Source organism: Helianthus annuus, chromosome 2 (genome assembly GCF_002127325.2).
Source record: "Helianthus annuus cultivar XRQ/B chromosome 2, HanXRQr2.0-SUNRISE, whole genome shotgun sequence".
Classification (NCBI taxonomy): domain Eukaryota; kingdom Viridiplantae; phylum Streptophyta; class Magnoliopsida; order Asterales; family Asteraceae; genus Helianthus; species Helianthus annuus.
The window spans coordinates 169,612,982-169,685,070 of NC_035434.2; the positions used below are offsets into that span (position 1 = coordinate 169,612,982).

At 37.4% G+C, this 72,089-nt stretch overlaps 4 protein-coding genes across 7 annotated transcripts; 2 read left to right on the forward strand and 2 right to left on the reverse strand.

Moving 5' to 3' along the window:
• The first annotated feature begins 24,392 nt into the window (after positions 1 to 24,392).
• Positions 24,393 to 33,110, forward strand: LOC118486491. Its single transcript, XM_035982974.1, has 2 exons — positions 24,393 to 24,576; positions 32,371 to 33,110. Exons 1-2 carry the CDS (start codon positions 24,393 to 24,395, stop codon positions 33,108 to 33,110), a joined length of 924 nt encoding a protein of 307 aa, XP_035838867.1.
• LOC110900522 lies at positions 28,176 to 56,312 on the forward strand. Its single transcript, XM_022147411.2, has 9 exons — positions 28,176 to 28,227; positions 28,821 to 28,887; positions 40,487 to 40,542; positions 41,151 to 41,358; positions 45,818 to 46,477; positions 47,472 to 47,834; positions 48,503 to 48,681; positions 49,332 to 52,271; positions 53,647 to 56,312. The coding sequence occupies exons 4-9, from the start codon at positions 41,157 to 41,159 to the stop codon at positions 56,221 to 56,223; spliced, it is 6,921 nt and encodes a 2,306-aa protein (XP_022003103.2). The 5' UTR covers positions 28,176 to 28,227; positions 28,821 to 28,887; positions 40,487 to 40,542; positions 41,151 to 41,156; the 3' UTR covers positions 56,224 to 56,312.
• Positions 38,649 to 39,543, reverse strand: LOC110900526. The gene is made up of 2 exons (XM_022147415.2): positions 39,470 to 39,543; positions 38,649 to 39,395 (listed from the first exon to the last, which is right to left on the reverse strand). The coding sequence occupies exons 1-2, from the start codon at positions 39,527 to 39,529 to the stop codon at positions 38,649 to 38,651; spliced, it is 807 nt and encodes a 268-aa protein (XP_022003107.2). The 5' UTR covers positions 39,530 to 39,543.
• Positions 48,628 to 59,713, reverse strand: LOC110907758 (serine/threonine-protein kinase haspin homolog). 4 transcript variants are annotated; one of them, XM_035985666.1, is made up of 5 exons: positions 59,222 to 59,712; positions 58,083 to 58,192; positions 56,983 to 57,094; positions 56,812 to 56,904; positions 48,628 to 48,712 (listed from the first exon to the last, which is right to left on the reverse strand). In XM_035985666.1, the coding sequence occupies exons 1-5, from the start codon at positions 59,342 to 59,344 to the stop codon at positions 48,692 to 48,694; spliced, it is 459 nt and encodes a 152-aa protein (XP_035841559.1). In that variant the 5' UTR covers positions 59,345 to 59,712; the 3' UTR covers positions 48,628 to 48,691. The 4 variants fall into 4 exon arrangements, 3 of the variants coding, with proteins under 3 accessions (XP_035841559.1, XP_022008388.1, XP_022008384.1); XR_002573985.2 differs by lacking the exon at positions 48,628 to 48,712 and adding an exon at positions 58,385 to 59,144 and having other exon boundaries at positions 56,604 to 56,904; positions 59,222 to 59,713; XM_022152696.2 differs by lacking the exon at positions 48,628 to 48,712 and having other exon boundaries at positions 56,604 to 56,904; positions 56,983 to 57,052; positions 59,222 to 59,709.
• Between the last annotated feature and the right edge of the window lie 12,376 nt (positions 59,714 to 72,089).

The following is a 72,089-nucleotide window of genomic DNA, read 5'->3' on the forward strand; positions in this document are numbered from 1 at the left end:
CATCCTTACCAAACGAATGTCAATCCAATTGAACGGCCATCTGATCGGATGACCATCCAAACGGATTGACATCCGATCTAATGGCCAACCGATCGGATAGCCATCCGATCGGATTACCATCCAACACTTAGTTACTTTGCACCATTTTACGCGTCGTTCTTCGCTTATGTTATCGTTAACTATTCAGGCTAATCTCTCTCAGCATTCCCTTCAATCCAAGAGAGTGTTTACTTGTTAAACGCTATCTGTGAGTATACTCGATCCCTTTATGCTTTACGCACTTTTGGGTGTTACATACGTTACTAATTCAAATCACAAACGACACACAACGCAAACACTATTTATACGCTGACCGTTATTGCATGCTACTTGTAATTCGATGAATGCTTGTATGTTATGTTAACACAGTGATTGTTGCCTGACACCTTAGCAACGATAGTACTATAGTTTGGACTCAGCACCTGTCGTGGACAGGGGTTGTTAAGGGCTTTACTTTACGTGTCCCAGTGGGGATATGTGTTGCGCATTCTACAACTCGCAGTCACGTCTGTGCATATTTGTCTGTCGATAACCTATGTGCCTTCACATTGTACATGATACATGCTGGTTATGCGTAAACAATTTCGAACTCTATTATACTATCAAACTTGTATGCTCACCTTTACACTTTGTGTATTGACCTTTATTTTAACGTATGTGATAGGTTTTTGAGATGCTAGGAATTGTTGTGCTTTGGTGAATTAAGTTAGGGGTCTAGTTATGTCACGCTTAAATCTGAGTCGTCGGAACAATATTTGTTTTTGAGACAATTATTTGTAATAACTGTTTTTATTTGGATATGTTGTGGTATGGGATATGACGTTAAATTATCTGGTAATGAATAGTTGTTATGGATACTCATGGACAATCTGTTTCGCTCAGTGCCATGCCCCGATGTTTCCGCCATCGGTTGGGGTGTGACAGATTGGTATAAGAGCCATAACTATAGGGAATTAGGTAAGACTCGACCTAGTCCGGGTCGATGTCTTAGAAACGACCTAGTCAATAGTCTAAGTACCAACAGACCGACTTGTGCGAACCCAGTAGGGGTTCCGCACGAGCCTACCTGCCATTCTCGCTCGCACTCGCTGAACACTACACTATCACTGCACACTATTTGCGAAAATGAACGAGTGATTAGGTCGAGATTAGGTGTGAAAACCGCAAACTCTCGACTGCATCATTTTTTTTGACCCGCATCTTTTTATCTATAAGCAAGAGAATTTGCGTTGAACCAGGAGTGAAATCCATACTTTAACGCAAATTTTCCCCTCTATCTCATCAGACAGGAATGTAGTTGCTAAGCTAGGGGTGAAACCCGAACCTTGACGACTTGTTCCGATCTCTATTTTGGTTTTACAAAGCGCTCACCAAAGTCTCGACGGACTCCAACAACTTGAAGTCACACTGTGACTGGAAGTATGCGTGCCGTTCGCCCAAATCGAGGCGAGAACACAGTCCGAAAGCCAAAATGTGTACCAAAAGTCCTTGTGAATAGTCGAATCACTTTGGGTAGTCGACGTCTATCAAGCCTTAGACAATCTATCCTCGATTTCAATCTCGCAATCGCTGATTTTATGTGTTTCGATTCTGAGCCCGCAACTGCTGACTCTGATATTTATCGCTTTTATGTGGATTTTATGTGTTTTATGTGATTTTTCCTGTTTATGTGTTTCGATTTTTGGTGGTTTATTCACTTTTCATTCTCGATTTGATCGACACACACGACCCGCACTGCACATCTATCTCAAAACGTTAACAAATCGCTGCTACTTGTGGATAACCACATGCTGTGTTACTCACTTATGCTACGCTACTCGATGTGTACTCGCTAATCGCAATCGCCATTCTCGAATTCGCCGACTTTGAAGGATAGGTGAATACGTGCAATATGTGTAGGTGAATACGTGCAAAATACAGTATGGTTTCTGTGTTCTATCTGCCTTATGTGCTCCTGTGACCCTACGTGTTTACGTGCCTCTCTGTTTTACGTGCTTACGTGCTTCTATGATTATGTGTTTATGTGAGTGATTGTGTTCCTGAGCTCTATGAATAGTAGTTTAGGGCGGAGCGAGATACTATACTAGGGTTGATCGAAATTGTGTCTGAGGCCTGTGGCGATGTCAATTGCAGACAATGTCGTCATTCGGATCCTTTCATTCCCGAACCGCTCGCCACAATCATGATGACAAACGCATCGCCGCCCTCGTCGCTAAGCAAATGGCGAAAGTTATCCCCTAGATTGTTAGTGAGTTGAATGAGAATGGTAGCAAGTCTTCTGAAGAGTCCAGGACTGATTTGCCAAAGTCTACTTTTAGCTTCAAGCAGTTCAAAGCCTGCGACCTGAAAGAATTTACCAGCGAAGATGGGCCTACGGCCATGTTCCAATGGTTTGATTCGATCGAAGTCACCTTGCGCCAGAGTGGGTGTCCTGATAATCTCCGTACTCTTAAAGCTACGGGCGTCTTCCAATCCCGAGCTCTAGATTGGTGGACGGCCGAGAGAAACAAACGCGGAAATGATGTAATTTATGGGTTGACGTGGGATAAGTTGAAGGACGTTATGATGCAAGAGTTCTGTCCTCCCCACGAGCGCCAAAAGCTGGAGGACGAGTTCTGGCATATCAAGCAGAAAGATGGAGACAACGCTGGTTTGACTGCCCGCTTCAAGCAGCTAAGCATAATCTTTCCTAGCCAAGTTACTACGCCTGAAATCACCATCAAGAAGTATATCCGTGCTCTTCCGGATTGCTGATTTCGTTCAAGCTGCAAAGACGACAACAATTGAGGAAACCTTTTTACTCGCTGTTGAGATCAACGACAAGCGAGTCAAGTCTGGTTATTGGGATAAAGCCTCCAAGAATCTGTTGAGACCGCCGCTGCATCGCAGTCTTCAAAGTCCTATCGTCGCAAGAGGAAGAACAACAACAGTAACAAAAATTGCGCTGTCACCGCTGCTGCTCCGCTCCAATCAGTTCCTGATCAACCGCAGCCTCAACACCGCCAAGTAACGGCACCGGTTACCAACGCACCGCCGGCCAAGCGTGCGTACACTGGTCCTCACCCGGCTTGCCCTACTTGTACTTATCACCACCCAGTGGGAATCGCCTGCAGATACTGTGTGCATTGCAACATGTACGGCCACTTCACCGCCAACTGTCGTACAGGTCCACGTCAAGCTCCAGCTCCAGCTCAAGGTCAAGCTCCTGCTCAACAAGCTCTACTTCCTGCTCCTCAAGGCCAGCAAGCGGCTCCTGCGCCCCCGAACCATGCTAGAGCTTGCTTTGCGTGTGGTGATCCCAACCACTTCGCAAACATGTGCCCCAATCGAGTGGTGAAGCAAGAGCCACAACAATAGTAGCCCTAGCAGCATCAAAAGCAGCCAGCAGCCCGCGGACGTACTTTCAACATCAATGTCCATCAAGCTCAAGCCGATAACAATGTGGTCAATTGTACGTTCCTTGTGAATGGTATATATGCTTCGTGTTTATTTGATACTGGAGCCGATAACTGTTTTGTATCGTTTGAATTCGAAAAGCTTCTTGATCGTAAGCACGCCCATCTCCCCTCGACGTTCGACGTTGAAGTTGCCACCGGAAGAACCGTCGCTGTCAATTCTATTCTTCATGATTGTACTCTCGAACTCAACAATCACATCTTTCCTATCGACCTTATTCCGATGTAACTCGGTAGTTTTGACGTCATAGTAGGCATGGATTTTCTTCGTGAGAATCATGCTGAAGTTATTTGTTTCGATAAGATGATTCGCTTCTTGCTCGCTAATGGTGATCAATTGGGTGTTTACGGTGAAGTCGCGTCGAAGAAACTCCAACTCATGTCGTGTGTCCAGGCTAGCAAGTATCTCCGCAAGGAATACTAAGCTTTCTTAGCACACATTGTAGTAGCGGAGAAAAGGGAAGTTAAGGAGATAGACAAGGTGCCCGTGGTTCGTGATTTTCCTATTGTATTCCTTGACGACCTTCCGGGGTTACCTCCGAGTCGTGATATCGACTTTCGTATCGACTTCATTCCTGGAGCCAATCCTGTTGCTAGAGCTCCTTATCGACTCGCTCCGTTGTTGATGCACTTGTGTCTGTACTTTGTCTGTATTCGGTCTATATGTAAACGATGTCCTTGTCAGTCTTGTAAGTTGACCAAGTCAACCGTCCTCCTGGTTTGACTCAGTCAACAGTTAGTAAATATGTTTGTGAAGTGTCTGAGTCGAAGGATGAGCAATCGAAGGATTATGTCTATCCTTCGATTGGCTCGAAAGATAAACCACGAAGGATACTGATGGACAGTATATATGGATCCTTCGATGGCCATTGTGGTGGACAGATGGTCCCTCGGACAATCTGTCTAATCCTTCGACCAGACCTGCTGTGTATGGGTATAAATACCCATGAAGTGTGTTGTTTTGTGTGAGACTTGAGAGACTTGTGAGATAGATGCACACATAGAGAGAGTTTGAGAGCATTCTATCAAAACACACACACACACACTAGAGAGTTTGCAAGTTAGATTTGTAAACATTGTGCTTGTAACCGGAACCTTCATTCGTATTAATACAGTGGTGTTAATCGGTGAATCCTTGTGTGTTTGTGTTTATGCTTGTCTCATCCCGGTTTGCTTGCTAGCTTGGATTCCGCACTCGCTAGTGGGTTTGTATAACAAGGTTTAGGTTCGTCATCCTCTGAAGAGGGACCTACAAGTGGTATCAGAGCTAAGGCTCTTTACCTTGTTTAAAACCGGGTTTTTGTTCAAGTCTTGGGTCAGTTTTCGTCAGATCTGGAGATCTAACAGTCACCGTGTTCTTGCTGTGTTCATAATGTTCTTGATTTCTTCATATCTCGAAAGATCACAACAGAATCGATAGATCAAGCAGTTCTTCGAAGGGTCATCCTTTTATTATTCGAAAGATCATTCTTTTTCGAAAGGTCAACTTGTTGTTTTCGAAAGATCAAGATATTTTGTGGGAAAGATCAGATATTTATTCTTGTTCTTTTCGAAGGGTCATAACAACAGAATCGATAGATCATCAAAATTTTCTAAAGATCATTTTTCTTGTTCGAAGGATCAGATTCAACTTTGAAAGATCATCAGATTCAACGTTGCTTGTCTCGAAGGGTCAACCAACTGTTCAAAGGTCACATCAATCACCTTTACCCCTCAATAACATTGAAAGATGTGTTATTGACTGTCGTGCACCGCCCAACAAGAAATTAAAATAATTTCCAACATCGGCAATACTCGAAGGATCCGATATTAAATTCGAACTATCTGTTCCGAAGGATCCATTATTAATTCACGGCCCGATACCACCGCCCCAATTAACCACTAATTTTTGTTGTTGGTTGTAGTGAACCGCCAAAGGGGACCGCCTTTTTGTTGATTGGGGAACCACCCAAGACACCCACTAACCTTTGGGTTGTTTGTTGTCTGGGTTATCGGCCCAAGCACCGGCCAACAAGGAATTAAATAATTCAACATCGTCAATATCGAAGGATTAGATAAACTAGTCAAAAGACATTTGTTGGTTATTTTGCACCGCCCAAAGCACTACCTGTCTTTTGTTGATTGGTGTTGAAGAAAAAGGCCAACGGCCATGTGCTTCAATTAAAAGATATTTTTTGTGTGTGATCACCTCACAAGTCACCGCCCCAAAATTGACCAATAAATTTTGGTTGTTTATCACGGCCCACAAGAAAATAAAAAATATTTTTGGTTGTTGATTGGTGTGCACCTCCCAAGTATCAAATCAGCTTGTTCATTTGTTTGGTTGGTGATCACCGCCCAAGGCACCAACAAAGTGTCCAATAAGTTTCATTGACTATTGTTTATGTTCACAGCCCATGGCACCGACCCAAGTAACAAATTAATTTTGTTGATTGTTGTTTGTATCCACGGCCCAATGCACCGCCCAAGTAGCCAATAAATTTGATTATTTGTTTTGCAAAGCCCACGTTTAGAAAATCAACTTACGAAAGATCATTTTTCGAGACCGGTTTGGTGTTTATCTTTCGTGTGATCTTTCGGTTGATCCTTCGACAGTGAAAATACACGTGTACAAATTTTATCTCCATCAAGGGCCGAATCTCCCACACCATCTCGAATTACTGCAGAAATGGGAACAAACGGTCAATGGGATCCATCCGCGTGGACTACAACATCCTTGGCTCCGCAATCATCTGATACGCAATCATCTGCTTATCAATCTGAAATAGATTTCAGGAATGCTTGGATACAGGCTATTGCCCCACGTTCAGCTGCCATGATATCTGCAAATCAGTGGGCATCAGTTACCAATCAAAGGCAAAGTGAACCGAAAATAACAACAGATTGGTTTGGCAATCCAATACAAGTTCCTGTAAAGCCGACTCCAACCACAGACTTGTATGGAAATCCATTATCTTCAGTTGGTTTACAACACCATCGTTCTACTGTAGAACCATCATCTCTTGATTCAAAGAACAGTAGTCAGACAAAATCGGCGTTGTATGCTGAAATTGTCAAAGATGCAAGCAATGGTGAATCCTCGGGAAATGATGACAGTTCTGAACATGACAGAAGTTCAGATGAAGATGTTTCAACTTCAGTTGAGGGTGATACAACTTCAAGTTCAAGCGAGGATGGATCTAAATGTGAATCATCAAGGGAGGTTATTAATTCTGATGAAGAAAGGCCAACACCTGAGTGTGATTCCAGTCAGGTATGTGATTCTAAACCTGATTCTATTTCTGCTGTTGTTGAATGTGCTAAATGTCTAGAATATGCAGAAAAGGAAAGTCTTTTTGACATCACACACAAACACAATCAAGAATTGATTGTTGATCTGTCTAAAGCAACTGAAGCTAATTTATTTTTAACCAGAAATGAAAAGGAATTTAAAGAAACAATTGCGTCATTAAAATATGATGTTTCTGAATTACAAAAGGCTGTTTTGCGGAAACAACATGCTAATAATAATCTTATTGACACAATTGAAAAACAAATGGTAGAGTTAGCAACAGCTCGATGTGAATGTGAGACAATCAAGCAGAAATTGGAAAGCTATTCCAATTCCCGCTTTGTATTGGATCACATCATTGATGTTCAAAGGAAAAAGGGGGATACCAAATGTATTGGTTACAAATCATGTCCTCCCCCAATGAATCACAATTATTCCAAATTGCCTAATGACGAGGATATGCCCCGTTTTGAACCTACTGTGCCACTCGGTCCAGATGACTTTGCAGCAGGCCTCGGGTTCACAACTGGTACATCATCCTCGGGGCAATCAGAATCTGAGAACGTGACAGATACATCGTGTGTTAAGGAACAGAGTCCTCCCATTATTGAGGATGCTGATTCTTCGGACGATGAATCTGAAGAAATTGTGAAGCAACAGTCTGACTCGGTTACAACAGATATTCCTATCGAGAATCACATTCTGTGTGATCCACCAGTGAAACCGAGTAAGACTGAAAAGTCAAAGGCAATGGAATCCCTTGTAGTTAGCCCTGAAGGGAATAACTTGTTGTATACGCTCAAAGGAGATAGCAAGATCTACTCTGACAAAGATTTTTCAATTAAGAATGTAAATCAAGATTTAATTGAACAAATTTTTGAAGGACGTACTGATAAGTTTTTGGGAAACAAAGGTAGCAAAGTAACCGTAACCCAATGTGAACCAATTCCGTGTGAACAAGTTAGAAAACAATACGGAAACCAAAAACTACCGGTTGAGCGAAAACAACAAGTCAATTCTGGGAAGGGTAAGGGCCAAGTACAGGGAAAGAAGGCTCAGAACAAGAATGTTCAAGCACCAGAAATTCAGCAGCCTAAGACTGAACAACCAAAGGTTCAACAACCTAAAGTTGAGCAGTCTAAGGCTACTCAACCTAAGGCTACACAACCTAAAATTCAACAATCTAAGGTTGGGCAACCTAAGGTTCAAAAGGTGCAAAACAAAAGAGCTCCAGCTAAGAAAAGAGAACAGAAAGTGAACTTTGTTGGATCAAAGGGTACGGACAAACTTGAAACATTTCAAAATAAATCTAACATTGATTTTGTAAAACAAGTTAGAATTTTAAAACGAAATGATCAGAACAATTATACCCAACACACAAATGGATGTGACTTAGGTCCAAGCACATCTAGATCACAAAGTTCAGTGTCTGGTTCTCCGTCTGGTCATCAACATGTTTCTCCGAGGCTTGTAGAGCGGAGAATGTGTTTTGAATGTGGTACAATTGGACATATAATTCGAAATTGTCCATATCTTCATAAGTTGAAAGCAAAGGTTGATGATCCCCGTGAACAACATCATGCCGCCCAAGATAATAGAAAAGGCAAACAGGGCGAAAACAAGAAAAAGGATCGGAAGATAAACTTCGTGAAATCAAGAGGGACTGATAAAATTGATACTTTCAAAAACAAATCCAACAAGGATTCTGTTAAGCAAAGTAAAATTTTGAAAAGAAACAGTCAAAACAACTATACACAACAAACAAACGGTTGTGATGTAGGACCAAGTACCTCAAGATCACGAAGTTCATCATCCAGCTGTTACAGTTATGATACTCCGAGGTTTGTTGAGCGGAGATCATGCTTTGAATGCTGTGAGTATGGTCACATCATTAAGAATTGTCCATATCTCACCAAGAGAAAGTCAAAAATTGAAGCCCCCCATGGTAACAATTACCATAAAAGATCTGTTTCACCAAAACAGGACCCTCGTCTTGTTAAACAACGAGAAAAGAAACAGAAAAAGAAACAAAGAAAAGAAGTTGAAAAGGCTTTGAAACCGGAGGTTATCCAAACAAAATCTATTAAATCAGATGATAAACATGAAAAACAGAAAGAGATTTGGATACCAAAACCGGTAACTGTTTCAGGGGGAGCTACATCAATTCCGAATCATCGGGAAATGGATGTTACAATTCTCGATGATGACGGACGACCCAAGTCTGTGAAGGCTTGGGTCCCCCTCTCCAACTAATCTCTGAATGAGTGTGCAGGATGTTCCAGGAGGAACTATTGATAGTTTTAGGATTGTTGATAGTGGAGCGTCCATGCACAAGATTGGCAACATAAGACTCCGAAATATTGTTGCATCTAGGAGAATGTTGTTGCCATTGATGGAGAGAGAAAGGAAAGAAAAGGAAAAGAAGAAGAATATGTTGGTGAAAGAATGTGGTTTTTAATCGGGTTCTCAGGAAAGAATACAATGAACGATGTGCAGATGCCGTGGTGTAGATTGAACATCCGCACACCGCTTCTGAAAGAGAAAGACAAAGACCTTTTGCTGGTGCAATGTGGAAGACCAGCCGGAACCAAAGGTTTTTGATCGTGTTGCTGTGAAGAGATTTTTCAGTAGCTACAAAATCGACTTTGAAGTCCACATCCAGTGGATGTCCAGTTTGGGAGAGTGCTCAGATTCCTTGCAATGCACGAAGCAGTTGCAGTATACGGTTTTTAAATTTCTAATTTCTCCTATACTTGTTGATTTTTAGGCTGCTATATGAATTATATCGTCTTGTACAGCACTCTTTGGCCTGACACGTTGATCTCGAATATCACCTCACACGTGATTGTTTCTTTATGAAACTCGTCAATGTTGTTATGGTCCGCACCGCTTACCGACGTGCCAACTGATTTTCCCAAAATTCGATAAATCATTTCTGATTAAAATTAATTTTGGTAAACGGCATTGAGGTAAAACACGAGTCGAAACCAACATCGGAAAATCATTTTTGTAAATACCTTGTGTTTTAAATTTCTCTTAGTTTATTGATTTTAGGGGGATTAAATCCAAAAATCTGAAAATCCAAAAACATCGAAAAATTCAAAAACACAAAAACAATAGAAAAGCAAAAATGAGTTTCCTGGCGAGCAAAAGAGAAAATGATAGTACATCAGTGGTCTACTCAAACCTCTTTAAACCTTAAATGAAAAATGATAAGCAGCTCTATATAAGATGTATCGGTAGGCTCACAATCATTTTAAAGTGTGCAGGGTGATATAAATCTTAAACCGACTGAAGACCAGGTGGGAACCATTCATTGACATATGGTCTTAGTACCGAAATTTCGTTTGATAGATTGTCGAGGTTCTGAGATATTCGGTCTTTATGCTGCTTATCATCTGGGTATCATGGTTGTATCTTTTACCGAAAAATAACGGGGACGCAAGTCTAGATCTTCCATGATACCATACATACGTGTACATAATTCATTCTGCATTCGACCTCAATAAGTGATAAACAATCACATGTCCAATCAAATAAGTGATAAAATATCACATTTTTCCGGGAGTCAAGTTCGTCTCTCTGCTGTACGAAAGTACTGACCTGTTCACGGACTTGCTCCTGTGCCCTCATGCATATGAAAATCAAGTTCCTCATCAATAAGTGATTCTATCACATAGGGCTTGTTTTCAATCAAAATAAGTGAGTTTCTCACATCATATACGGCCAAACAGATGATAATCGGTATACTCACTGGTAAGATGAACCCTCGTGCATACCTTGATACGGGAATGTGTCGTGATATGGATGAACACTGGTCGGTAAGTATAAATCATACCTTAACGTATCCCCTTGCCATAATTACATCTGATAAGTTGAGCTTAAGTGGACAACAATACCGATAATTGTTATAGGATGCTTATCTTAATGTTAATTAATTGAACAACAGGAGTGTTTTGGCATGACCATACACTGATATGATTCTCTTACCCTCGAAACTCACAAAAAGAATGTCTGTATATATTTATTTACTGCTTTCAGTATTTACATTTAGAAAATTCAAAAATACCAAAAAGATTTTAGGTGTGTTTTAATATAAACTTTATAAAAGCCAAAAAGATTTTATTTCTATTTTATTTTCGATCGTACGATGTTGGAACTCGAGTCTTCGTTGCCTGAAACCTGAACGAAAACCGAAATGACTAAATCTTCATAAACGGTCGAAATTTGCATGTTTTGAAAGTTGAAATCTGAATTTGATAAATTTGAAAAACTTTCAGACTGTCGGACGGTGTTTGATTGTGACATGGTCATCCGTGTGTCACTTGTTTATGATTAACTATATTCCAAGCAGTTGTTCTCATTATGCGTTTAGATTTCTTGCATGTGCAGATTCTAAAGGCTAGGAGAACATGGTCGATGACAAAGCTTTGGAATGAAGACACGACCTGAAGGCACTCAAATGATGAAGATGATCGAGTTGCCGCTGGCCATCATCAACTCCACAAGGATCTCACTTCATAAAGATAAAGTATTTCACGAGCATAACTCAAGGGGGAGCTTATGTTAAGGGGGAGTTTGTTAACACACTTCCTACATGATACGGGTAGTTTGTTGATACACTCTCTGCTTTCAATACGTGAAGACTTTGAAGATCCTCCGACATTGAAGACTTGAAAGGACATCAGAGTTTTGAGAACTCGAAGACCAAAGACCATCGAAGTTCGAGACGAGTCTACAACTATAGAAGATAAAGACAAAGCTACAGCCAAGGGGGAGTTTGTTGATGCACTTGTGTCTGTACTTTGTCTGTATTCGGTCTATATGTAAACGATGTCCTTGTCAGTCTTGTAAGTTGACCAAGTCAACCGTCCTCCTGGTTTGACTCAGTCAACAGTTAGTAAATATGTTTGTGAAGTGTCTGAGTCGAAGGATGAGCAATCGAAGGATTATGTCTATCCTTCGATTGGCTCGAAAGATAAACCACGAAGGATACTGATGGACAGTATATATGGATCCTTCGATGGCCATTGTGGTGGACAGATGGTCCCTCGGACAATCTGTCTAATCCTTCGACCAGACCTGCTGTGTATGGGTATAAATACCCATGAAGTGTGTTGTTTTGTGTGAGACTTGAGAGACTTGTGAGATAGATGCACACATAGAGAGAGTTTGAGAGCATTCTATCAAAACACACACACACACACACACTAGAGAGTTTGCAAGTTAGATTTGTAAACATTGTGCTTGTAACCGGAACCTTCATTCGTATTAATACAGTGGTGTTAATCGGTGAATCCTTGTGTGTTTGTGTTTATGCTTGTCTCATCCCGGTTTGCTTGCTAGCTTGGATTCCGCACTCGCTAGTGGGTTTGTATAACAAGGTTTAGGTTCGTCATCCTCCGAAGAGGGACCTACAAGATTGGGCTGCATGGTTGTGAAAAGAGAAACGGGTCTTCAATACTTCAGGACTCTCCTTAGTATTCTCACACTTCCATACTATGATGTGGCAGTGTTGGCACAGCTTGATGTAATCAATCGAGCTAAAGAACATATGGTGGATTTATTCGCGAAGAAAATCAGGTTAGAGAGAAGATTGGGCTGGAAGGATCCTCTGTACAAGCCTCAATTTCCAAGATACGAGCAGATCAAGTTCACTCTTGATCCAGAAACTAACACTGCTCGTTATCGTTTGGTATACGATCCTCCTAGGGTGATGAAGAAGATTCCGTTACTGAAAATGAAGACTGACTTTCTTGAAAATTTCCGCTGCTGGGTTTATGATGCGGATACCGGTGAAGCTGTGATCTTGTTCAGAGACAATTCGGAGAACTTCAGGATAATCGATCCGATGTGGATTACAAATATGTCCAGATCGGATATTATTATTTTGAAGGATCATGAAATCAATTACTTAGTTCAGGATCGAGATCAAGCCATGAAGTTTCAAAGGATGGCCCGATACTGCTTCAACTTGTTAATCAACGCAGGAAGTGCATGGTCGTCGCATCATTTAGCCGTGGAAAGGGCGTTAGAGACTTAAGACACGAAGACCGAGACAAAGCTACAGCCAAGGGGGAGTTTGTTGGTGCACTTTGTGTCTGTACTTTGTCTGTATTTTGTAATGTATAAAACGATGTCTTTTGTCTGTTGTGTTTACGTCTTTGTAATGTTGTAATGTTGTTTATGTGTTGATATGTGTGTTGATAAAGTCAACCATCCTCCTGGTTTGACTTGGCCAAACAACAACACTTAGGGTCTGAAAGATAACATGTCTCGAAGGATGTCATCGAAGGATGTTTAGTATCCTTCGATGACCTCGAAAGATGATGTTTCGGTGGATCTTTATGGACCTCGAAGGATATACAATCCTTCGAGGTATGTCTAGATCCTTCGAGATCTTTCGATAGCTTTTCTGGTCGATAGATGATCCTTCGACCAGGATTCCTATCCTTCGTGCATGGGTATCTATTATGGGTATATATATCCCATGAGGGTTTCACTCCTCAGTAGTTCTGTCCAAGTTAGTGTTCATTGTTGAGAGCTTTTGTGTGTGTGAACCCAAGTCTTGTAAGAGTGTATTTTCAGTTTGGTCAAGGTCTGTAACCGTGTCCACTGAAATACAAGAGAAAACTTTGATACTTGCTTGTCTACTCTTTCTCTTGTTCACTTTGCTTTCATATAAACTCCGGTTTGCTTGCTAGCTTGGATTCCGCACTTGCTAGTGGGTTAAACATAACAAGGAATAGGTTAAACCTCAACCTCCGAGGGACCTACATCCGTCCGAAATGCGCGAACTCTCGAGTCAGCTCCAGGAGTTGCTTGATAAAGGCTTCATTCTCCCTAGCACCTCTCCTTGGGGCGCACCAGTCCTTTTCGTTAAAAAGAAGGATGGGTCGTTTCAGATGTGCATCGACTATAGGGAGTTGAATAAGCTAACAATCAAGAATCGCTATCCCTTGCTTGTAATCGATGATTTGTTTGATGAGTTACAAGGTGCTACTTGTTTCTCGAAGATCGATCTACGCTCAGGCTATCACCAACTACGCATTCAAGAGGAGGATATACCTAAAACCGCTTTTCGCACTCGTTACGACCACTACGAGTTCGTTGTCATGCCTTTTGGTTTAACCAACACACCCGCGGTTTTCATGGATCTGATGAATCGCGTGTGTAAACCATTTCTTGACCGCTTCGTCATTGTGTTTATCGATGATATCCTTATCTATTCCAAGTCAAACACCAAACACGCGCAACATCTACGTTTGGTTCTCGAACTACTCCAAGGGAATCAACTCTATGCCAAGTTCTCCAAGTGCGAATTTTGGCTGGAGGAGGTTCAATTCCTCGGTCATATTGTCAATAGTCAAGGTATTCACGTCGACCCCGCAAAGATCGAAGCTGTTAAGAGTTGGGTTACACCTAAGAACCCGTCTGAAGTCCATTCTTTTCTCGGACTAGCGGGCTATTATCACCGATTTATCAAAGGATTCTCTAAAATCGCTGTGCCGTTTACCTCCCTCACGCATAAAGATAAGCCTTTTGTTTGGGTAACCAAACAAGAGACTACCTTTCAAACCCTCAAGCACATGCTCTACAATGCTCTCGTCCTTGCTCTACCCGACGGAAACAATGACTTCATTGTCTATTGTGATGCCTCGAACCTTGGTCTTGATTGTGTTCTCATGCAACGAGACAAGGTTATCGCTTACGCATCTCGTCAGCTCAAGATCTACGAGAAGAACTATACAACCCACGACCTTGAGCTAGGCGCAATTGTTTTTGCGTTGAAGATTTGGCGACACTACCTTTATGGTACCAAGTGTACGGTCTTCACCGACCATAGGAGCCTACAACACATCTTCAGCCAAAAAGAACTGAATATGCGTCAACGTCGATGGGTGGAACTTCTCAATGATTATGACTATGAGATTCGTTATCATCCTGGCAAAGCAAATGTCGTTGCCGACGCTCTAAGCCGACGAAGCTATTTGCATAGCGCTCGTAATGTTCACGCCCAGCATCATCTCGAAACTCTCATCCGCAAAGCCCAACATGCTTGTTTCACCGAACGCACTTTGAAGAAGGAAAGGATTCTCAACGATGGAGACCAGCTAGTGAATAAGTCGAATGGGATATTCCATTATCTGGACCAAATTTGGATCCCCAAGCGGACAAATTTACGACAGATTCTGATGGACGAAGCCCACAAGTCTCGATATTCTATTCATCCCGGTGCTGATAAAATGTACCAAGACATTCGCTACAAGTACTGGTAGCCGGGCATGAAGAAAGATATCGCTCTTTATGTTTCGAAGTGCCTGACTTGCTCGAAAGTCAAGGTCGAGCACCAAAGACCCTCTGGCTTACTCGTCCAACCCGAGATCCCCATGTGGAAATGGGAGAGTATAGCTATGGACTTCATAACGAAACCTCCGCGCACGCCATCAAGTCATGACAACATATGGGTTGTTGTTGACCGCTTGACTAAATCTGCTCATTTTCTGCCGATACGAGAAGACTACAAGGTAGAAAAATTAGCCCGAATTTACACCAATGAGATCAGATGTCGACATGGGACGCCTCGCGACATCATCTCTGACCGTGATGGTCGGTTTACCTTGCGTCTATAGGAAACGTTTCAACCCGCTCTCGGTACTACGCTTAATCTAAGTACCGCTTTCCATCCCCAAACCGACAGTCAGACTGAAAGAACGATTCATACCCTTGAAGACATGCTTCACTCGTGTGTCATAGATTTCGGTGGTAATTGGGATGCATACTTACCTTTAGTCGAATTCTCGTACAATAACAGTTATCATTCCAGCATTCAAATGGCACCATTTGAGGCATTATATGGAAGAAGATGTCGATCGCCTATTGTAAGGCACGAGATCGGAGACTCGCAAATAACCGATCCTGAGCTGTTGCAAGAAACGATTGACAAAATCCTCCAAATTCGAGACAATTTACTGAAAGCTCGGAGTCGTCAGAAAAGTTACGCCGATAGACGACGCAAGCCTCTTGAATTTGACGTTGGCGATCACGTACTCCAAAAGGTATCACCTTGGAAGGGTGTGATCAGATTCAGCAAGAAAGGAAAGCCCGCGCCTCGATATGTTGGACCCTTTAAGATTCTGGAAAGGATCGGAAAAGTGGCCTACATACTCGAACTACTGGAGGAACTTAGCAACGTTCACCCGACTTTCCACGTTACGAACCTCAGAAAGTGTCTGGCTGAGCATGATTTACAAGTTCCACTGGAGGATCTTCAAGTGGACGAAACATTGCACATCGTGGAGAAGCCTGTCGAGATCATGGACCGAGAAACCAAGAAGCTCAGGCGCTCACGCATTCCCATTGTGAAGGTTCGCTGGGAAGGCAAATGAGGCGCAGAGTTCACCTGGGAACTCGAAAGTGACATGAAGGCGAAGTACCCGCAGTTGTTTGTTACGGCTGAAGCCTAATTTCGGGACGAAATTCCCTTAAGTAGGGGAGGCTGTAACACCCCGTGTTTCGAAAGTCAAAGTCAAAGTCAAGATTGAAGTCAAAGGAAGAAAAGATTGCTAATTGCGATCTGTCACTCCTTGCTCAATTATTGATTTGACTTCTTTGACTTGTAATCGAATCTTTTATTTTAATTGCTTTAGTTGTATTATGTGGAGTATCTGTGAATAATCGAGGTTTTATCTATGTTTTATCGATGTTTTATCGCTTTATCGCTTATCGCATCGCAATCGCATTCGCATTCGCAACTCGCATTCTGCGTTCTAGATATTGTTTTACGTGTGTGTGTGCTATTTATGTGTTACTTGTCACACCCCCAATATCCACCTGCGGAGTATCACCGCTTGGGAGCGGGACTGACCAGGATCAAGCCACCAATCATATAGAACATTGTATAAAGTAAAGATAATTGTAGTTAAACCAAACCAAATCCATATGAAAGGTGTTCTAAAACATAAGTAGGTTATCACTGTTTAGCGGAAGCGTATAATAAAAACCCAACATAATTGAGTACGAAAAGTCATAAGTGTTTAATAAGACAATCATGATCCAAGCCCACAACGACCAGCTCCTCCCGGTGCAAGCTCCATGTATCTAACGACCTGCAAGGCATGTAACAGAGGATCAACAACTAGTTGAGCGAGTTCACAGAAAGTAAATGCGTAATAGTATATTCGTTTGTAACATGTGGCTCTACTGGGCCGATAGTACGTTCTATTGGTGGGGGCTTCCCATGTTGTATAACCACTAGACTATTCGTAACCATAAGTGTTCTACATATCCCGAGAACAGTAACACATACAAGTTTACGTAGGTTTTACGTAAGTAATCCTTCACAACCGAGGATAGGGTACGCGGGGGTTTACGTAGGTTTTACGTAAGTGCCTGACACAACCGAGGCAGTAGTGAGTATAAGTTCACGTAGGTTTTACGTGAGTGTCCTTCGCAACCTGAGGACAGTGAGCAATACAAGTATACGTAGGTTTTACGTATGTGTCCTGCACAACCGAGGATGATGGTATGGTAGTCTAGTAACAGTGTAAGTACGGTTCTTATTCAATCTCAATCCTTTAATCCCAATTCCCGTGCCCTGGGAATCCCATGCCTTAGTAAAAGTGTGAACTCACCTGGGTTTGCTCGGTATGCTAAGTTAAGTGCTCACAATAAATCAGTCAAGCCCTATAGTGCACGCATACTCAATCAGTTCACGTTCGTAACATTTCGCATGCAAACAATATCAGAGAGTGTTTTTTGACAGTTGATATCATTTAACGCACATCAGTTAATCATGTTCAAACAATCCATGTTATACATAAAGGTCTTATTGTAATTTATTCTAATATGACCGTCCAGTAATTCACTTAACAGAATTAGCATCCAAATCAGAACTAACAAACTGATGGGGTTTACAGAACTAACAAGGTTAATTAACTAACAGAGTTAATAACTAATAGAGTTACATAACGTTAACTGAGTTCATGGAATAACAGAATTAATCCACTTAATTGGAATACTAAACAGAGTAAGTCAGTTAACCCAGTTAGCAACTTAACAGAGATAACATCTACCAGAACTGATAATTAACTGAGTTTGCTGAACTAACAGGGTTAATAAGTTTTAACAGAGTTACAGTACCATCACACACGATGAAATTTCATGTGCCGAAAACATGTTTGGCGAAATCCCTTACCCAGCGAAATCACTTGGGCCGAAATCCCCAAGTTGTTTTCGTTGAGGTGGGGTTTTCGTTGGGTGGAGGGTTTTCGTCGGGTCCACCAATCATCAACAACATCATTACCAGTTACATAAATACAGGAACCCTAATGGCCATCTATCCAACAGTTACAGATCAATCATCAGCATAAACATACAACCAGATCAACTCATAACAAATCCTCAATCACTAAACTAACATGATTAGAGACCTATAAATCCTCAGATCCATTCTAAGCAATTCATGTTAGAAACAACAGACTCCATTTATACATGTAACCAATCGATTACATGATGCCTCATCAAACACCATTAACAAGTTAACATGCCCACGTATTCCAGATCACATTCATATCATCCAACAACAATCATATCGACCCTAGACTCTACATCATCATCCAGTTTCACATACAATAATATAACCGATCTTATCATGCATATAAAACTCGAAGCATCATAAACATCCATAAAGAACCATCGTTTATTTAACGGTGGAAAATACTAACCGAACAAGGAATGATCAATCCAGGGGAAAACCTAACTTCAAACAAAGTGAAGGCAGCCGTCGGGTTCAAGGAAACAAGAGAGATTGTGATAGGTGGTTAGGGTTTGCCGATTAAAACTATCGTGTAAAGGCTGTGCTCGAATTATTATAACCGGACGTTACTGGGCCAAGGCCCATTCTGTTTTCGTTGGTCAGAAGGTGGACGAAAACACTTAGGTGTTTTTGAACATGATGTGTTTTCGGGTGGGGGCATTTGGGTTGGGGTGATTTCGTGAGGGAATGTTTGACATGAGCTCCATTTAATTACCCAACAACACATATATTAACCAACCCACCATCATATACATAACGTTCATACACATTTACACAACACATGTATTGCACATCAATATTTACAAACACACTTACAAATAAAATAAGTACGAGGTTAAATCGAGTAGAGACCTTGAAAACTCGGGTTGTCACATTATCCCCAACTTAAAAGAAATTTCGTCCCGAAATTTGGCATGCGTTTACTGAGGAAGCTAGGTAAGTTGTTTCGTTTACTGGTTTTCCTGGAGTGTCACATCATCCCCCCGTTGATTTGGAATTTCGTCCCGAAATTCTGTAGTAGCTTCAGCCTCAGTAGTGGTTGCATTGGTTTCGAATAATTGGGGGTACTTTTCTTTCATTTGGTCTTCGCGTTCCCAGGTGTACTCTGGGCCACGTCGGGAGTTCCAACGAACTCGAACAAGAGGGATTCTCTTGTTTTTGAGGACCTTAACATCCCGGTCCGTGATTTCAACTGGTTCCTCGACGAACTGCAACCGCTCATCGATAGTGAGTTCCTTGAAAGGAACTATGAGGGTCTCATCTGACAGGCACTTCTTCAGATTCGACACATGAAATACATTGTGAACTGCACCGAGTTCAGCTGGTAGGTTTAGCTTGTAGGCCACTTTGCCTATTTTCTCAATAATCTCGAACGGTCCGACATATCGCGGATTTAGTTTGCCCCGTTTGCCAAAACGAACCACACCCTTCCAGGGTGAGACTTTTAATAAAACCCGGTCCCCGACCTGAAATTCCAACGGTTTCCTACGCTTGTCCGCGTAGGCTTTCTGACGGTCGCGTGCTGCCGCCATGCGTTGTCGTATCTGTGCAATCTTTTCCGTGGCGTCCACCACAATTTCTGGACCCGTGATCTGACTATCCCCACCTCTGCCCAACAGAGAGGTGACCGGCATTTACGCCCGTACAATGCCTCGAACGGAGCGGCTTGTATGCTAGTGTGATAATTGTTATTGTATGAGAACTCCACCAAAGGGAGATGCTTTTCCCAACCGTTGCCGAAATCAATAACACATGCCCGAAGCATGTCTTCAAGAGTTTGGATCGTTCGCTCAGACTGCCCATCCGTCTGAGGGTGATACGCTGTGCTCATGTCTAACCGTGAGCCGAAAGATTTATGCATCGCTTGCCATAGCTCTGACGTGAATCGTGCATCCCGATCCGAAATGATGGAGGTGGGCACCCCGTGCCTTGAAACAACTTCTTTAAGATAAACGTCTGCGAGAGTGGAGAACTTATCCGTTTCCTTAATAGCCAGGAAGTGTGCAGACTTGGTGAGTCGATCCACGATCACCCATATAGTATCATTCCCACGCTGGGATCTGGGTAGGCCTGTAACAAAATCCATGGAAATTTCTTCCCATTTCCATTGCGGTATCTTGGGCTGCTGAAGTAGGCCCGCTGGTTTCTGATACTCCACTTTGACTTTTACACATGTCAAACACTTTCCAACGTAAGTAGCGATGTGGGCTTTCATGCTAGGCCACCAGTATGTTGTTTTGAGATCGTGGTACATTTTATCCGACCCTGGATGTACCGAGTAGCGGGACTTGTGAGCTTCGTCCATTACCAGCTCGCGTAAACCGCCAAAAAGTGGGACCCAAATACGCCCTGTTACATAGTAGGCGCCGTCTTCCTTTTGTTCCATTCGTTGCCTTGAGCCGTGTAAGGCTTCAGCTTTGACGTTTTCAGGATTTAATGCTTCCATCTGAGCAGTTCGTATCTGCGCGGGAAGACTGGACTGAATAGTGAGCTGCAAAACTCGTACACGCCTAGGTAGAGTGTCTTTCCGACTGAGAGCGTCAGCCACAACATTGGCTTTGCCTGGATGATACTTAATAGCGCATTCGTAATCGTTAAGTAACTCGACCCATCGTCGTTGACGCATGTTCAATTCCTTCTGCTTGAAGATATGCTCGAGACTCCTGTGATCGGTGTAAATAGTGCACTTGGTACCGTACAGGTAGTGTCGCCATATCTTGAGCGCGAAAACAACAGCTCCCAGCTCTAAATCGTGCGTCGTGTAGTTCCGTTCATGAACCTTGAGTTGACGAGAAGCGTAGGCAATAACTTTATCCCGCTGCATCAATACACAACCAAGCCCCTGTATCGATGCGTCACAATAAACCACAAAATCATCCGTGCCCTCTGGCAGTGAGAGAATAGGTGCGCTGCATAGCCTATCCTTTAAGTACTGAAAAGCAGTCTCTTGTGTATTACCCCAACGATAGGTAACACCTTTCTGTGTCAACATAGTAAGCGGCTGTGCAATCTTGGAAAAGTCTTTGATGAATCGTCTGTAGTACCCCGCCAAACCCAAGAATTTGCGTATTTCTGTCGGTGTACGCGGTGCAGGCCAGTTCCTGATCGAATCTACCTTGGATGGATCAACATGAATCCCATCCCTGTTCACCACATGGCCTAGGAAGTGGACTTCACGAAGCCAGAAGTCGCATTTTGAAAACTTGGCGTACAATTGCTCCTTTCGAAGAAGTTCCAAGATAAGTCGTAAGTGCTGCTCGTGTTCCTCCTGACTCTTGGAGTAGATCAGGATGTCGTCGATGAAAACAATGACGAACTTGTCTAGATAGGGTTTGCACACCCTGTTCATAAGATCCATGAAAACTGCAGGCGCGTTCGTTAACCCAAATGGCATGACAAGGAACTCGTAGTGACCGTAGCGAGTTCTGAAAGCGGTTTTAGAGACGTCCTCATCTCGGACTCTCAGCTGATGATACCCTGACCTCAAGTCTATCTTAGAGTAGTAACTCGACCCCTGCAACTGGTCGAATAAGTCGTCAATACGAGGGAGAGGATAACGGTTCTTCACTGTGACCTTGTTCAGTTCGCGGTAATCGATGCACATCCTGAACGTGCCATCCTTCTTTGACCTTGTTCAGGCGCGTTCGAAAACATGTTTGGCGAAATCCCTTACCCAGCGAAATCACTTGGGCCGAAATCCCCAAGTTGTTTTCGTTGAGGTGGGGTTTTCGTTGGGTGGAGGGTTTTCGTCGGGTCCACCAATCATCAACAACATCATTACCAGTTACATAAATACAGGAACCCTAATGGCCATCTATCCAACAGTTACAGATCAATCATCAGCATAAACATACAACCAGATCAACTCATAACAAATCCTCAATCACTAAACTAACATGATTAGAGACCCATAAATCCTCAGATCCATTCTAAGCAATTCATGTTAGAAACAACAGACTCCATTTATACATGTAACCAATCGATTACATGATGCCTCATCAAACACCATTAACAAGTTAACATGCCCACGTATTCCAGATCACATTCATATCATCCAACAACAATCATATCGGCCCTAGACTCTACATCATCATCCAGTTTCACATACAATAATATAACCGATCTTATCATGCATATAAAACTCGAAGCATCATAAACATCCATAAAGAACCATCGTTTATTTAACGGTGGAAAATACTAACCGAACAAGGAATGATCAATCCAGGGGAAAATCTAACTTCAAACAAAGTGAAGGCAGCCGTCGGGTTCAAGGAAACAAGAGAGATTGTGATAGGTGGTTAGGGTTTGCCGATTAAAACTATCGTGTAAAGGCTGTGCTCGAATTATTATAACCGGACGTTACTGGGCCAAGGCCCATTCTGTTTTCGTTGGTCAGAAGGTGGACGAAACACTTAGGTGTTTTCGAACATGATGTGTTTTCGGGTGGGGGCATTTGGGTTGGGGTAATTTCGTGAGGGAATGTTTGACATGAGCTCCATTTAATTACCCAACAACACATATATTAACCAACCCACCATCATATACATAACATTCATACACATTTACACAACACATGTATTGCACATCAATATTTACAAACACACTTACAAATAAAATAAGTACGAGGTTAAATCGAGTAGAGACCTTGAAAACTCGGGTTGTCACATTACTTGTGCATGTTTATTTATGTTTATGATGTGGTAATCAAACGAAACATAATCGCCACTCTATCACAATCGAATCACAAACGCTAAACACCAGTTATTTATGATAATTGTATGTTAGATATAGTATTTGTGTGTTATTATAATCTATCGCATCATTCAATCTACGCTCGCTTAAACGCATCGCAATGCTCAACACGCGAATCGAAACAGCAAAACTCAACACGCCGGACACTTGGATTGAATGGCCAACCGATCGAGTGGTCATCCGATCGGTGGCCAATCCGACCCTTGTGCACTTTCCTCTTTTGGAAACCCTATAAATACCCTCCTGTCACATCATTTGTGATGTGACAGCTCCTCCACTCGACCAGCCGCACACAAGCCTTCTTTCTCTCGATTTCTCGCGATTCTTGTAAGTTTTCAACCTAAATCTCGTACTTCTATGATCTACACGCACTTCTTCATCTTTTTCACCTTTGAATCTTAACTTTTAACCGTGAAATCAACGGATTTGAGGTATTCTAGGATGATGTCATCATGGAGTTCTTATGAACTTCAAGTTTTGGCCTCATTCCACCAAGAACAACTCAGATCTGAAGGATTTCCACATGAATAAACATCGTTTACGCATAGATCTACACATTTCCATGGTTAAAAGGATCGAAAGATGGTTTTCCAACTTTCTTTCAACTCTTTTACACTCAATGCACTCAAAACCGATAGAATCGGATCTCGTTCTGATCTTCTACTCTTTCTTAGTGATGTATTTGTTCAAGATCTGAAATCTATCCTAGAGACAACTGATTTCGGGTTAAACATGAACAATCGTCTCGAACAGTTAACTGATCAGACTAGGGTGGTTCCTGTTCGATCGGATAACTTGGGTCATGATGGGGTTTCTGTTATCTAGCTCGTTGTCACACCGTCTCAATCAAAACCGCAAAACCTTCAAAACTTAACAACTTCCAAGTTTGCAAAAAGATCAGATTGCGGGACGAATCGCCGTCCGATCGGATTGCCATCCGATCGAACCGCAATCCGATTGGATTGAACTTGGATTCACACTTAAACTTTTATTCAACTTTCAAGGATCTGAACGTCGAACGGATTGCCGTCCGATCGGATAGCCATCAGATCGAACGACCATCCGACCATGTTACGTTTTGAACCTCAACACTTAAACAATTTTCAACATGTTCAATGCATAGTCAGTTCTAACGGATTGCCATCCGATCGGTAGACCATCCGATCGAGTAACAATACTGCTGTGAACTTGTTCTCTGAGAATTACCTCGCCGAACGGATCGTCATCTGATCGAACTGCCGTTCGATCGAACGACCTGAAAGGAAGAGATATTTCTCTGTTTTCAAAATGCTACAACGAAAACTTCAAAGCCATGATACATAAACACATCCTTACCAAACGAATGTCAATCCAATCGAATGGCCATCCGATCACAAAAAACGCTCTTAAAGTGGCTTCGCAAAGTGTTACATTTTCCACTGGCGTGGGTTCTACAGCTACTAAAGCAAGTGTGGCAAACTATGACCGCGTAGATTTTGGAACAGGAACAAGTACAGATTCGCCATTGTAGGCGGCTAGGGTTAGGGTTTGGAATAGGAAGGAAGTAGTGGCTGAGTTGATGGTGGCGGTGGTGAGAAAGGGGAAGGAAGTGGTGGCTGAGTTGATGGTGGCGGTGGTCAGAAGAGGAGAAGGAGGTGGAGTTGATGGTGGCGGTGGTCAGAAGGGGGTAGGAGTTGGTGGTGGAGTTGACGACGGTAGTGGTCAAAAGGGGGAAGGGGTTGGTGGTGCAGTTGACGGTGTTGGTGGTTAAAAGGGGGAAGGTGGTGATGACTGGTGGAGTTGATAGTGGCAGTGGTTTTAGAGAGAGAGAAAGAGAGGGGAGGGGAGGGAGAGAGATAGTGGAGTTTATAAGATGAGTGGTAAAGAAGATGAAGATGGTTTATTTTATTTCTTTATCTTTATAATTTAAGTCTTTTAATGTTTTTTGAATTAAATTAGATTTACGGGCAAAAGCGATTTTTCACACATTATTAACTGTAAAAAAACATTGACTTGACAGAGTTGGGTGTCAGGGGGTAAGATTGTAGCGTTTCGCATTCGTTGGGGGGTTAGACAACAAAAATTTCATTGTAGGGGTAAGGGTGCCAATGGGCTATATCTCCAGGGGTTAAAATTGCAGTTTACTATTTATAAAATTAAAGGCTTTCATTTCTATTTCTATGTTTTATAAAAAAAAAATGAATATAAAAACCGGATCTATACTCGAACCCGAAAATAGGGTATTATAATACCCGGGTATGCAAAACCTGAACCCGGGTACACATGGTATGGATTTCCTAGCCAATATCCGGACCCGAACCAGACCCGGGTATCGGAAATTCCTGGAAATTCAAAACCCGATCATACCCATACCGTTATTTCTTTATCGTTGATGATAGATCAACTTGTTAACACGAATGTAAAAGAAAGTCTATTGTAACATATATATATATATATATATATATATATATATATATATATATATATATATAGGACAAAGATCCGTTAGGAACCACCCTTTATTGCGAGAACCGCGAGAACCAGTGTGAACACAAACAGTAATAGCTAAAAAAATCTAAAAAACACCCAAAAATTTTTTTTTATTTTTTTACTATTTTTTATATAAAAATCGCTACTTTTAGTATCCAAAAAAAAAAAAATTTTTTTTTAAAATTTTTTAAAAAAAAAAAAAATTTTTTTTTTGGCTACAAAAAGTAGCGATTTGAACATAAAAAATAGTAAAAAAATAAAAAAAAAATTTTTTAGATTTTTTTTGATTTTTTTTTGATTTTTTTAGATTTTTTAGGTTTTTTGGGGGTTTAGTTTTTAGCATTTTAGCTTGGGGGTGGGGGGGGGTTTAGGTTTTTGGGTGGTGGGGGAGGGGGGTTTAGGTTTTTTTTTGGGGGGGGGGGGGGGTGGGGGGGGGGTTAGGTTTTTTTTAGGTTTTTTTTAGGTTTTTTGAGGGTTTTAGTTTTTAGCATTTAGCTTGGGGGGGGGGGGGGGGTTAGGTTTTTTGGGGGGGGGGTTAGGTTTTTTTTTGGGGGGGGGGGGGGTTGGGGGGTTTAGGTTTTTGGGGGGTGGGGGTTAGGTTTTTTTTAGGTTTTTTGAGGGTTTTAGTTTTTAGCATTTAGCTTGGGGGGGGGGGTTAGGTTTTTTTTGGGGGGGGGGGGGGGTGGGGGTTTAGGTTTTTGGGGGGTGGGGGGTGGGGGTTAGGTTTTTTTTAGGGTTTTTTTTAGGTTTTTTTAGCTATTTTAGCTTGTGTTCACATTGGTTCTCGCGGTTCTCGCAATAAAGGTGGTTCTCGCATGAACCTTACCCTATATATATATATATATATAGGGGATGGTTCAAATGAAAACCACTTTTATTGTGAAAACTCGAAAACTAACTAAAAAAAGCCTAAAAGACACACAAAAAAATTTTTTTTTTCAATTTTTTTTTATAAAAATCGTTAGTTTTTATATATAAAAAAAACTTTTTTTCAAAAAAAAAAAAAAAATTTGTGTAGTGCACATATGTAATAATACACATGTAATAATACACATACATATGTGCAGTATTACACATGTGCACTACACAAATTTTTTCTTTTTTTTTTTTGAAAATTTTTTTTATATTAAAAAACCTGCGAAATTTTGATTGCAAAAAAAAAAAAATTAAAAAAAAGTTTTTTTGTATGTTTTTTTGGCTTTTTTTAATTAGTTTTCGAGTTTTCACAATAACTAGTGGTTTTCATTTGAAACTTCCCCTATATATATATATATATATAGGATAATGCTAGATAAAAAACTCTAAAATTCTTAGAAAACTCTGGAAACCCAAATGGGAAGCCATTTTTACCCAAACTCCCGACATTTTTTTTTTTGAAAAAAATTACACATGTAATATACATGTTTTAGAGTGTTTTGGGCCAAAAAAAACAAAAAAGCGCCGAAGGGATTTTTTTAAAAAAAATAAACAAATTTCAGCTCCTAACACGTGTTAAGCAAAAAAGACATAATTTCGCTGAAAATTGCTGAAACTTGTTTTTTTTTTTTAAAATATCCCTTCGGCGCTTTTTTGATTTTTTTGGCCCAAAAGTCTTAAAAACATGTATATTACATGTGTTATTTTTTTCAAAAAAAAAAAATGTCGGGAGCTTGGGTTTTCTCGGGTTTTTTTATATATATAGGGTTTTCTATCTAGCCCTACCCTATATATATATATATATATATATATATATATATATATATATATATATATATATAATGAAAAATTATCGTCATAGACTTGTTAACACGAATGTAAAAAAAATCTTTGAAAAATTATCGTCTTACAAGATATTTTTGCTTGAACATCAATCTAATATGCTCGTAATCCTACACTAATTTCCACTGCAACACTCGATATCTCGACTGTGTGGGAAATCATACCGTTTTACACACTTGGATATCGTTAAAACAAAGACTTTGGTTTTCGTCTCAGTTCTCACTACCGCAAGAATGTAACCGCTAAGATATTAATTTATTTATTAAGTGTGCAAATAACAAGGCAAGAATCATTTGAAGAAGTTAGTGCCTCGTATATTCCGATGGTGATACGATTTGTCTCACTATATATGTTCATCTTATCGTCCACAAAACAATAAAAAGATCAACAAACACAAAATATCTTATTCCATTATTATTATTATATCAATTATATAACATTTTTAACCAAGAATCTCATCCTATTTACAAATTAAATCTTTTCAAGAAACAAATCAAAGAATCTTTAATACCAAAACTAATAGTTGATCGAATTATTTATAAAGATTGAATCAAGATCAACATCAAGAAATCAAACCCTAATGGGTGTGTTTCTGTGTGTCTTTCTTGGTGTCTCACTGTGTGTGAATTTTTGAGGCAACAAATTAATTTTTGTTGGGCCTCCAGCATATGCTGTCCAGATATTCTACATCTTTTTATATACTCAAATGTCACTTAATATGATCACATATCAAATGCAAGTATTAAATTCACCAAACTCCTTCAAACCTACTTGGGTACAATCATTAAAGCGTAAGCACGGGCGGACCTAGGTGAAGCCCATGGTGAGCGGGCGCACCCCTTGAAAAAAAAAATTAGTGTATTTTTAGGCAAAAAAACTCGTCCGCTCTGAAAATATACTTGAACCACTTATCCATACCCATAGCAAATAATTTCTGGGTACACTAGTAACTACTGAGCATATGGTACAAGGACGTTATTCATGCATGCATGGATATATATATATATATATATATATATATATTATATTTGTTAGCTATGTACGTATCTGCATGTGCATGATGTCCTGCCACGTGTTGCTTCTTTGTCTATAAAAATATTGCTTTTGTGAGCTTCATTATACAAATGATCGACTAAGATTCTCCTTGTTTGTCTCTTGAGGTTGTGGTATGTTCATTTTTATTTATCAATCATTATTCTTTTTCAATGCCCTTAAACCATATAGCATTGCAATAAAATCATGAATAGTTTTCTCAGTAAGTTATAACTTGATTTATAAAGAAAACGAGTTTTACTGTTAAATTTGACGTGACACATTACTAGAAAAGTGTTCAATTTGCTACGAAACAGTTTTCTACAACGTTTTTCAACCACAATATTTTGTTGTAAATGCATCAGAAAACTAGTTTCTGATGCATTTGTGATAAAAAAAAAGCCATTAGAAATGGCCAGTTTTCTAGCATTGACACGTATAGAACTCATGGGTTGTTTGGCAACTTCTGAATGGATAAGTGTTAAACTAGTAAAATGACTGAATCATTAAGTGTTGAACCAGTAATAAGTCTGAATTATTATTAGCTAGTATAATGCTTAACCATTCAGAGGCAAATGTCCGACCAATTTAGATAAAAGGTCTTAACCATTCAGACAGTATAATTATCATAATATCACCTTAGTTTAACTTTGATTTCTATTCATTTTATAGCAGATACATGCGGATCGTAGTCTAAACGTTTGTTTTGTTTTTTTATCTATGTTAGATTGATATTTGTAGAAGCTCTTACAGTTTGTATTCGATAATTTATCTTCAGCAACTACTTGGAAAAGGTTTGACTTTTTTAATTTCACATGTATTCTCTTTTGTATAATGTATCCAAGCCAAACTCTGAAGTTAGCAAGGGCCCGGTTAAGATAACTTAGTCTGATCAGAGTGGGGTAACAGGGCTCTCCAATTTAAGGAGTGCGGTAGCCTAATACAAGAAAATCGCCGTTAAAAAAAACTACTTTGACTTTTTTAATTTCACATATATTCTCTTTTGTATAATGTTCTTAATCTCTTGATTATTAATTATCTAACTAGTTTAAAAAATTTAAATAGCTTTGTTTTTTAAACATCTCTTATTATACTAATGTAACCTATAATCTTCTCCTCATCTAATACTAATAAAAAAGTCCCCTTAATGCCACATGACATTCTCTCATAATAAGGGATTTTATCAAAATGTCATGTGGCAATTTATTATACTTTTTTTTTGAATGAGACAATTTATTATACTACATCAACCATAATAATAATAATAATAATAATAATAATAATAATAATAATAATAATAATAATAATAATAATAATAATAACTAATTTTTATAAAGACCATTCTTCACCTTAATAAATATTTTTTATGCATTATCTCACTCAAAAGAAATTGATATACCATGATACTTGAGTTACTAAATTATACTATATGATATCTAAATAAAAATATAAGAATCACTTTATCTCTTGAATATACCGATTTTACATATTAAAGATCAAGAGTATCTTCACCTTTATGACATACGATAAAAGGGTCATTATATTTTTTTAATATGTCTGTGTTTAGTATGAATATCCTTTAAAATCAAAAGCCTTTTAATTGTAGGTTTATTATTATATATAACAAAGCTATTATTATTTTTTATTATAATATAGACGAAGGAATTTTTGGGTTATATATATATATATATATATATATTCTTTTTTCTTGACCAGGTTATATTATTGTATCAATGACTTGACTCAAGTCATTTAGGACATTAAGTGTCCTTTTCAAATTACTTTTGTTAATTAATAAACCATTGTATCAATGACTTGACTCGAGTCATTTAGGACATTAAGTGGCCTTTTCAAATTACTTTTGTTGATTAATAAACCATTGTATCAATGACTTGACTCAAGTCATTTAGTACATTAAGTGGCCTTTGAAAATTATTTTGTTGATAATAAACTTTACATTTTAATTTACTATTTTACCTTTTATGTAAAACGTATTGTTTTTATTTCATATGTACAATATCTGAAAACAGCATGTGACACAATATAATACACACTATACAAAACTCTAGTATACAATTACCAAAATTATGAATAGAATGACATTTGTAATATTATTTGGTTCTGATTTTTGGTTAAGGTTATTCTGTTTTTGGGTGACCAACCGAATTTTTATCCATGGGTTATGAGAACACCCGTATTGTTTGTTTTCTTTAGAGCTAGTGACACTTTTGGTGTTCATAAGCTTTAGACCGCACCCACCGCACCAGAATAAATAGTAAAAGCTAGACCAGTAGCCAGACCAATACATTTAGGCTCATTTTGATTGGTCCAGGCTGATTGGTTGATCATACAATTTGTTTGAGCCAGACCGTTTCATAAAAAAAATGGATTGTATTACGCTAGGTCTTTTTTTTTTACAACAGCAAGAAGCGGGGCTCAAGGTGTGCAATATTATACGATGTTTGATCTCTTGATGTTATTGTTGATGTTTTTCCCTGTAAAAACGCTTTTAGCCTTTAACCATAGTAGGATTTTTGTGCTACACGGGGAATGTGTTTAGTATTGTATTGATTCGTTATGATTTAGACATTCACTATGTTAACCGAAAGAGAAATTTAACAAATAAAGTTGTAATATGCTAAAAATATATATTGACATATGTTTTACATTGGTCGAGAACATAAAAACTAATATTGGTACCAGTTTCGATAATACCAGTATTGATGTTTTTCACCGACACTCGTATAGGTTAAGAAACCACAAAAACTTTGATCTGAATATAACTCCATTTCTAACAAAATTCATACCGAAACGTCTATAAAGAATTGAACACAACTGGGTATTCAAATTTTTTTAACTTAATAACTCAAGTTGTTAGAGAAACATAAAATTGTTAGAGAAACATAAAATAAAAATAATAAATTAAAAACGTATATTAGTATATTAGGTAAATTATATATTAATTAAATAAAAAAACTTAAAAATTTTGAACGAATGAATAATGGTCACCAATTATATATATTGATTTCAAGGGACGATAAATAGTAACTTTATTTTTGTAATAATATACAGTTTTTTATTATTTTAATATTTTGTTATTTAATATATTATAACAGTTTATTATTATATTACTTTTAACAAGATATTTTTCTTTTTTTTAAACATCTATTTCCTTTACCTTTTTTTAATAAGAGTAAATTACGTTTTTGGCCCTTATGGTTATATCACTTTTACTATATTAGCCTAAAATAAGATTTTTTAACATATCTGCCCCCATGGTTTCTATAACTAACCATTTTGGCCCCTTAGTCTAGAGATCATGGGGGCTAAAATGATTAGTTATAGAGACCATGGGAGCTAAAATGGTTAGACTTAGGGTCTAAAATGGTTAGTTATAGAGACCATGGGGGCAGATATGTTAAAAATTCTTATTTTGGGCTAATATAGTAAAAGTGATATAACCATAGGGGCTAAAAACGTAATTACTCTTTTAATAATCGTTTTTTTTCCTTTTAACATATATTAATTTATCGATTAATTTAATACTTCTTTAATAAGTTACGTTTATAATTTTTTTCTAAACTTAAGTACATAGTTGTGCTTGATTTCTTTCCCTGGCATTCCGTTATAAGTTTTGTTAAAACGGGGTTATACTCAAAATAAAGTATTTATTTGGTATAATAAAACGGTACGATGATAAACTAAATCGTTCTAACGGTTTGACTTTCTAAACAACATGTTTTATTTTCAAATCACGTTTGTTTTAGGGATGAGCATATGCCACCGAATACCGATCCCATACCGATCCCGATCCCGAAATATCGATACCGAATTTTTTCGGTATCCCGATCGGTATCCACTTTTTGGCGTTTTCGGTATCGGTACGGTACGGTATCGGTATTATACCGATACCGACCCTCAAAATACCGATACCGTACCGTACCGATACCGAACCGACATGTTTCGGTATCGGTATCGGTATCGGTACCTAGTTTGGATGAAATTCGGGATCGGTATTAGGCGGTATCGGTATCGGATACCGCTTTGCTCATCCCTAGTTTGTTTTGCATTATTATTTGCTCGGTTTCGTCGCAACGCACAATACAAAAAACTAGTATATACAAAAGGTGAGATTAAGAAGCCTTTGGTCGATAATATTCCGATTCGCATCTTGTTTAAGGGGGTAGTGGGAAGGGGAGATAGTATATTGTTTTGGTTGGATCCGTGGCTCTTCGACGTCCCGTTGAAAGATAAGTTTCCCTTTCTTTTTCATTTAGAGGTGGTAAAAATTTGTTTTGTGCGTGACCGTCTTGAAGGGGAAGGCCTTTGGCTATGGAGGCACGACCCGGACTCCGGCGTGGAAGGGACTGAGTGGCTTAATTTAAGGGCGGCCCTGGCTCCGGTTAGTTTGTCCGACGGCCCGGACAACTGGATTTGGTTGGGTTCCGGTTCTGAGGAATTTTCGGTGGCTGCTATTAAAAAGTTTATAGTCTCCAAGAAAGACTTTAGTGGCCGATTTGTCATGAGATGGTGTAGGTGGGTCCCGCAAAAATGTAACATTTTTGCTTGGCGAGCTGAAATGTATAGAATCCCGACAGTTGATGCGCTTGCCAATAGGGGGGTGGTGGTGATCGATGACTTATGCAGCTTCTGTTCGGCAGGGAGTGATTCGGTGGATCACATTTTCACTTTATGTCCGTTTGCTTTGGGTCTTTGGGAAAAAATAAGTTTTTGGTGCCGAATTAAGAATTTTTTCATTTTCTCGTTTAGAGATTTGCTGGAGATTCACGAACAAGGAACTAGATCAGCGTCGGATCGTTTAATCCTTCACGGTATCATTATTTCGGCCTGCTGGGTGTTGTGGAAAGCTAGAAACGACATAAGATTCAACGGTAAGAGACGTAATGTCGAAGATCTTTTTAGTGAGGTTAGGGTGCTTAGTTTCTTTTGGCTTAAACATAGGGCTAAGAAAGGTTTGTTAGACTGGGGGAATTGGTGTAAATATGTGAAAATGTAGTTTGTTTGTGTTGTCCGTTCTGGTTTTCGGGTTCGGTTTGCTTTAATGAAGTTCACTTAAAAAAAAAAAAGGTGAGATTAACGGGTACACTTTTAAACCATGAACTTTTAGTTACCTCCATGTGTTCTTTTATCTTAGAAATGTCGTCAAAGTAGAATAGAATTATATGGACTATTCCTATGTTTCCATTTAATCTATTATATCCAACTTTAATTTAATATTTAATAAATAATAATAGATATAAATATTAAGTAACCTTTTATTTAAGGTATGTTATTATTTTCTTTATTTTTTTTTTTTGAAACTTAAACTTCATTAGAAACACCAGCCGGCCCAAAACAGGCCGACCGCAACACAAACAACCGACTAAAAGTTCTTTATTTGACTAATGACTAATGAGTTTGTAATTTTCTGTATGTTATTATTTTCTGTATTTGACTAATGAGTTTGTAATTTTCTGGAACTTTAAATAGTTCTAACATGTGTTTCTATCATTATTCTTATCATTATTCTTATCATCAATATTATTAATATTTTCATGTAACAACGCATTATTCTTATCAATTATCATCAATATTATTAATAATTTCATGTAATTAACAGCAAACGCTTTGACCATAATTACTTGACCTCTTCATTGTGAAAATCAAGCACCTCTCTGACCGGCGGCCCCCATATCACCCATAAAATAAATGACAAGACTTCTAATAGATTCTTCGTGATGTATATTTCTAGCATCTTGATAGTTTTTAGAGTAAATTGCATAAATTATTCTTTATTTATACAGAACTCTGACCGGCGGCCCCCATATCACCCAATACCCATAAAATATTTTTTTTTTGAAAAAACCCATAAAATAAATGACAAGACTTTTAATAGATTCTTCGTGATGTATATTTCTAGCATCTTGATGGTTTTTTTAGAGTAAACTATGATTAAGATCCGTACGCGTTGCGGGGCGGGTACATCGTAAATTTTGAATTGATTAGTCTAAACGTTATATGATGCATTAATCGTATGAAAACACACATTTGGCGTATCCAGTTGAACTCAATGTAACTTGTATAAGCATTGTGATTGGATCAAACGTAAAGTAAATCAAAATCATATCGAACAATCATATGGTATTATATGTGACCCAACTCATACACAGAGAACGTAACGGGTATGAAGGAAAATATACACATGTAATCAAAAGGGATTATTAGAGCTTTCGAAAAAAGGGGAGAAAAATAAGCCATAATTTGACTCTACTCGGTTCGAAAGAAACTTTACGAAACATACATAATATAAACACGAAAAATATTATACTTGACCTGAATCATTTTCCAAAAAAGTTTACGTTGAAACGTATAACAACTTGAATTTATACCAAAATTTACATAAAAATATGCACGTAAAAATGGTTTCTTTAAACGAAAACGTATTATATTTGACCTGACTCGTCTATAAAAAAGTTTACGTCAGAATGTAGAACAAATCATATTTATACCTACCCTTACACAAAATATGCACGTAAAAAATAGTTTTTAAGTAAAGAAAGTATAGAGGTAAACTGAAACAAAATATTAGTAAAACATTTAATAGGTTAAAAATGTTCGTAAAACAGTGCCAAGTAGCACCAATGCCACAACGGCATCGACTCTCAACATCGTAAAAATAAAATAGATAAAATGGGAAAAAAAATACACTGAATGAAAAGCAGATTTAAAATCGTTGAATCACGCACACCCGTTATAGTGTGTTAATGCGAAGAAATTAACCAGAAACGTAAAATGTAGAAAATAATAACTTAGTCGATCTAGGACCCGCCCATTGCGACGAACTTGTCGAAAGGGAAAAAATGGATACGTTGCGACGGGTCTGTCAAATATGAAAAATAGAGCAAAAACGTCGAACCTCACATGCACGCTATGACGTGTTAACTCGCAAAATTTAGAATGAAACGTAAAACTTGCGAAAGATAAAAAGTATGGGTGACCAAGGTTGTAAATAATAAAGTGTTGTGTTAAATTATAAAAGATGGAAAACTTTGGGTTAAAAGTAAAAAAATTAAAAGGGGTTAAAATACAAAATATGAAAATGTTTGGGTTAAAAGTGAAAAATCAATTTTTTTTTTTTTGAAAAACTCTCTAAGTTTAGGGTACAACACATAGTGCAACAAAAAATTACTAATTTATACTTTGTTAATTGCATAAATTATTCTTTATTTATACAGAAAATTGTAAATTTTATCCTTTCTTTTAAAAAAATTAAAAGTCTTGTCATTTACTTTTAAGTTTTGCATACCCTTTGTCCTCTATATTAATCGGTGTTAACTTTTCAGTTATTTAAGTTAAACTAGCAATAAGATCCGAGCGCGTTGCGGCGCGAGAACATCGCAAACATCGAATGAATTAGTATAAATGTTGTGTGATGCGTTAACCATACGAAAACACGCGTTTTGATGTATTCGATTGAAACTCGATATAATCTATATAAAAATTGTGATTTGATCAAAACGTAAAGTAAATAGAATTTATTTGTGATCCGACTCATAAATAGAAAAGAAACTACAATTTGACTTCACACGGTTCGAAACAAAATTTACAAAACATACATAATATACGGACGAATACATATGATATTTGTCCTGACTCACTCCCAAACGTAAACCAATTGAAATTTATAGTACATAAAAATATGCACGTAAAAATGTTTCTTTTAATGAACGTATTATATTTGATCTGACTCGTTTTCCAGAAAAAAGTTTACGCTGAAACGTAGAGCAAATTATATTTATACCGACACGTAAATAAAAATATGCATGTAACAAATAGTTGTTTAAGTCAAGGAAGTATATATGGGTAAACTCGAAACAAAATATTAGTAAAAAAACTTAATAGGTTAAAAACATTCGTAAAATCGTGCCAAGTGGCACCAATACCACACCATTGTTAGCGACCCCAACATTGGAAAAGTTCGTAAAAATAAAATAAATAAAAAAGGAAAAGATAACACCAAACGAAAAGCAGACGTAAAATCGTTGAACCACGCACGACCGTTGCGGTGCGTTAATACGAAGAATTAGACCGAAACGTAAAACGTAGAAAAGAATAACTAAGTTGAACAGGGAAAATAAACGTGTTACGACGGGCCTGTCAAATGGGAAAAGATATACCAAAAAATGGTGAACCCCGCACGCACGTTGCAGCGTGTCTTGCAAAATTTAGAACGAAACGTAAAACGAATAACTTGTGAAAGATGAAATTTATGAGGGGCCAAATATAAAAATAAAAGTGTTAAGATTAAATTGCAAAAAGATGAAAAGAGTTGGGTTAGAAATGAAAAATCAATGTTTTTTTTTTGAAAAACTCCCCATACATTAAGTACAACTTCATAAAGCAACATATAGTTGCTAATTTATAGTTTATAATTTATAATGATCATTTTGCCCGAAAGGTATAATTTGTAACTTATAGTTTGTGATTTACTCAAAGTTCTTTTCTTTTCTTTATTTTAATTTATTATTTTTATCATTATTGTTTTATCTATTATCTAATTTTTTTAATTAAGAATTTAACATATTTTTTTATAAAAATATATGTGTTTGTATAGTTTATTTATTTTCATTTGTTTGATTAAATTATTCACTTTTCTTATTATACAATTATAATAATCTTTTATACGATGTTTATACACAAACCGTGTACATATTTTGGAGGCAGTTCCGGAAATAAAAAGATGATACGTCGTCGATGGATTAATATTTTATAGCCGCTAAAAACATATTAAAAACGTGGATTAACATTTTACAAATAATATGTTTTTAACAACTATATAAAGCATTAATTTATCGACGTCGCATTGTCTTCTCATTTTCAAAACCATCTCCGAAAAATGTACCTCACAACTCCCCAGTTGTGATACCTACGAACCCTCCATTTTGTGAAAATACAATACAGCGGCATGTTTTTGTATCTAATTTAAATCGACATGTAGTAACATGCGACCAACGTGGTTATTTCATCCACGTTTCGGAAACGTTCGAATAACTTATAACAATTGTAAAAGTGATAAAAAAGTAACTCGATCACATTAACAGTTTATGTAAAAACATAGTATAGAAATAACAATAATTTTAAAATAAGAAAAGTAAATAATTTAATCAAACAAATGAAAATAAATAAATTATACAAACACATATATATTTTTACTTAAAGAATATGTAATTTGATTAACTAAGAAATTTTTAGGTAATAGTTAACAATAGTGATAAAAATGATAAAATAAAAACAAAGAAAAGAAAAACTTTAAATAAATTACAAATTATGTTCTTTGGGAAAAATTATAATATTACCTTAAAGTTAACTGAAAAGTTAACATTAGTTAGTGTAAAACACAAAGAACGTGTAAAATTTAAAAATATTATACAGTCTTTGTACTTTTTGAGGACAAAAACCAAAGAGCGTATTTTCCGTATAAACAAAGAACAATTTATGTAATTTATTCTTTTCTAGTTTTTATAATAATTTTCTTCACTGTTCAAAAACAGCTAGAATGTTAGGGTGTTCGGAGCGGTAGTCGGCAAAGGTCGGCAAACGGTTTTGCCGAGCGGCAAACACCGCCGCCTACACTTTGTCGTTGCCGACAAACGCTTGGATCGGGGAGGGGAAGCCGACGCGGTGAGAGGAGGAAGGAGAGAGAGAGGGGTGTGTGGGTGGGGTCCATTCAATCTCTCAACCAATCACACTTTTTTCTTTTTTAAAAAAAAGTTTACCACTTCACCAAATGTCTAAACCATTGCCAACACTTTTCACCAAAGTTTAAACACTTTTCACTGATTAACGTGACACACTCTCATTGGTTGATTTTTTAGTTTGCCACTCTCAAGTGTTTAACCACTCCTAACACCCTTATGATTATCAACTCCTGTTTTAAAACGGGTGTTGCTTTACACACCCTAATCTACAACACCCACTCTATAGATACTTTAATTATTACCCACTAATGGAAAAAATATCATAATTATTACCTAATTATTAGACCAACGTAATTATTTTTTAATCTCTTTCTTAAGTAACTTTTTTCATTTTTTTGGGTTATTAGATTTCAATAATCTTAAGTTTCACCTGTTGGCCGATAATAATCCCAACTTTAAAAATTCCCTTCAATAATCCCAACTTGTGAAAGTCTGGTCGCCATTGATCCTTTTCTAACATAGGTGCACTTAAACCAATTAAGGAGTCTCTAGGTGTAATTGAATCTATTGAGGAGACTAAATTCTTATATGTTTGAAAAGGATCAATGGCGGCCAAACTTTTAGAAGTTGGGATTATTGGAGGGAATTTTTAAAGTTGGGATTATTATCGGCTAACAGGTAAAACTTAGGATTATTAAAATCCAATAACCCTTTTTTATCATATTACTAAAATGACATTAACAAAAAATCATCAATATGATCGTTGGATATATGGGTTTTTTCATTTAAAGGCCGTGAGAATTAGTGCTGGGTTTTTTATCTATTTTTTAATATTTCAGATTTTTTTCATGTTAAGTTTAATTTTCTTTGTTCATAAACACGAATGCAATAGAAAATGTTTTATTGGTAGAAGTAACACCAACAATTTCAAGAAAGGGCAAATTATATTTGTTTGTCTTATATGTAGCATCCATCAACACCACATTTGGAAATGTCTGCCATATAGTTAATGATGTTGGATGGACGAAGAATAATTCTTCCAACTCATTAGTAATGTCGTGTACATGATAGTCAAAAACGTACCCTTTGCTTTGCAAAATGTACATAAGATTCTGCATTGGGGTTCTACCTGCTTGCTCGGTCTTGCGAAACTTGTAACGAACATTGTATATGATCTTTAGAACAGACACATTTTTTTCATTTTGCTTCTTCAACGTTGACAAAATATCACGCGGTTTTACATTTAACCATGTCAAATCTTGCACCAAATGATTTTCGTTAGAAGACAATTTCATTGCTTGTGCATGTCCCTCCATATACAATGCGGGCGGATAATTATGTTCATCACATACGACTTTTAACTTCCAAACATCATTCTTCTTTGAATACTTTCCCACCAATTTGAATGGACAATTAATTTTTTTGGTTCCAATATCTTTTCCTAGATCTTTACTTCGAGACACACCACCATGCTCACAACCAAGTACAATGTTCGAAATATAGCCAACAGGGCTTGTCCTTGATCGTATAGTAACAATAACAAAACCAAGAGAGCGTGCCACATTCTGCACCCAAGTCGTTAGATCTTTACGAGATCTAAATACCTTAAATAAATAAATAGAGATTTAAAAATCAACTAATTCACTCTTCTATATAACAATAAAACTAAATATCATACCTCAATGGTGAAGAAACTTAATAAACCAGTCATCCTTTTTCTGTTGGTTAAACTAAACATTAACCTAAAAAGAATCATAACATCATATATAACGTTTCAATCTTTTGGTACAATAATCGCTTCTAACAATTTTTTTTTCTTATGGTCAAAGACCGTGGCTATTGAATATTTATTTAAAATAAATTATTTATTATATGAATCCCTAAATCAAAATTGGAAACGGAAAACAAACAAATAAAGTATATACGTGAACTAATAAAGAAATTATATCTAAGAGAAAAACATTAACAGGGGAATTAATGTTTGGATATATTAAAATACTATTGTATAAAAAGAGACTAACTAAAAGATTAGATAAAGAGAAACTTACTGAAAAATCTTCATAACAAGAGAGTTTTTGTGTTATCTATTTTTTAATTAAGAATAGTGGAATATATATATATACTCTTGTTTATGGTTTTAATTAAAAAGAGACAATGTATTTAACAAAGTTGTTGAATGTTAACTATTAATCTCTTTTTAACATTCGAAGTACAGTTAACAAACACGACTTTGACAGTCTAAAAAATGTGAGAGTTTTAAGAGTAGAAAGAATGAAATTTTTAAAGAGGAGAGAGAAATAGTTAAATGTCAACACCAAACTAAATTTTATTGAGCCATAAAGTCAAACTATAACTAATTATGATAGATAGGGGTGTTGAAAGAAAACAGACGATAGAGAAAAACGAAAACCTTTTAAAACTAATTCTTTTCATACAAAGTCAATATATCGACTGCTGAAAGGTCAAAGAGGTTGAACATAAACGTAACATAACTAATAAAAGTCTTTGGAAATTCATTGAATGGTTCAAGACACGTAACATAACATGCAATGGAATGACCATTTCTCCACTATTTTAAATCATTTTATTAATCATTCCCAAATTCTATCATCCACTCACGGCTATATATACAACTTTTATATCCCATGCAATAACCATACTGAAAACGTTATTACTAATAATAATAATTTTGCAGATAAAATAACTTGCTGCTGGTGTTAATTTTCTTCATATTCGCTTGCTTCTTTTAAGGTATGATCGTTTGTTTCCTATGTATCTTGGTTTTATACTTGCTATTTATTGCATTTTGTTTCGGGTGATTCTATTTACACCGTTAAAATTTCTAGAGTGAATTACAAAGATTGCCCTTTATTTTTATACTCATTTTCAGGCGTTGTCATTTATGTTCAAAATTGACGAGTTTTGTCATTTATGTTTTCAAATCATACACGTATCGTCCTTTAGGCCTAACCCAGTTAGTTTTTTCAGTTAAATTTGGCCATATGCTTTGCACATGAAGGCATTTTTGTCAATTCAAACGTGGTCTCTTCCACCCATCACCACCTCCAATCCACCTCCATCACAAAAATAACAAAAATGCACTCATGTGCAAATCACATTACCAAATTTAACTGAAAAAACTAACTGGGTTAGGCCTAAAGGACAAAACGTGTATGATTTGAGAACATAAAGGACAAAACTCGTCAATTTTGAACATAAAGGACAACGTCTGAAAATGAGTATAAAGATAAAGGACAACCCTTGAAATTCACTCAAATTTCTATTTAATGCAGTCGCAAATACCCAGTTTCGAGTAGTGATTATATGTGTTTTATAAAGTAACGTTCCGAAATTACCAGGTGGGAATGGAGATCGGAGAAGCGATAGAAGATAAGTTCGCGAAGGTGCATCCTCGTTTTGAAACCAACACAAGGATCGGGATTATTGGGGGTGGCCCAAGCGGGTTATCGGCGGCTTACGCACTATGCAAACTTGGTTACTCCAATGTCACAGTCCTGGAGAAACATCATTCCGTTGGAGGCATGTGTGAATCTATAGATATTGAAGGTAAATATATTCAACTTTATAACAATCACTATTGTATGTATTAAATATTAAAACTTATCTCTGGTCATACAATGTGATATAACTAACTTTTAAAACTCAAAATTCGATATAACACAACTACAAAAGATTATGCATAGAAATGTATTCCTAGAGTAATAATGAATATAATCATTGTTAGGATACGGCTTATATCGGGGGCAGATACAGCTTGTAAATAGGGGTAGTCCCCGCTACCCCTATACGTTCCGGCTGTAATGTAAATTTTGGAAAAGTTTGATGTTTTTTCGATTTCGTTACCATTTTTTTTAAAACGTTGCCACTATAAGAATTTTCTAGATACGCCACTCGCTTATACGTTGGTGTCTATGTCACACAAGTTTTACCTCTCCAGTGATAAAAAAAGAATTATTTCATATCTCGTCAAAAATATCTTTGAATATACAACTCTAACCTTTTTTTTTATATATTTTTCATTATAATAAGCAATATTTTTGTTGAGTATCTACTATTTTCACATACCTATTTTCTTAAGAATATACTTTATTTTATGTAAAAAAAATGAGTGCGCTTTGTAACTCCAAAACATTTATAATGATATGCAAAGTAGACATGCAAAATAATTTTGGTTGTATTATAGTTATATACAGATAATTTGGTCTAACATACTTACTTACTTATCTATATCTATATATATAATAAAAGAAACCTGATTTGAGACAAATGTCATTCAATGAGGGCATCAATAATTTATTGATAAATTTTAAATTAAAAAAATTTAAATATTATATTAAAATTTTATTTTGATTGTAAATCTAAAGTCTAAAATATGTTTTAAATCTAATCTATAATTTATGGATTTAATTTTGATTTGAAATTATTAAACAAAAACCCATAAAATTAGTAAATCATTTAATCAATTCGTAAGAAGAAAAACCTTTTTTTTTTCCGATGACATATATTTGAATAAAAATTACAAGTAAAAGGAAATATAAAAGTTACTGTACAATTGGAATTAGTATATACAGGTTTTTAAGAAAACTATCTTTTAAAGCAGGTTTGTTAGTAAAAGGGTTAATTCTAATATTTATAAGACCATTAGTAGTGGTTAACACCCTATCCTTAGGCGTTTTGTGCCATGTAGCAACCCAGTCAGCAATGGTGCATTATGGGGCGTTTTCTACAATGAGTGTAATGGGGTTGTGGGCATTGTGGAGCATTATGTTTATAATAAAATTAAATAAAAAAATCAAATAATCTCATTGGACAATGAAAATGAAGATAAAGCTGATTGGCCAACAACTTGCCCCGAAAGCGTGATTTAAAACACGTCAAAACAAAAAAAAATGACCAATCACGCCCAGGGGGCGGTTTCCTTACTAATTGTGATAAAAGTAATTATTTCGTACAATTCATATTGGTTTATAGCTTTGAATTCGAGCATACCTTATATTAATGTTAATGATAGTGAAAGTGAGGAAACTATATTTGGATTGTAGAAAATATAATATCATGCCAACATTAACCGTCAAAATAATCTATTATCAGATAAAATCAGACACGTTATCTTTGAACAAGAAAATGTCACAATAAATATTAGTAGTGGTACAAAATTTTAAGTTACTATGACAAATCCTAAAACAAATAACACATCATATTATTATGAATGGCTATACAAACTTCAATATTTATTTCGTATTTGATCTGCATATTACTCTATATTATATATACTTAGATCATATTATGAACATATTTTTTTTTATTTCACATTATAATTATTATTCACCCCGTGTATTACACGGGGCAATAACCTAGTTTACGTATAATTAAACCTGAAAAGCCTTTATTTGTTATAGTCTCACATATCTCACTTATACATTTTTTTTTCATACCAAGTAATTATTAAAGTTTGTTATATAAAAAAAGATAAATTTTAAAATCCAATATATACCCTGTTAATTAAGGAAGCATAGATGCAATTCTATGCAGGTTGCTCATAGTTTATTAAAGGCCTAATTAAAAACAATATATAATGTAAAACCATTTGACCCGTTTTCTTAGGAAAAAGAACTTCTAACAAAAATAACATAATTATATGTTTTGTCATTTTGTACAACATAAGTTTACATTCTAATACGTAACATACTTATATTTTAATACATTATTCCTCATTCCTCAATATTTAAAAGGAATAATGAATTTTAATAGCACCAACTATTGCTCGTTGGCTGGCAACGGTCTCAACTTCAAAATTTCTCACTAGCAGTCCCATCTTTTCACATATTGTGGCCTTCAATGGACCCCGACGAACAGAAGACTAACACCGTTAGTCTCCGGTCGCCGGAAAAACGTTTTTGTCCGAAAATAGTTTTTAAAAGGTTTGATCTATGGTTATAAACAGGTTTGGGACGATAACTTTGAGTCTCCAGGCCAAAAAGTTGAGTTTTCCGGCCAAAATAAGTTGTTTTTTCCAGCGACCTCAATAATTGGGCTTTTACTAGAAAAAAAGGTTCATAAAGGTCCGTAATAAGGTTACAAAGAGGTTTGTGACAAAAAAGGTCGAATTTTCTGTTCAGAAATGAGTTTTCTGGCCAAAAACGTTTTTTCGACGACCAGAGACTAACGGCGTTAGGGTTCTATTAGTCAGAGTCCAATAGAGACCAATATGTTAATAGATGAGACCACCAGTGGGAATTTTTGAAGTTGAAATCGTTGCCGGCCAAAAGGCAATAGTTGAGATTATTAAAATCTATTATTTCTATTTAAAAATTTTGTATTCTCTTACTATTTTAGTGTTCAATTTTGATTTTCTCTTATTGGTTTACACGAGTAGAGCACATACTACCAAACTTCACTTTGCATTCTGGTGTGAAGATGCAAAAATTATTGCAAATTTATATGTCTTTTGTTGTTGATTTGGCACGCACTTGACGTAGAAAAAGAAAATTACGTATATTTTTCTTATAATTTATCTTTTATACCACAATATTTACATAACTAAATAAATTAATATTAATATTAATAATAATAATAATATATTAATTACTAATTTTGATTTCATTCGCAAATTTACAATTCAATTTTAGAATCAATGGCCATACTTAGGTGGATACCAGCATCCAATTTTTTTTTCTGTGATATATATTCACAAGTTGTATATATAATTTCTATTGCATATAATATGTTTTACTTTGCTTTCTTTAGAGTATTATCAATAATACAAAATATCCTTTTGAATTTTAATAAATACTATAAGTTATTACTATTATTATTTCCTTATCTACATGGGTTTTCATAACGTTTCGACTTAATTATTCTTTTCTACGTAATGTTTTACTTAAGCGAGTTAAAACGCCATAATGCGCGTGTGTGGTTCAACGTTTTACATCTATTTTGGCTTAGTTTAACAATGTCTCGCTGCAACGCACGGTTCCTAAGAACTGGTTCTATAGAAAACATGTTTTCATTTATAACCGGTTAATATAACCTAGATATCTTTGAGATATTTAACTATAAAAAATATTAGATTTCAATAATCCAGGCTATTTACTATTCACTCATAACAATTCACCCTGATAATACAACCAATGACACTTTAACTTCCCTTTTTTTTTTTTTTTTTTTTTTTTTTTACCAAGGACAATCACACCCATAGAAAAGTAACTCCGTCTATACCTAACTTTTATTAGATTATTTCAAAACAATTTACAACATTCTGGTTAGAATAAAAATCTCTCACTCGTTCATAAGTGATAGACAAAGTTAAATTTCATTAGAGTGGTATTGATCACGTTTTTAGTATTTCTTATTATCGACTAGAGATGAGATCAGTAGTACTTAAAACAGATCACGATCGGGTTAAGCCATATAAAAACAAATTGACCCTTTAGCCTGTTTAACCTTTATGGTTTTATTTCTATTTTATTCGTTTTAAATTTTACATGGTTAGTCATAATCATGTTAGTTTTATGACATAATATTATCTATCTGTCACACTCATACTCTTTATTAAATACGTTACCGATAACTTACTTATAACCCGTCAATATCTATGACTCACTTACGAAAACATATTAAACGGGCTGTGTCCGGGTTGACCCGAATTTATGTGTGTGCGGCGGCACTACAGCAAATCTTTGACACAAATAATAATAAGAGTCAGGTTTGGGTTACACATTTCAACCCGACCCAATTGACACCCCTAAATTCAATACCCTACAAATACTAAAAATATATAAAGCAAAAACGTGTAAAACCACAAACCGAATACCTTACCAATTATGACGGTACAATATCGCCGGTGCAAAAATACCAAAACCAATGAGTACCGAAACTAAAAACCATAATAATAAATACTGGTATTGATGTTATCCGACCAGTATCATTTCTGTACGGTACCGGTATATTACCATTACCAACATATATAAACAATAACTTACACATTGTTATAACCTTTTACCAGGAAAAATCTATGACTTGGGAGGTCAAGTCCTAGCAACAAACAGTGCACCAACCATCTTCCACTTAGCAAACCAAGTCAATTCACAAACAGAAGACTTAACCACCCACAAATTCTCCATACTCAACACTTCAACCGGAACATACAATGACACAAAACTAACCAATGACTACATATCCATAATACCCTTAACTCTCAACCTCCAAAACAAAGCCAATGCCACTGGTCTCATTGGTGTTCATGCAATCAGCAACATTGCTTCAGACCCAACTCCTGCATTCCTCAAATCCAATGGGATCAACTCGGTTCCTGTATCGGTTGCGTACGGGTTCACGGCTTCGGGTTATGGGTTTGTGGGTGATATGGCTTATGGGTATGTGCATGAGTTTGTAAAGAGTTCAATGGCGGGAAAGGTGGTGAGGTTTAGAGGTGGGTATGGGAGTGTTTGGGAGAAGATAAGTGAGAGTGTTGAGATGAAGGTGGTTTGTAATGCGAGAGTTGTGATGGTTAGAAGAGATGGTGATGGTGTTTGTGTGGAAGTGGAGGTTGGTGATCATGGTGGTGAGAAGGAGGGTGTGGAGTTTGAGTTTGATAAGGTTATTGTTTCGGGTTCGTTTGCTTTGGGTCGTGGGAAGGTGTATAGATCGCCGTTGGAGACGAAAGGTATGTTGCGAGGTTAATTGTGCGTTTGGGGTTAGTGTAAACGGGTTTGGGTTGGTTTCGGGTGAAGATGTTTAGCTAAACGGGTTATGTTTGGATGACCTGACGTGCAGTGGCGGATCTAAGAACTTTTTTCACTGGGTTCCTTTTGGTAGATTCTCACGAATTCTCACTATTTTTTTCCAAATCACAAGAGGTTCTCACTAATTTTCTTCATTTTTTCCAAACCGAATGGGTTCCTGGGAACCCAGAAAAGTGACCTAGATCCGCCCCTGCTGACGTGGGTTAGTTTTAGGTCGAACCCGTGAACATGTTTAGCTAAATGGATTGTGTTTGGGTTGACCCATTTAATTTTATATATAAATGTGTTTTATGACATAACTTTAACGTGTTGAATATTTTTTTGCGAAATTAAAAATATAAAATATCTATAAACGTTAAGTTTTATAGTTTAAACGTAATTACTTTATACAAATTAGTATCATTTTTTGTAGGTTTTTAAGTATTACAATCAGATATATAAGATAAAAGTAAATTTTTAGTTAAACAAGTCATGTTCAACTGGCGAAAACTTATGTCATGTTTGGGTTCATCTGTCTAACACGATTTTTGGGCTCAAGTGTATAAATGACAAATTTCGGGTTTGTTTAGGGTTCGGTCCGCCAAACCGCAAACACAACTCATTTAACAGCACCAGTGTCTATAGTTTTTATGGGATATTATGCGACATTTTCTTTACAAAAACTGAAGTTTTAGTGTCATAATCTTGTTACACTTCACCCGATTGATTCATTTGAGCGGTTTGATACACTTGTCCCTTTTCGTTTAAAAACTATATTTTTGATATAATCCATTTGGGCCAGTTAAAACAAGATACAATCCAAATCGACCCATTCATAAGCAAACGCGCCTAAATTCGCACTTCCCAATTTAAAACATGGGCGAAATACTAATTCGCTAGATTTTATTTAATTATTCCTTTTGCTTTTTGTTGCAGAAGAATTTGTAAATGAGGCTATGGACCTAAGTGATCTTGAAAAGGAACTATTTAGTAAAGTCGAGACTATCGATTACTACACGACCGTGTTGAAGATAGACGGATTGGATCATATCCCCGTCGGGTTTTACTATTTTGAGGAGTTCATGGATGATCCAAACACAATTGGCAACCCGGTAGCAATGCAAAGATTCTACTCAGACACAAACATATTCCTGTTTTGGTCTTATGGCAATTCAGTAGATATTGTGGGCGAAACAGTCGTTCAGCTCGCGGTTGATGCTGTCACGCGTATGGGGGGCAAGGTCACAAAAGTAATTTTACAACGACGGTTTAAGTACTTCCCACATGTCAACAGTCAAGGTATGCTAAATGGGCTCAGAGATTATTCATAGTAATTTACAGCACTCAGTGGCGAAGCTTGAGATTTCTGATCGAGGGGGCGGAAGTCTCCGAACCTAAAAATTTCTATAAAACCGGGGGTCGAAAACGTATACACCAAATAATTTTTATACGAAAACTACATTCTCTCCACTACTGAGCGAAAAGTTCAGGGGGTTGTCCGCCCCTCCCGCCCCTTAAAAGCTTCGCCCATGACAACGCTCATAGTGTAGCGTAGCACTCATGTGTCGCTATTTGATTTTGGTGCCTCCATAGTGGGCAAAAAAGCGGAATTTTAGGGATTTTTTCTGTTTTAATATATATAGCGGGATTTTACAGGTATAAAATAGCAGGATTTTAGGTTTTTTTTTTTTTTTTTTTTTTTTTTTTTTTTTTTTTGTGTTACGCATACATATAAACAACGTATAAAACAACTTCTTTGGATATAATATACATATAAAATATTTTTAAAATTTTCTCCTAGTGTGTTGCTAATCATAAAACAGCGCCCGTTATTTCATCGCTGTCGTTACGTAGCATATAGGCAGCTTGTCGCTATCGACCACTATTCGCTATTACTAAATATGAGACTATTTAAAGGTTTCATGCTTAAAAAATTATGTAGTGATAATTGTTATAATCAAATGTAGAAATGAAGGATGGATTTTACGAGAAGCTGGAAAACCAACTTCAAGGTCAGAAGAACACTTATTATGTTGGAGGACTAATGGCATTTGAGTTAACCGAAAGGAACGCATCGTATGCGTTTGATTTGGTTTTGAAGCACTTTGGTAGTGATAACGCCGAACCGAGCTTTCCATACGTTAAGGTACAAAACTCTAGATACTTGCAACTTCGACCTGTTTATGAATGGGTCGATTCAGATTATGTTTTTTACTAAGGGGGGTGTTAAAGATTGCTTATTGAAACTGCTTATCGTGTTTTGATACAAAAAAGTTGTTTTAAGGGTATAAAAAGTCGTACAAAGTGTATTTTTAATACATAAAACCTCTTATTTCAATATATTCCAACATATGTAACCATATTTGACACACTAATTATTTAGAGTAAACTTCCGTTTTGCTCCCTGTGGTTTGGTCATTTTAACGGTTTTGCTCCAATAGTTTAAAAATAGCCATTTTCCTCCCTGATCTTTCGAGTTTGTCGCCAGTTTGCTCCCTAATCTTTCGAGTTTGTCGCCAGTTTCCTCCCTGATGGAGTTAGAGGCTGGGAGCAAAATGAAGATAAGTTAGAAAAATCAGGAAGGAAAATGACTATTCTTAAACTATTGGAGCAAAACCGTTAAAATGACTAAACCACATGGAGCAAAACGAAAGTTTACTCAATTATTTATAAAGTTTTAAAGAATACGGACCCAAAAGTGCCCGACCCGTTTGACTTACACATAAATTCACCAATTTTGACCCGTTTGACCCGTTACACAACTGCTCATTCTACCACCTCAAATTGTTTTTGCAGAGATTGTTCACTATGAAATCAGACAATTATTCCTTGAAACAACTAAATGAAGCACCAGGGGTCCAGTTTCCCGATATCTCATCGATCGACGGTTATTTACGACACTGGGCAACCCATGAACTCATCGCAAACAAGACATTATACACTTGGATCAACGATAAAGGCGAAACAATAAGTCGAATAACATACAAAGAGCTAGATAATAACGCTTCCTACATTGCGCGCAAGCTCTTAACGAACAAAAAGCCCGTTATCCAACCCGGAGATAGAGTTCTTCTAGTCTACATACCGGGCCTTGAATTTATGGACGCGTTTTTCGCGTGTCTACGAGCTAGAATCATACCCGTACCCGCCATTCCTCCTGACCCGTCACAAGCGGGTGGGCAGCCACTTCTCCATATCGAAAACATTGCAAAAAGAACGAAAGCGGTCGCAATATTATCCACTTTCGGGTACCATATGTATGTGAAAGCGAATTCCGCCAAGAACAAGATCATGTTAACGAAAAAAAGAAAAAACTCGGGTTCGTGGCCGAACCTCCCGTGGATCCATACAGATTCTTGGATCAAGAACTCGAAAGGTTGCCACGTCAGCTTCGATGATGTAACCATATTGGTTAAAGAAACTCGGGTTGTGCCGAACGACTTGTGCTTTCTTCAGTTCACATCGGGCTCAACGGGTGATGCGAAAGGCGTGATGCTCACTCATAACGGACTTATGCATAACGTGAAGTTAATGCGTAAGGTGTACAAAAGTACATCGAATACAGTTGCGGTTAGTTGGTTACCGCAATACCACGATATGGGCCTCATCGGCGGGCTGCTTACGACTTTAGTTAGTGGCGGGACTGCTGTATTGTTTTCGCCGATGACCTTTATTAAAAATCCGTTATTATGGTTGCAAACCATGAGTAAGTACCGCGCTACTCATAGCGCAGCCCCGAATTTCGCTCTTGAACTGTTGATAAGACGATTAGTGTCGAAAAAGGAAAAGGTTATGAAACTTGATCTTTCTTCCATGGTTTTTCTAATGGTTGCGGCTGAACCGGTTAGATTGAAGACGTTAAAGAAGTTTATCGAGTTAACTCGGGATTTCGGGCTTTCACAAGAAGTGATGGCTCCGGGTTATGGTATGGCGGAGAATTCGGTCTACATAAGTTGTGCATACGGGCTAGGCGAACCGATTTTTCAAGATTGGCAAGGGAGAATATGTTGCGGGTATGTGGGCCCGAACGGGGGCCCGGATGATGCTGATGTGGATATTAGAATTGTTGATCCGGAGACGGGTGAAGAGCAAGTAGAATGCGGAACAGAAGGTGAGGTTTGGATTTCTAGCCCGAGTGCGGGCGTCGGGTATTGGGGGTTGGAAGAGTTGAGTTCGAAGACTTTCCGAAACGAACTTCGAGGGCGTTTTGGGAAAATGTACATTCGAAGCGGGGATTTGGGCCGTGTTGTTAACGGGAAGTTGTTCATTACCGGGAGGATAAAGGATTTGATCATCGTTGGTGGACGGAATATATACGCATCGGATGTTGAAAAGACGGTTGAGTCCTCATCCGAGCTTATTCGGCCCGGATGTTGTGCGGTTGTAGGCGTTCCCGAAGAGATATTACTCGATAAAGGGATATTAATCCCCGAAAACTCGGATCAAACCGGATTAGTTGTCATCGCCGAGGTTAAAGGAAACAAGCCTCCACCAAATGAGATCATCGAGCGGATTAAAACCGTCGTCGCGGAAGAACATGGCGTAACTATCGCTTCGGTTGTACTAATCAAAGAACGAACCATTTGCAAGACGACATCAGGCAAGATCAAGCGGTTCGAGTGTCAAAAACAGTTTACCGATAACAAGCTGCAAGTAATCGAACCGATTCAATCCACACCCGCGAACACAAAACATATTGCTTCAAGACATACGAATGCGGGTATATCGAAAGACGACATTATTCAGTTTTTAAAGAAGCTTTTATCCGATCAAACCGGAACTCCCACCGCAAGCATCTCAGTAACCGAAAGTCTTGTAAGTTATGGAGTTGATTCGATTGGCGTCGTTCGAGCAGCCCAAAAGCTTTCGGGCTTTCTCGGGGTTCCAGTGGGCGCGATCGACATTTTCACCGCCACATGTATCGACGATCTAGCAGACTTCGCCGAAGATCTTTTAAAAAAATCTTTCCCTGAAGTCACAAGTTCCACAACAATTACTACTAAAAGACCACTCAAAGTTTCTTCAGTTTCTTCGGTTTCTTCAGCCCGTAAGTTCGGTATTTGGGTGCTACATCTTATCGGGCTCGGGTACATCTCGTTCTTGCTAACGATCCCCATCTATCTTTCGGTTTCCGCTTTCACAAATCTAACGTTAAAAACCGGTAAAACGATGTACACGAGCCTGTGGTTCGGTTACTTGATATCGGTAACAAGCGCACCCATAGTTTGGATGTTTTATATGATGTTGACTTGCATAACTATTGCGATGTTTGGTAACTCATATCTACAACCCAACTATGGTTTAACCCCTGATATATCCACGTGGACATATGACTTTGTGAAATGGTGGACATTATACAAAGCCCAAGAGGTAATATCCAAAGTTAACGCGGTGCACTTAAAAGGTACGGTTTTTGCGCGGTTGTGGTTCGAGATGTTAGGAGCGAAGATCGGGTCATCGGTGGTTCTCGACACTATTGATATCACGGACCCTTATTTGGTCGTTATAGGAGATGGTGCGGTGGTTGCGGAAGGTGCATTGGTTCAAAGCCATGAGGTGAAAAATGGTGTTTTGAGTTTGCAGCCCATTAGAATTGGCGAAAGCGCGTGTGTGGGCCCGTATGCTGTAGTTCAAAAAGGGAGCGTTGTGGATGATGGAGATGAGGTTCCGCCTTTGCAGACTTGCAAAGGCGGTAAACGCGAGTTTAAGATGTCGAAGATTCGTAACGTCGAACAGGTTTGTAGTACCGTATATTCGTTCACTTGATCTATAATCTTTAGAGGTTGTATAATGGGCCGATTAGTCGGGTTGGTTGACGGGTTTGGGTCTAAACAAGTTATTTTGTACAGTTTGGGTCGGGTTGACCCGAAACAACTTTTTGTCCAAACCTATATATATTCACTAACAAAAAGTTTTATGCATCATAAGTATATAAGTATATACCTTTGAGTGACTTTTTACTCATTTTACTTGTTTCTTTTAAATGACTAAGGGGCTGTTTGGCAACATCTGAATGGTTAAGTGCTGAACCAGTAAGATGTCTGAACCATTAAGTGTTGAACCAGTAAGAGGTCTGAACCATTAAGAGTTTGTATAATGCTTAACCGTTCAGAGGCAAATGTCTGACCAATTCAGATTAAAGGTCTTAACCATTCAGACTTTGTATAAATGTTAACCATCCAGAGGCAAATGTCTGAACCATTCAGACATCTGCTCGTGACACAAACAATCTGAACCATTAAGTGCTGAACCAGTAAGAAGTCTGAACCATTAAGAGCCTTGTTAAGAGGTAAACAAACAGCCCCTAACTCCGGTATGTTATACGGAAGTTTTAAAATTTTTGACTCATTTAACTCGGGTTACCACATATTCAAAAAGGGTTAACTTTTTTTTTTTTTTTTTTTTTTTTTTTTTGTATATATACCATAGTTCTAAACAAAAATTATCTTTTATACATGACCAAAACTCTTTAGGCTTAAAACCATTGGAAGTATCAAGAACTTAAATATGGTAACCAACTTTTAAAATTTCAGTTTCTGGTTATTTAACATGTCAATTTATAGAAAAAAGTTAATTTATTTTGGGTGAAATATAAAAATCAACAAACACGTTAATTTATAAAGAAGAATGACAGACAAGTAATATGTTATTTATATAAAAAGGAGTTAAGTACCATTCACTTCTTTATGGTTTATTCACTTATGCCATTTTAGGCTGAATTTTAAAATTATACCATTTTCCTCCCTAACATTCTTGAAACATGTCATTTTAGTCCAAAAAAACCAAGCCCAAATAAAAAACTCAGTTAGCTTAGGAGTAAAATGGTCATTTTACATAGATTTTTTATTTTGTAAAGAATCTATGTAAAATGGCTTAGTTTTAGAGTGTCCATCACATTCAGAATAACCTTTTTACCTCTAAGATAACTGAGTTTTTAACTGGGGTTAGTTTTTTGGACTGAAATGACAAGTTTCGAGAATGTCGGAGAGAAAAATGATACAGTTTTGAAATTTTTCCTAAAATGACATAAGTGGTTTGGTTTTTTCGGTTACGGTTTCGGTTTCGGTTATTTTTTCTCACCCCTACTTGTATTTCTAAACCTCATGTGCAGGTTACTACTTCACAAGATATCAATAGGGGATGGTACGAACCATTTTACCATATTATGGGCATCTACATGGTTGGTTTCTTAACCTCTTTATCTGCAGCCATCACTTACACTCTCTACATATGGCTACTACAAAAGCCTCAATCCTTACAACACTTAACCTTTCTTTGCTTATGCGCATCGGTTCACTGGCTTCCTTTCAGTATCATCACCTACATCATCATGTTCCAAGACATTCCCACAAGCCCGTTAACCTTCGCGATCACCATTGCGTTTGCATACCTCGTTCATGGAACAATTCTCACGCTCCTAACATCCGTCTTGCACCGTATGCTTTCAAGCTCAAAACAAGATAACCACATAGTAATGTGGCTCTGCCATCGGTTAACGACGTCCCTGCATTTGAAGTTTGCAAAGTTTCTTTCGGGGACGGAAGCTTTTTGTATGTATCTACGCGTTTTAGGCGCAAAGATTGGGAAACATTGCTCTATTCGGGCCATTAACCCGATTATTGACCCGGAATTGGTTTCCATTGGTGATGGAGTCCATTTAGGCGATTTTAGTCGCATTGTTGCGGGTTTTTATAACTCAAACGGGTATGTTCGTGGACCCGTGAAGGTTGAAGACAATTCGGTTATCGGGAGTCAAGGGTTGGTCTTACCGGGCTCAGTGGTTGAGCCCAGTGTCATTCTTGGTGCACTCTCGGTTGCACCCGTGAATTCCACTCTTCGAACGGGTGGTGTGTATGTTGGATCGCGAAATCCGGTTATGGTTAAGAATATGACTCACCAGTTGGACGATCGGATCGAAGAAATGGACCAAAAGTACAAGAAAGTACTAGGAAATCTCGCGGCAAACTTTGCCGCAGCGACTCTAAAAGTTAAATCGAGATACTTTCATCGAATCGGTGCGGCTGGGAAAGGAACGTTACGCGTGTATGAAAATGTACCCGGGTTTCCGGATCACAAGATTTTCGCACCAGGAAAGTGTTACCCGATCATCATTCGTCATAGCAACTGTTTAAGCTCTGATGACGACGCAAGACTTGACCCGCGAGGCGCTGCAATAAGAATTCTTTCGGATGAGAGCGACATCAACACGCCGGTTGTTGATATGACACTAAAAACTGGTCGAGCGTTTCACGCTCGAACAATTGGTGACTTTGCTACATGGTTGGTTTGTGGGGCTGCGGCGCGCGAGGAGCATGTGAAACATGCTCCTCATATACGCGACGCGATGTGGGATTCGTTGAGGAACGCGGATTCCTACGCCGAGTTGCATTACTATTCTAACATTTGTAGGTTGTTTAGATTTGAAGATGGAAAAGAAATGTATGTGAAGTTTAAGTTAAGGCCATTTGATGAAACAATTGATGAGGATTTTGGGAAAGTAGAGCCTAGAGGTGTACTCCCACCCGAAACCGGTGCGATCCCGAGAGACGAAAATGACACACGCCCGCTTCTTTTTCTCGATGATGATTTCAAGCGTCGTGTGAATTCTAGCGAACATGTTCGGTATGTGCTTCAGTTTCAGTTTCGTCGAGTGCCGGATGATGAAGCTGCACGTGAAACCGTACTTGATTGTACCAAACCGTGGGACGAAAAAGAGTACCCGTATGTCGAAGTGGGCGAGTTAACGATCGATAAACTACTCACTGACGAAGAATCTCGTAACTTGGAGTTCAACCCGTATTTGAAAAGCCGTGAAATCGATGTTATACGGGCTACATCATGCTCCCAGAGCGCGTCGATGGATCATGGAAGATCGGTCGTGTACTCAATCTGCCAGCATTTACGCAACAACAAACCGTTGCCCGAATGTTGGAGGAACTTCTTACAACAATCTGATGTAAAAGTTGATCTAACAGGCTGCCCGATGGCAGCCCGAATCGAAAAAAAGGATACCCAAAACGTGACACTTGCAAGACCGTGGTACAAGAACTTGTGGATGATGTCGGGTCAACCGTTGCTTCAACTCATCGCGCCTTATTTTCTAATGGGAATGGTTATCTTCACACCTCTTAACGCGGTTCTTTACTTAAAATCGCGTGATGCAAGCCAGTTGCATTGGCTATTACCGGGTTTTTGGTTCGGTTCAGGGGTTATAGCCGGGGTGGTTTGTGGTCTAGCGAAATGGGTCCTTGTAGGAAAGAAGAAAGAAGGCGAAACCGTAATGATATGGAGCACTGGTGTCTATTTCGACACGATATGGCAGGCGATTAGAACACTAGTTGGGGAATACTTTATGGAAATGACTAGTGGTTCGGTTGTATTCGGGTTATGGATGAACTTAATGGGTTCGGACATTGCTTGGAACCATGGGGCTTATGTGGATAGCATGGGCGCGGTGTTGAACCCCGAGTTGGTGAGTGTTGAACCATACGCGTCTGTTGGACGAGAAGCGTTGTTGTTTGGACATATATACGAAGGCGAAGGCGGGCAGGTGAAGTTTGGAAAAATTGTGGTTCGAGAAGCGGGTTTCGTCGGTAGTCGAGCCGTGGCTATGCCTGGAGTTGTTGTGGAGAATGAGGGATGTCTTGCTGCTCTTTCACTTGCTATGAAGGAGGAGATTGTCAAGTAATAGTGAAAAAAAAAACCCTTGATGAAGCAAGTGACTCTAGTAATGAATATGGTATGCTTGTGTTATGTTGTGATGTATATTGTGTTACTTGAAAGTTAATTGATACTTATCTTTATATAATAAATCTTTCGATTCGTTATAAAATAATATATTTTTGAGTTGTTATGAAATAAATATTTGTTTCTCTTCCGGTAAATATTTGAGACAGGATTATTTTTACTTAGAAATACGTGTTTCAGGGGCCTCTTTGTTTAGCTATTAATGAGTCTCTTGATGATTCAGACCTTTTACTAGTTCAACACTTAATGGTTGAGACTGTTTGTCTCACGAGCAGATAAGTCAATTCTTTAGTTATCACATCTATTTTAAGAAGAGTAAACTGCCGAAGAAATAGCATTGATGCCGAACAAATATTATTAGGGACCAAGCTTAAGGTGCCTAGGGTTGCTTTGGGCTTACGCGCGCTTAAGACGCGCTTTTTTAAACCAAGCTTTCAACTAATTCGTTTTAGCGGATTTGACCCATAAGAGATAAAACATAACCCAGGTCAACTCATTCATAGTTTAGAGTCACCATGAAAGAACATACTTGAACAAGCAAACTGCGTGCTTCATTAAAGTCCAGTAGCACAAAACTCTCCAGATCCTGCCCTCCGTGTTCTTGAACAAGCACAACAAAACGCTGAGGCAAAAATGAATACAATTGTTAGAACTTTTTCCAAAAAAAAGTAAATGAAGCCTCGTCATAATTATCTGAAACCTGCTTCTCAGCAAACTCAGTAGGATGATCATTCTCTGGAAAATGCTTTTTGTCCCATTCTTCCCGCGCTCTAATCATCGCATCATCATAAACACCATCACATACCCTTAAACTGCATAAGACCACCCGTAGTGGGGCGTTTTTTTTTAAAAAAAATTGAAAAAAAACGCCCTAAAACGCCCCCCACCCCATTACACCCCGCATTTTGGGGCGTTATTTTTGGAAAAAATGGTTTTGGGCGTTTGAATTAAAACGCCGAAGTTGCAATTGCATGTGGGCCACTTTTGAGCTATGCACCAATCCCTTTTGAGGATATCTGACAATTCTTATATGTGCATTGACTTTTGAGGATATTTTTGGAAAGTGCTTTTTTTTTTAATAATTGAATGGGGCATTATGGGACATTATACCCACTACACCACTTTTGCTATAATGCCCCATCGCTGACTAGGACGCCACGTGTCGGATAATGCCCCATGGTGGGGGCATTATAACCCACTACCACTACACATGGTCTAAATAGAAATCAAATGCGAGCAATCATCAGTCATAAATGTAGACCATAAATCCATAATCATTGCAAATCCATAGTTCACATAAGCTGGATCATATAAGGTACCAAGCCAATCAAACAAACAAACACTACAAAAAGTTGTTTCTGACTAAAGAATTTACAAACAAAAATTAAAACATCCAATCTTCCCATTAACCTATGAGCTACATTCAAAACTATTTTCTTGAAAAAAACTAATACATACACACAACTAAGATCATTAAGGATCATCCTTAACAAATAGACAAGAAATGAAACTACACGTTACAAAATGACGATTACCTGTTTGGTCATACGAATTAAAAATTCAAAACGAAAATAAATATACAAATAAACTCCAATAACAACAAAAAACATATTTTGAAACTCAGATTAAGACAAATCTAATGTATTTAAACTCGGTTGTATACAATTCTAGTGGTATTGTAAAGTCATAAACTATTTCAAACTACAAAACTCAACATCTACAACTACGAATCAATGACCACATAGTTTTTTTCTAGTAGCCCCAACATGAGTGTGTGTGTGTATGTAAAAGAAGAATTACCTTAACGTCTGTATGAATGTAGAACAAACATTATGAATTTGAGTATGATTTCCCCTTAAGTCATTGAGGGTCAGGGAAAGCATAACTTCCTCAAGTAATTCTTCAGCTTTCTATAGCACAACAAGAATACAAGGTTAAAGTCTAACAGATGCCCACCATCAAAAATAAAAATCAACACTTATATTCTCATTGAAGTACATGGTTTCGTTGAATTTAGGAATATAACTATAATAATCCATCACCAATATGTCCAAAATTAAATAACCAAACAATGCAATGCTAATAGATTCAACATGAAGTACCTTTTGCCCTTCTCCATTCACTAACTAGTCTCCATCAAATGGAACAACTTTGCAAACAGTGCCTTAATATCAACAAAATACAAACTAACGAACTTAATTATTATTGTTATTATTATTATTATTATTATTATTATTATTATTATTTCTTTTTTTTTTCATGTGTTAAACTGGATTAATTAACAAAACATGGAGTTTCATTACTTTACTTGTGCAAAACTTTTTATTTTGATTTCTCTTGGTCCATTACTAAGATTTAGAATATAGCGGAAACGAGAGTTCAATGATTTACTACAAGTGCAATAAATGGGGTTTCTAGGTCAGAATGTTCCCTTGCAGGTTCTTCATAGAAGTGGTTATAGTGGCGGTGTAGTGCTTTCGCTACTTATACAATTAACATAAATGTAAAGGGATTTCGGGAGGCAACGAGAGAGATATGGAAGTAGAAGGTTTCATGACTATGTTATGGTTTCCAGAATTTTTAAAGGGTTGAACGAGATGTGGGGATGAGATCACAAATTTCTCAATACAGGGTTGTGGTGGTTAGTGCAAGTAAGGTTGAGAAGAAAAATGGTATTTGAATATTAATTCAAAATCTATCTTACATCCTTATTATTATTTCTATTATAAATATCATTTATTATTAGTATTTTTATTAATATTATTATTTTTTGTTATTATTATTATTATTCCGAGTTATTTCAATACCCCAAGAAAAAGGACCAGTCTTAGTCTTGTCCATCATATATAAGCCACATACCAACTGCAGATCACCAATGTAGTGAATTAGGATAAACCTCCTACATAATCGAAATTTTACAACATGTGAATAACGGATACCTCCAACGTGAGGAGGATGAAAGTGAAATGTAGACGGCTAACATCTTTTGGAGTTGTTCCAACTTGATGAACATGAGTTCCTATGGTTCCATTATAATGCAAGGTTGAGAAAAGAACCTGCATTAGAGTTGTTCTAACTTGGTTGGCTTACGCTTTTTGACGTGCATTGTACATGGTTTTGAAAGTAGCCACATTTTCGGCCTTCGGGTCTCTAGTGTTGGAAGAATGTTATGTGGCTCCATAGCCTCCACCAAATGGTTTTCATTATTAGATAATCTCATTGCATATGTTTGCCCCTCCATTGTTGAGCAGGTGGATGGTTAAGTTCATTACATATCACAAGTATTGTCCAATCATAACACTCTTTCAAGTATATACCTACCAACTAAACTAAATATTTAGTTATTTTGTTACCGAAAACTCTAACTGTTGGTACTCCTATGTATTCATAAATGAATGAAACATATAGTGGTTTATATAGCCTGTTTTGACAAAATTTCGCATCATGTCAAATAATTGATGACTTTTTGTGTTGTATAAAATTTGTCATGCATAATGAAGAAAGTTTTATCCAACACACAAAATGATACACTCATACGCCTCATATGATTACATACGACTTGCATGTATAATGTGTCATAAGACTTGTATGACAACATACGACTCATATGTTAGACATGCCATCTGACGTGTATGTCATAATACGATCTGTATCACCGAAAGATTTGACTGTTGTGACAGACACTACAGTCTTGATAAGGTTCGTATCATGATTCATGTCGTATCACTTGATAAGGTTCGTATCGAGTGACAAAGATTGGGTGTCCAGAGTGGAGGATTTTTCAGGTGTGATTCACGCTTAGTTGTGTATATAAAGTTAATGTTATGATCCATGGCCAATGAAGACAAGACCGAGATGATGATCGGGTTGAGATGAACACACATATTTAAAATTTCATTTTTATATAGTATAGATGTAAATATATATAGATATAGATATAGATATATTAAAAAAATAGATATTAGAAGTATATAATTTTACAACATACATATCTATATATATGCATATAAAATATCTTACATTTTTAAAATATGTATAAAAACTTTAAAAAACATATAACCAAATGTATTTTTTTTATCCAATAAGATTATAAGTGAGAAAAAACTAGTTTCCAAATTACTATTTTAATTAATAATTTTTCAATGACATTATTTTGATAAATTAATTTTCTACCAACACTACTTTAGAAGAAAAAATTTCTGTATAATTTATGTTTAAAAAAGTTAAAGGAGACAAAATGGACAGAAGTACTATGATGGAATATGTAACTTTTACTAAAGATATTATTCATTTTTGACACATGAATTTTTATAAGAAATATTGGATTTTAATAATTTTAACTATTCGTTGTTGCTCGTCAAAAGTCTTAATTTCAAAAATAACCACTGACAGTCCCAACTATTAACATATTGGCCTACAATGGACCTGGACTAACAGAAGCCTAACGCCGTTAGTCTCCGGTCACCGGAAAAAAAAACGTTTTTAGTTGGAAAACTCCTTATGGCCTGAAAACTCAAAATTTTCTTTTCAAACCTCTTTGTAACCTCATTACGAACCTTTCAAAACCTTTTTCTAGTAAAATCCTCAATTGTTGAGGTTGTCGGAAAACTTTTTTTTTTTTGCTGGGAAACTCAACTTTTTGGCGGAAAACTCAACATTTTCGTCTCAAACCTCTTTGTAACCTTAGATTGGAGTTTTAGGAATCTTTTTATGGCCAAAATGTTTTTCCAACGACCGGAAACTAACGGCATTGGGGTTCTGTTAGTTAGGGTCCATTTTAGACCAATATGTTAATAGTTGGGACTGTCAATGGTTTATTTTTGAAGTTGAAACTGTTGACAGCTAACAACAAAATGTTGAGATTACTAAACTCCAATATTCCTTTTTACAAAGAAAGCTGAAATCTCACAAATTAACAAGATGTATCACAGGATATAAAAATATTTAAATTTAAAAGAGCATCAAATTATTTTCTTTGATAATCCCTATATATATTTAATAAAAAACCATAAAAGAAGCACCAGTCATAACAATATCCTATCCTATAGGTAACCATCTAACCCGTGATCACTTAAGTGGTCCTTATGGTCCCAATTACAATCTGAATTAGTAGTTGCGTGTCATTAAAACACAAGTACATTTTGGCATCTATTGTTTTGATTAGTGTCGTAAAAATCGTGACTAGTCGGCGATTAATCGCTAGTCGGCCAGTAACTGAGTAATTTTTTGTTACTCAGTCAATTAATCGCTAGTCGGCCTAGTCAGGCCTAGTTGGCTGGCCAAAAATCGGCGATTCCGGCCAGATTCTGGCAAAAAACCTGTATGTTCCGGCCAAAACCTCTAAATTCCGGCCAGTTTCCAACCAATCCATGTGAATTCCAACAATTAATCTTGATACTTAAAAAAATGAGTTGAGTGAGAGTTAAAACCTAGCTACTTAAAATATTTACCTAAAAAATTTGTATATGTATAGATAAAACTAAAAATTACATATAAAAATCCGATGCGATTAATCCCCAAGTAGTCGCTAGTCCCCACCTTACCGGCCGATTAGCGACTAGCGAGTTCTCCGACCTTGAATTTGATTAAATGCAAATACATCTATTACGATTTAGATGAGTAATATTGCTAACAGAAATGTGTTTATTGTTTAACTTGTGCTTCAAAGAGAGTAGACCACGTTAAAATGATATAGTTGTTTAATCGCACTTACTATTTCGTACTCAATTCATTCCTGACCAACCATTCTAGCTTTGGCTAGTGGTAGAGCTTCTTGTCTCATGGGAAGAAGACAAGAGTTCAATTTCTGACATGAGATAGATTAGTAAAATTTGGTGTAACTTAGAAGTAGAGTTATTATAACATTCGTCGTTAAAAAAAAGTTTATGCCCTGCCACATGTTCGGGATATTGAAAAAAAATCACGTATGTGATGCATATCTTCGTGTCATACTAATGTTTTGAAAATTAAACCAGTCATGCTGCTTTACGGGTTAATGGTAGAACTAAAATTTGGATACATTATAACTAATATAGAAATTAAAAGATAAGAGAGACTACCGTAAGTACATTTTTTTGTGATGTCTTCTTTATAGATGGACATACCATGGTTGTCCTTGTACACTCGGTACTATGGATTTGAATTGTTCTTGCTCGCCTAGAAAACATTTGCCTCTCTCTCACACACACACATATATACATACATATATAAACTATCATTACATACTCAACTTACATACCCCCCCCCCCCTTTACACATTTGGGATATAACACCCCATGAGGGGGTTATGACTATACATGAGCATGTAAGTCCTTCAGTAGTCGAGCGTTTTCCAACGCCATAACCCACCATAACGTCCCATAGCGCCCATGCACACCGCCCCTCGGGGCGCTAGTTCTTGCCCATGATGGACATAACGCCTAAAACACATTTGCCTCTCTCACACACGCATATATAACCCCACATTTACATAACCCTCCATTACACACTCAAATTATATAACCTTTCATACCCCCTTTTCATACATATTATGACTACACCTGACGTAAACCACAAATATACTTGTGGCCGATATTGCAATTAATAATTGTGAAAATATCAGCAATTTGAAACTATCGTTCTCTTTGTCCAATGACAAGGCCAATAATCCTAGCCGTTGATTGTGTTATTCAGCTCATTGCTTTAACTATAACAACAAATACAAATTGAAATAAACATACGTATTAGGGTTTGTTAGTTTACAACGTATTATATCTTATTAAAACGCTTATTTACTAAGTTTTTATATCTATCATGTAATAAAGTTATAATTTGTTAAAAACTGATTTGAAAGATGTTATATGTTATACAGAAAAACTTGTGATTTTTCTTAAAAAACCTACACGTGCAACGAAACAAATAGAGGAGGTGAAAAAAGAAAAACAAATAACAATGTAGAAGTTTTTATAATGTAATTATACTGTTATAAGGGTTAGGATCAAATACAAAGAATAAAATAAATAAAAAGTGTAAGAAGGTTTCTAGTCCATTAATCTTAGATTTGGAGAGCTGATATTAGTTGTAGGGAAAAAAAGATAATAGAAGGGCATAAAAGGAATTCTATATTTATGGATTTTCTCTCTCCACATGTAAGGCACATGCCAATTCCCTCATCGATTTAAAACAACCATAACTTTTTCATACGACATTTAAAAAAAAAATCACCATAATAATAATGAGGTTTTTTTTTATCTTTAATATGAGTACCATATTATCATATAAATAAAATAAAAAATTTCATTTTTACTGGGTTTTTTTTCGCATTTTGTTAAAGATTCAGTTCATTGTTGTCTTTTAACTGGATTTTGGTCATTACGTTTTAGTAGAGTTTCTATACATTGTGTTATTATCAAACCCTATAACACAATTTTAATTTGGGTTCTATCCATTGCGTTTTTATAAGAACCTATAACACAATATATGACACAATGAAGATGATGTTATATCTAGGTTTTCTATAAATTGTGTTATTAGTTCAGGTCATTGTGTTTAAATATGTTTTCATTGTGTTTTAATATTTTGTTCAATTTTTTTTATTATCTTCTTCATTGTGTTTTAGTTTGTTGTGTATTGTGTTTTTAGTTTGTTTTCTATTGTGTTTTTTACTGCTCTCTATTGTGTCTTTTATCTGCTGTCATTAATTGTGTCATTTATCTATTGTCATTAAATGTGTTTTTATTTAGTCTGATATTTATTGTGTTCAGAGCCGGACCCACGTTAAGCGGAACGGGGTCCCCGGACCCCAATCTTTTTTTAAAAAGTAGTAGAAGCGGTATATAAAATTTTATATGGACCCCATAAAATAATTTAGTTGGACCCCATAACAATGAAAGTAAGTCTGGTGGAGTGGTAAAACCCTTGTTTACACCCAAAAGGTCTTGGGTTCGATACGTGTTTGCTACATTTTTTGTGTTTTTTTTTTCTTAAACTTGCTTTTAAATTAATCACTTTATTTTTTTTTCCTATTTCAATTTTTTTCTCACCTATATTTAGCTGAATGTGTAGTACATGAAACTTGTAATTTAGTTATGATATTGTTTTCTATTAAGTTTCTCGACCCGACCCGACCCGAACAACGACTGATCAAAAAAATTTGAACACCGGAAAAATGGGACCCCATTGTCCAAAAATCCTGGGTCTGCCATTGATTGTGTTATATGTTATCGCCATTGTGTTATACGTTATGGTCATTGTGTTGTTTTCCATTCTGTTTTAATAATTTGTTCAATTTTTTTTTATTATCTTGTTCATTGTGTTTTAGTTTGTTGTGTATTGTGTTTTTAGTTTGTTTTCTATTGTGTTTTCACTGCTCTCAATTGTGTCTTTTATCTGTCGTCATTAATTGTGTCTTTTATATGTTGTCATTAGTTGTGTTTTTATTTAGTCTGATATTTATTGTGTTATATGTTATCGTCATTATGTTATACGTTATGGTCATTGTGTTTAGTATGTTGTCCATTGTGTCTTTATCTGTTGTCACTGATTGTATTTTTGATCTACTTTATATTGTGTTTTACATCATGTCCATCGTGTAATATGTAACTGAGTTTTTAATTTTTTTTTTGAAAATATAACAATATGGTACTCATATTAAAGATAAAAAACGCTCGATTTGTGGTACAATTTTTTTAAAAAACAAATGATGTATAAAAAAGTTATGAACGTTTAAAAATTGGGGGAGGTGGAAATAGCATGTGACTTGCATGTGCATATTCTCTTTTCTCTTGTAGACAAAATTACCATTTCCATTTAATTCCTCCTAAGACACTTGTCACTCTCTGGTGGCTTCTTACCCTTCTTATTTTTAAATCCTTTGCATTATAACTCAACCCACTGTTATAAATAAAAATAACTTTATTGTTTTTCTTGTAATACTCTATATTAGCCATTATTTGCTGATATATTATATGGCCGAAATGATATTTTTTAGAGGGTCTTGTTATCCACACATCCCCTAAATTTATCCACACATCCCCTAACCCTATACACCCCTCATTGCCCTATACGCCTGAAAATGGACCCACCTGATAAGCCTCTCATTGCCCTATACGTTTACTTTTTGGTTACTTTTTCACACATCATATTAATTGTCAATGATTGGGTGTCAGCCAATGATTGCCCAATCATTATCTCTTTTGTGTAGAATAAATTTGAAGGGTATGGAGGGTTTTCAAGTGGGTGAAATATTATCTAAAAAAAACTTTATATATTTTTTTTAAATTGTTGTTAAAATAAAAAAAATATAAACATTTATATTTATTATTATTTATTGTTATAAAAGGAAGGTATATAAATGTCATTTTTTTTATTTAATATATTTAGAAAAATGGCAACATTTTTATTAGTTAATTATTATTATAAAACGTCAATTTTTTTTTGGAAAATTGGTATTTAATAAACCAACCTTTGGCCAGTTGGTAAATAATAATCCAACCTACAGAATTGGTATATAATAATCCTACCTATCAATATGTTGGTTCTCAATGAACCTCCGTTAGTTTTTTTTAACTGAAGTTAGTTTTTAAGTTTTATTTAATACACAAACAGTCCCTGTAGTTGTAATTTACTAGTTTTAACTATGAGTTAATAGCCAAAATGGTCCCTGAGGTTAATAGCCACAGCACCGCCACCACCACCACCACCGCCACTGCCACCACCATCACCACCACCACCGCACCGCCACCACCACCACCACCAAAACCCACCTTCCTATTTCTAGTGAACCCGAATCCTTAAATCTGAACCCGAAACCCACCGACCAGAACACAAATCGAAACAATGAGACCCGAGCTTCGAACCACCTTCATAACTGCCGTGAAACAGATGCACCGCTGCCGTCGTCGGCTCCTCCTCCTCGTCTCTCTCTCTTTCTTCCTTTCTCTCTGTTCTCCGTCGCTTCAGTCGTGCACCGCCACGATGATGGTGGCCGGCCATGTATTCTCGAGAAAGGGGGTATGTCGTCCGGTACATGAAGAAGGGGTGTTCGTGCGTCGTCGGAGAAGGAAGTTGTGGGTGGTGTGTGTTTGCTGTAAAGATGATCGAGAGAGATGAGAGGGCTGTTGTCTTTAGTTGTAGTGGAGGTGTTGTGGCGATGGTGGTGGTGGTGGTGGTGGTGAGGTGGTGGTGGTGGTGGTGGTGGTGGTGGTGATGGTGGTGGTGGTGGTGGCGGCGGTGGTGGCGGTGGCGGTGGCGGTGTTGTGGCTATTAACCTCAGGGACCATTTTGGCTATTAACTCATAGTTAAAACTAGTAAATTACAACTACATGGACTGTTTGTGTAATAAATAAAACTTAAAAACTAATTTCAGTTAAAAAAAACTAACGGAGGTTCATTGAGTACCAACATATTGATAGGTAGGATTATTATATACCAATTCTGTAGGTTGGATTATTATTTACCAACTGGCCAAAGGTTGGTTTATTAAATACCAATTTTCCTTTTTTTTTATAATTAATATTATAAAACTTCTACATTTTTATCAAGTGTTAGTATAAAACGTCAACTTTTTTTAAATTAGTATTATAAAACTTATACATTTTTTATCAACTCTTAGTATAAAACGTCACCATTTTTTTTAATTAGTGTTATAAAACTTCTACATTTTTTTTAATTAGTATTATAAAACTTCTACATTTTTTTATCAAGTGTTATTATAAAACGTCACCATTTTTTTAATTAGTATTATAAAACTTCTACATTTTTTTATCAAGTGTTATTATAAAACGTAAAATTCTCTATTATCCAAAACGCAAATGTAAGTGAACATTGTTTGATAAAATAACACAAAACATAACACTTTCATACAAAATGTAATACAATACATAGCCGAAACCCTAAACCCTACACACTAAATCGCTAACTATTACATATTATTAATTAGATTCACACGATCCCGTTGTGTATCTGAATCAGGTTCTCAAACAAACCGTGAAATCGAACAGTTTCTTCGTACAACTATGACAAACCCTTCATCAATTGAGATTTTAAATACAAGGCAATGTCGTGAGTTGGGAATAGAATCGGTTATTTCATCGCGCGTCTGAACCGGCTTTTAAACCGGACGGAATCTACGGAGAAGCTGTTCGATTTCACGGTTTGTTTGAGAACCTGATTCAGATACACAACGGTCTCTTTGCTTCGTCCACTAGAACTATTTGTGTATGCATTCTTTTGGTTCTACCAAAAGAATGCATACACAAATAGTTCTAGTGGACGAAGCAAAGAGACCGTTGTGTATCTGAATCAGGTTCTCAAACAAACCGTGAAATCGAACAGCTTCTCCGTAGATTCCGTCCGGTTTAAAAGCCGGTTCAGACGCGTAATGGTATATGGTGGTGACGGAACTACTGTGGGTCGGTAGATGTCACACCCCCAAAATCCACCCGCGGAGTATCACCGCTTGGGAGCGTGACTGACCAGGATCAAGCCACCAATCATACAGAACAATACATATAGTAAAAGTAATTGTCATTTAAATCAAACCAAATCCATATGAAAGGTGTTCCAAATCATAAGAAAGTTATCTTTGTTTAGCGGAAGCGTATAAATAAAACCCATCGTAAATAAGTATCAAATATCAAAAGTGTTTAACAGGATAATCACGATCCAAGCCCACAACGACCCGCTCCTCCATGTGCAAGCTCCATATACCTAACGACCTGCAAGGCATGTAACAGAGGATCAACAACTAGTTGAGCGAGTTCACAGAAAGTAAATGCGTAATAGTAAGTTTGTTTGTAACAGGTGGCTCTACTGGGCCGTTAGTACGTTCTATTGGTGGGGGCTTCCCATGTTGTATAACCACTAGACTATTCGTAACCATATGTGTTCTTCACAATCCGAGAACAGTAGTAAGTATAAGTTCACGTAGGTCTTACGTGAGTATCCTTCACATCCGAGGATAGTAATTAAGTATAAGTATCCTTCACAACCGAGGATAGTAATATGTATAGGTATCCTTCACAACCGAGGATAGTAATATGTATAATTATCCTTCACAACCGAGGATAGTAGTAAGTATATGCGTACGTAGATTGCACGTATGTGTCCTGCACAACCGAGGACGATGGTATGGTAGTCTAGTAATGGTGTAAGTACAGTTCTATTCAATCTCAATCCTTCAATCCCAATTCCCGTGCCCTGGGAATCCCATGCCTTAGTAAGGGTGTGAACTCACCTTGGTTTGCTCGGTATGCTATGCTCTAGGGTTTATCAAATGTCTAAGTCTGTTACACACGACCTAGGATATGTTGCACATGATATGATGTAAGTGTTTGCATCAAATTAGGGTTTGCAAGTCATGAGAAATCAAGCAACTGTGTTTTTGTGTACATGCAATTATCACATAAGATGCTCACGCGTGCAGGATCATGTAGTTGCCTTCAGTATTATATAATTACATAAGGAGTCATACAGTTACATGCAGCAATTACAGTAACATGCAGTAATGTGTAAACATCATAAGATAAGTAACATTCAATATCATGCATACTGTGGTGATGGGATCATCATATTCTCCTCAATATTATCTTGGTTTGATAACAAGTCAACATACTCGGGCCGTGTAACAATTAACAAAAAACTCGGATCTTATGCATGCTTAGCAACAAACTTCGGACAAGAGTTTCTTTGAAGAAACTCGGACCAATATGAAAAGGGGGAGGGGTTCTAAAACTCGGACCACATGTAAATTTCATACAAAAACTCGGACAAAAGGAAAGGGAATCCTTTACTTAAAGTTCGGACAAAGTGACACCCTTTACTTGTGATCTCAAAGATCGGACCAAGCATATGCTGATGAAACTCGGACCTAATGCATTATCATAAAGGTCGGGCAGTGTTTTGGCTCCACAAAACTCGGACAAGTGCTGGGCTACAAAACTCGGACCTTGTGTTGTCATTAAAGGTCGGACCTTAACAATTTACATAAAAACTCGGACAAAAGCACAGCAAAGAGTTCGGACCTATAGTTTCTTATAAAACTCGGGCAACATTAATCCATGGAAAAAGGTCGGACATAAGTTACACTTTAACAAAATTCGGACAGAAAGATCTATTTGTTACAAAACTCGGTCATTCACTATATCATCAAAGGTCGGACCCTTGTATCTACAAACTCGGACCACTACAACTTCCAAAACCTCGGACTATAATTTATATGAAACTCAGACAATTACATGGCTTCACATAACTCAGAGAAACAATTCAGTCGTTCGTTCTTTGCATCACATCAGTTACGTTTTCTATTGTTCAAGCAACCCTAGTTTCTTTCATATCGATAACAGACTCTTAACAATTCCACCATTGCTTAAAAACAACAATCATTACAAGCATAATCAACCAAGTATACAACTAATCATCATCATCATCACAATTATCCAGGATTGAATCAAAATCACAGATCATTATATGAGGAACTAGGGTTTCTATGAACACATAATCAATAATCAGGAATTAAGAATTGATAACAATCAAGAAATCAATAGTCAATAATCATTTACCTTGTGTTGATCCTAAAGAAAGAGAGGAATCAAACTTGTGATGTCTTGCCAATGATTTGGTGATGATGATTGCTAGAGAAAGTGAATGTACGTGCTTTGGTTTTTGTGAAAGTGATTAGTGAAATGGAATTAGGGTTAAGTATGATTTAGGTTTCACTAATAACTCTTTACACCCTCCAATATTCTATTTTACAAGAGTGCACTATCTCAATTAATTTCATAGTTTCACCACCAAGTTTATACATTTGACAAGTTTATCACAATTAACACATAGTCATGCACAATCACACAATACACTTCATTGTATCAAAACGTATGCAATTCTATAGCAATCAATTGTGCAACTAAACAGCTAAACAATACATGAACGTGCAATACATGCGAAATAGAAATCTTGGAAATTCGAGTTGTCACATTATCCCCAACTTAAAAGAAATTTCGTCCCGAAATTTGGTACGCACTCACTGAGGAAGCTAGGTAAGCTGTAGTGTTCACTGGTTTTCCTGGGGTGTCACATCATCCCCCCGTTGATTTGGAATTTCGTCCCGAAATTCCGCAGTAGTAGCTTCAGTCTCAGTAGTGGTTGCACGGTTTTCGAATAACTGTGGGTACTTTTCTTTCATTTGGTCTTCGCGTTCCCAGGTGTACTCTGGGCCACGTCGGGAGTTCCAACGAACTCGAACAAGAGGGATTCTCTCGTGTTTGAGGACCTTAACATCCCGGTCCGTGATTTTAACTGGCTCCTCGACGAACTGCAACCGCTCGTCGATAGTGAGTTCCTTAAAAGGAACTATGAGGGTCTCATCTGATAAGCATTTCTTCAGATTCGACACGTGAAACACATTGTGAACTGCACCGAGTTCAGCTGGTAGGTTCAGTCTGTAGGCTACTGGGCCTATTCTTTCAGTGATTTCGAATGGTCCAACATACCGTGGATTGAGTTTGCCTCGTTTACCAAATCGAACCACACCCTTCCAGGGTGAGACTTTAAGTAAAACCCGGTCCCCGACCTGAAATTCCAATGGCCTCTTACGCTTATCCGCGTAGGCTTTCTGACGGTCGCGTGCTGCCGCCATGCGTTGTCGTATCTGTGCAATCTTTTCTGTGGCGTCCACTACAATCTCTGGACCCGTAATCTGACTATCCCCCACCTCTGCCCAACAGAGAGGTGACCGACATTTACGTCCGTACAATGCCTCGAATGGAGCGGCTTGAATGCTGGTGTGGTAACTGTTATTATACGAAAACTCCACTAACGGGAGATGCTTTTCCCAGCCGTTGCCGAAATCGATAACACACGCTCGAAGCATGTCTTCTAAAGTTTGAATCGTGTGCTTAGACTGCCCATCCGTCTGAGGGTGATATGCTGTGCTCATGTCTAAACGAGAACCAAACGCTTTGTGCATCGCTTGCCATAGCTCTGACGTGAATCGTGCATCCCGATCCGAGATGATGGAGGTGGGCACCCCGTGCCTTGAAACAACTTCTTTAAGATAGATGTCTGCGAGGGTGGAGAACTTATCCGTTTCCTTAATAGCCAGGAAGTGTGCAGACTTGGTGAGTCGATCCACGATCACCCATATGGTATCATTCCCACGCTGGGATCTAGGTAAACCCGTAACAAAATCCATGGAAATTTCTTCCCATTTCCACTGTGGTATCCTGGGTTGTTGCAGTAGACCTGCGGGTTTCTGATATTCAACCTTGACTCTCGCACAGGTCAAGCACTTGCCAACATAGGTGGCGATGTGGGCTTTCATACTTGGCCACCAGTATGTTGTTTTGATATCGTGGTACATTTTATCCGCCCCTGGGTGTACCGAGTAGCGAGACTTGTGCGCTTCGTCCATCACAAGCTCTCGTAGACCGCCATAGAGTGGGACCCAAATACGCCCCGTTACATAGTAGGCGCCGTCTTCCTTTTGTTCCATTCGTTGCCTTGAACCGCGTAAAGCTTCAGCCATGACATTCTTGGGTTTCAATGCTTCTATCTGAGCAGCTCGTATCTGTGCAGGAAGACTGGACTGAATAGTAAGCTGTAGCGCTCGCACGCGCTTAGGTAAGGTGTCTTTCCGACTAAGGGCGTCGGCCACAACGTTGGCCTTGCCTGGATGATACTTGATAGCGCATTCGTAATCATTAAGCAGTTCGACCCATCGTCGTTGACGCATATTCAATTCCTTCTGCTTGAAGATATGCTCGAGACTCCTGTGATCGGTGTAAATAGTGCACTTGGTACCGTACAGGTAGTGTCGCCATATCTTAAGC

Bases quoted from the DNA above. Each gene is read 5' to 3' on its own strand.
- LOC118486491 (XM_035982974.1), top strand. From the start codon at position 24,393: ATGGTGGCGGTGGTGAGAAAGGGGAAGGAAGTGGTGGCTGAGTTGATG. The intron at 24,577-32,370 runs GTGGTTAAAAGG...TTTTTCATTTAG, and splicing joins TGGTGCAGTTGACGGTGTTG to AGGTGGTAAAAATTTGTTTT.
- LOC110900526 (XM_022147415.2), bottom strand. From the start codon at position 39,529: ATGTTTAGTTTAACCAACAGAAAAAGGATGACTGGTTTATTAAGTTTC. The intron at 39,396-39,469 runs GTATGATATTTA...TATTTATTTAAG, and splicing joins TAAGTTTCTTCACCATTGAG to GTATTTAGATCTCGTAAAGA.
- LOC110900522 (XM_022147411.2), top strand. From the start codon at position 41,157: ATGGAGATCGGAGAAGCGATAGAAGATAAGTTCGCGAAGGTGCATCCT. The intron at 48,682-49,331 runs GTACAAAACTCT...TTGTTTTTGCAG, and splicing joins CGAGCTTTCCATACGTTAAG to AGATTGTTCACTATGAAATC. The intron at 52,272-53,646 runs GTTTGTAGTACC...CCTCATGTGCAG, and splicing joins AGATTCGTAACGTCGAACAG to GTTACTACTTCACAAGATAT.
- LOC110907758 (XM_022152692.2), bottom strand. From the start codon at position 59,344: ATGCAGGTTCTTTTCTCAACCTTGCATTATAATGGAACCATAGGAACT. The intron at 58,193-59,221 runs GTATCCGTTATT...GTTGTGCTATAG, and splicing joins TCATCCTCCTCACGTTGGAG to AAAGCTGAAGAATTACTTGA. The intron at 57,095-58,082 runs GTAATTCTTCTT...GGTCTTATGCAG, and splicing joins ACATTCATACAGACGTTAAG to TTTAAGGGTATGTGATGGTG.